Source organism: Nicotiana tomentosiformis, chromosome 8 (genome assembly GCF_000390325.3).
Source record: "Nicotiana tomentosiformis chromosome 8, ASM39032v3, whole genome shotgun sequence".
NCBI classification, from domain to species: domain Eukaryota; kingdom Viridiplantae; phylum Streptophyta; class Magnoliopsida; order Solanales; family Solanaceae; genus Nicotiana; species Nicotiana tomentosiformis.
Window position 1 is genome coordinate 29,287,237 of NC_090819.1, and position 72,089 is coordinate 29,359,325.

At 38.0% G+C, this 72,089-nt stretch overlaps 1 long non-coding RNA gene across 1 annotated transcript; it reads left to right on the forward strand.

The window, feature by feature from the left end:
• The first annotated feature begins 41,589 nt into the window (after window positions 1-41,589).
• Window positions 41,590-55,231, forward strand: LOC104090221 (uncharacterized). Its single transcript, XR_684910.4, has 2 exons — window positions 41,590-41,945; window positions 53,537-55,231. It is a non-coding gene; the product is annotated as an uncharacterized lncRNA (long non-coding RNA).
• Window positions 55,232-72,089: the final 16,858 nt, after the last annotated feature.

The following is a 72,089-nucleotide window of genomic DNA, read 5'->3' on the forward strand; positions in this document are numbered from 1 at the left end:
AGGTATAACCTTTTTGCCTAGGGGGATCCAGCTCATAGTTCCGGGTAGAAGTACTCTTCGCCCAGGCTGTTTTTCGTAGCTTAACCCAGGTAGAACCTTTTCGCCTAGAGGGGTCCAGCTCATAGTTCCGGGTAGAAGTAGTCTTCGCCCAGGCTTGTTTTTCGTAGATTAACCCAGGTAGCGCCATGTCGCCTAGGGGGATACAGCTCATAGTTCCGGGTGGGAGTACTCTTCGCCCAGGCTTGTTTTTCATAGCTTAACCTAGGTAGAACCTTTTCGCTTAGGGGGATCCAACTCATTGTTCCGGGTAGAAGTACTCTTCGCCTAGGCTATTTTTCGTAGCTTAACCCAGGTAGAACCTTTTCGCCTAGAGAGATCCAGCTCATAGTTCCGGATAGAAGTACTCTTCGCCCGGGCTATTTTTCGTAGCTTAACCCAGGTAGAACCTTTTCCCCTAGGGGGATCCAGCTCATAGTTTTCGGGTAGAAGTACTCTTCGCTCAGGTTGTTTTACATAGCTTAACTCAGGTAGTACTATTTCGCCTAGGGGGATCCAGCTCATAGTTTCGGGTAGAAGTACTCTTCGCCCAGGCATCTTTTTCGTAGCTTAACCCAGGTAGAACCTTTTTGCCTAGGGGGATCCAGCTCATAGTTTCGGGTAGAAGTACTCTTTGCCCAGGCTGGTTTTTGTAGCTAAACCCAGGTAAAACCTTTTAGCCTAGGGGGATCCAACTTATAGTTTTCGGGTAGAAGTAGTCTTCCCTCGGGTTATTTTACGTAGCTTAACTCAGGTAGAACCATTTCGCCTAGGGGGATCCAGCTCATAGTTTACGGGTAGAAGTACTCTTCGCTCAGGTTGTTTTACATAGCTTAACTCAGGTAGAACCATTTTTCCTAGAGGAGTCCAACTCATAGTTCCGAGTAGAAGTACTCTTCGCTTAGGTTTGTTTTTCGTAGCTTAACCCAGGTAGAACCTTTTCGCCTAGGGGGATCCAACTCATAGTTCCGGGTAGAAGTACTCTTCACTCAGGCTGTTTTTCATATCTTAACCCAGGTAGAACCTTTTCGCCTAGGGGGATCCAGCTCATAGTTCCGGGTAGAAGTACTCTTCGGCCAGGCTATTTTTTGTAGCTTAATCCAGGTAGAACCTTTTCGCCTAGGGGATCCAGCTCATAGTTCTGGGTAGAAGTACTTTTCGCCCAGGCTGTTTTTCGTAGCTTAACCCAAGTAGAACCTTTTCGCCTAGAGGGATCCAGCTCATAGTTTCCGGGTAGAAGTACTCTTCGCTCAAGTTGTTTTACATAGCTTAACTCAGGTAGAACCTTTTCTCCTAGGGGGATCCAGCTCATAGTTCTGGGTAGAAGCACTCTTCGCTCAGGATGTTTTATGTAGCTTAACCCAGGTAGAACCTTTTCGCCTAGGGGGATCCAGCTCATAGTTCCGGGTAGAAGTAATCTTCGTCCAGGCTATTTTTCGTAGCTTAACCCAGGTAGAACCTTTTTGCCTAGGGGGATCTAGCTCATAGTTCCGGGTAGAAGTACTCTTCGCCCGAGTTATTTTTCGTAGCTTAACCCAGGTAGAACCTTTTCGCCTAGGAGGATCTAGCTCATAGTTCCGGGTAGAAGTACTCTTCGCCCAGGCTTGTTTTTCGTAGCTTAACCTAGGTAGAACCTTTTCGCTTAGGGGGATCCAACTCATAGTTCCGGGTAGAAGTACTCTTCGCCCAGGCTATTTTTCTTAGCTTAACCCAGGTAGAACCTTTTCGCCTAGAGGGATCCTGCTCATAGTTCCAGGTAGAAGTACTCTTTGCCCAGGCTGTTTTTCGTAGCTTAACCCAAGTAGAACCTTTTAGCCTAAGGGGATCCAACTCATAGTTTTCGGGTAGAAGTACTCATCGCTCAGGTTATTTTACGTAGCTTAACTCAGGTAGAACCATTTTGCCGAGAGGGGTCCAGCTAATAGTTCCGGGTAGAAGTACTCTTTGCCCAGGCTTAATTTTCGTAGCTTAACCTATGTAGAACCTTTTCGCCTAGGGGGATCCAACTCATAGTTCCGGGTAGAAGTACTCTTCACTCAGGCTGTTTTTCATAACTTAACCCAGGTAGAACCTTTTCGCCTAGGGGGATCCAGCTCATAGTTCCGGGTAGAAGTACTCTTCGCCCAGGCTGTTTTTCGTAGCTTAACCCAGGTAGAACCATTTCGCCTAGGGGGATCCAGCTCATAGTTTCGGGTAGAAGTACTCTTCGCCCAGGCTGTTTTTCGTAGCTTAACCCAGGTAGAACTTTTTCGCCTAGAAAGATCCAGCTCATAGTTTCCGGGTAGAAGTACTCTTCGCTCAGGTAATTTTTTGTAGCTTAACCCAGGGAGAACATTTTCGCCTGGGGGGATCCAGCTCATAGTTCTATGTAAAAGCACTCTTCGCTCATGATGTTTTATGTAGCTTAACCCAGGTAGAACCTTTTCGCCTAGGGGGATCCAGCTCATAGTTCCGGGTAGAAGTACTCCTCGCCCAGGCTGTTTTTCGTAGCTTAACCCAGGTAGAAATTTTTCGCCTAGGGGGATCCCGCTCATAGTTCCGTGTAGAAGTACTCTTCGCTCAGGTAATTTTTTATAGCTTAACCCAGGTAAAACATTTTCGCCTAGGGGGATCCAGCTCATAGTTCTGGGTAGAAGTACGCATCGCCCAGGCTGCTTTTCATAGCTTAACCCAGGTAGAACCTTTTTGCCTAGGGGGATCCAGCTCATTGTTTCGGGTAGAAGTACTCTTTGCCCAGGCTGGTTTTTGTAGCTTAACCCAGGTAAAACCTTTTAGCCTAGGGGGATCCAACTCTTAGTTTTCGGGTAGAAGTAGTCTTCACTCGGGTTATTTTACGTAGCTTAACTCAGGTAGAACCATTTCGCCTAGGGGGATCCAGCTCATAGTTCCGGGTAGAAATACTCTTCGCCCAAGCCTGTTTTTCGTAGCTTAACCCAGGTAGAACCTTTTCGCCTAGGGGGATCCAGCTCATAGTTCCGGGTAGAAGTACTCTTCGGCCTGGCTATTTTTTGTAGCTTAACCCAGGTAGAACCTTTTCACCTAGGGGGATCCAGCTCCTAGTTCCGGGTAGAAGTACTCTTCGCCCAGGCTGTTTTTCATAACTTAACCCAGGTAGAACTTTTTATCCTAGAAAGATCAAGCTCATAGTTTCTGGGTCGAAGTACTCTTCGCTTAGGTTGATTTACGTAGCTTAACTCCGGTAGAACCTTTTCGCCTAGGGGGATCCAGCTCATAGTTCTGGGTAGAAGCACTCTTCGCTCAGGATGTTTTATGTAGCGTAACCTGTGCAGAACCTTTTCGCCTAGGGGAATCCAACTCATAGTTCCGGGTAGAAGTACTCTTTGCCCAGGCTGTTTTTCATAGTTTAACCCAGGTAGAACCTTTTCGCCTAGGGGATCCAGCTCATAGTTCCGGGTAGAAGTACTCTTCGCCCAGGCTTGTTTTTCGTAGCTTAACCTAGGTAGAACCTTTTCGCTTAGGGGGATCCAACTCATAGTTCTGGGTAGAAGTACTCTTCGCCCAGGCTATTTTTCGTAGCTTAACCCAGGTAGAACCATTTCGCGTAGAGGGGTCCAGCTCATAGTTCCTGGTAGAAGTACACTTCGCCGAGGCTTGTTTTTCGTAGCTTAACCCAGGTAGAACCTTTTCGCCTAGTGGAATCCAACTCATAGTTCTGGGTAGAAGTACTCTTCACTCAAGCTGTTTTTCATAGCTTAACCCAGGTAGAACCTTTTTGCCTAGGGGGATCCAGCTCATAGTTCCGGGTAGAAGTACTCTTCGCCCAGGCTATTTTTCGTAGCTTAACCCAGGTAGAACCTTTTCGCCTAAGGGGATCCAGCTCATAGTTTTTGGGTAGAAGTACTCTTCGCTCAGGTTGTTTTACATAGCTTAACGCAGGTAGCACCATTTTGCTTAGGGGGATCCAGCTCATAGTTCCGTGTAGAAGTACTCTTCGCCCACGCTTGTTTTTTGTAGCTTAACCTAGGTAGAACCTTTTCGCTTAGGGGGATCCAACTCATAGTTCTGGGTAGAAGTACTCTTCGCCCAGGCTATTTTTCGTAGCTTAACCCAGGTAGAACCTTTTCGCCTAGAGGGATCCAGCTCATAGTTCCGTGTAGAAGTACTCTTCGCCCAGGCTGTTTTTCGTAGCTTAACCCAAGTAGAACCTTTTATCCTAGGGCGATCCAACTCATAGTTTTCGGGTAGAAGTACTCTTCGCTCAGGTTGTTTTACGTAGCTTAATTAAGGTAGAACCATTTCGCCTAGAGGGATCCAGCTCATAGTTCCAGGTAGAAGTACTCTTCGCCCAGGCTTAATTTTCGTAGCTTAACCCAGGTAGAACCTTTTCGCCTAGGGGTATCCAACTCATAGTTCCCGGTAGAAGTACTCTTCACTCAGGCTGTTTTTCATAGCTTAACCCAGGAAGAACCTTTTCGCCTAGGGGGATCCAGCTCATAGTTCCGAGTAGAAGCACTCTTCGCCCAGGCGTTTTTTCGTAGCTTAACCCAGGTAGAACCTTTTCACCTAGGGCGATCCAGCTCATAGTTCCGGGTAGAAGTACTCTTCGTCCAGGCTGGTTTTCGTAGCTTAACCCAGCTATAACTTTTTCGCCTAGAAAGATCTAGCTCATTGTTTCCGGGTAGAAGTACTCTTCGCTCAGGTTGTTTTATGTAGCTTAACTCAGGTAGAAACTTTTCGCCTAGGGGGAACCAGCTCGTAGTTCCAGGTAGAAGCCCTCTTCGCTCAGGATGTTTTATGTAGCTTAACCCAGGTAGAACCTTTTCGCCTAGGGGGATCCAGCTCATAGTTCCGGGTAGAAGTGCTATTCGCCCAGGCTGTTTTTTGTAGATGAACCCAGGTAGAACATTTTCGCCTAGGGGGATCCCGCTCATAGTTTAGGGTATAAGTACTCTTCGCTCAGGTTATTTTTCATAGCTTAACCCAGGTAGAACATTTTCACCTAGGAGGATCCAGCTCATAGTTCCGTGTAGAAGTACTCATCGCCCAGGCTGCTTTTCGTAGCTTAACCCAGGTACAACCTTTTTGCCTATGGGGATCCAGCTCATAGTTTTGGGTAGAAGTACTCTTTGCCCTGGCTAGTTTTTGTAGCTTAACCCAGGTAAAAGCTTTTAGCCTAGGGGGATCCAACACATAGTTTTCGGGTAGAAGTACTCTTCGCTCAGGTTACTTTACGTAGCTTAACTCTAGTAGAACCATTTCACCTAGGGGGATCCAGCTCATAGTTCCGGGTAGAAGTAATCTTCGCCCAAGCTTGTTTTTCGTAGCTTAACCCAGGTAGAACCTTTTCGCCTAGGGGGATCCAGCTCATAGTTCCGGGTAGAAGTACTCTTCACTCAGGTTGTTTTATGTAGCTTAACCCAGGTAGAACCTTTTCGCCTAGGGGGATCCAGCTCATAGTTTCAGGTAGAAGTACTCTTCGGCCAGGCTGTTTTTTATCGCTTAACCCAGGTAGAACCTTTTCACCTAGGGGGATCCAGCTCATAGTTCCTGGTAGAAGTAGTCTTCGCCTAGGCTGTTTTTCATTACATAACCCAGGTAGAACTTTTTTGCCTAGAAAGATCCAGCTCATAGTTTCCGGGTAGAAGTACTCTTCGCTTAGGTTGTTTTACGTAGCTTAACTTAGGTAGAACCTTTTCGCCTAGCGGGATCTAGCTCATAGTTCTGGGCAGAAGCACTCTTCGCTCAGGAAGTTTTATGTAGTGTAACATATGTAGAACCTTTTCTCCTAGTGGGATCCAACTCATAGTTTCGGGTAGAAGTACTCTTTGCCCAGGCTGTTTTTTGTAGCTTAACCCAGGTAGAACCTTTTCGCCTAGGGGATCCAGCTCATAGTTCCGGGTAGAAGTACTATTCGCCCAGGCTTGTTTTTTGTAGCTTAACCTAGGTAGAACCTTTTCTCTTAGGGGGATCCAACTCATAGTTCCGGCTAGAAGTACTCTTCGCCCAGGCTATTTTTCGTAGCTTTACCCAGGTAGAACCTTTTCGCCTAGAGGGATCTAGCTCATAGTTCCGGGTAGAAGTACTCTTCGCCCCGGCTGTTTTTCATAGCTTAACCCAAGTAGAACCGTTTAGCCTAGGGGGATCCAACTCATAGTTTTCGGGTAGAAGTACTCTTCGCTCAGGTTATTTTACGTAGCTTAACTCAGGTAGAACCATTTCTCCTAGGGGGATCCATCTCATAGTTCTGGGTAGAAGTACTCTTCGCCCAAGCTTGTTTTACGTAGCTTTACCCAGGTAGATCCTTTTCGCCTAGGGGGATCCAACTCATAGTTTCAGGTATAAGTACTCTTCGCTTAGGCTGTATTTCATAGCTTAACCCAGGTAGAACCTTTTCGCCTAGGGGGATCCAGCTCATAGTTCCGGGTAGAAGTACTCTTCGGCCAGGCTATTTTTTGTAGCTTAATCCAGGTAGAACCTTTTCGCCTAGGGGATCCAGCTCATAGTTCTGGGTAGAAGTACTTTTCGCCCAGGCTGTTTTTCGTAGCTTAACCCAAGTAGAACCTTTTCGCCTAGAGGGATCCAGCTCATAGTTTCCGGGTAGAAGTACTCTTCGCTCAAGTTGTTTTACATAGCTTAACTCAGGTAGAACCTTTTCTCCTAGGGGGATCCAGCTCATTGTTCTGGGTAGAAGCACTCTTCGCTCAGGATGTTTTATGTAGCTTAACCCAGGTAGAACCTTTTCGCCTAGGGGGATCCAGCTCATAGTTCCAGGTAGAAGTAATCTTCGTCCAGGCTATTTTTCGTAGCTTAACCCAGGTAGAACCTTTTTGCCTAGGGGGATCTAGCTCATAGTTCCGGGTAGAAGTACTCTTCGCCCGAGTTATTTTTCGTAGCTTAACCCAGGTAGAACCTTTTCGCCTAGGAGGATCCAGCTCATAGTTCCGGGTAGAAGTACTCTTCGCTCAGGTTGTTTTATGTAGCTTAACCCAGGTAGAACCTTTTCGCCTAGGGGGATCCAGCTCATAGTTCCGGGTAGAAGTACTTTTCACCCAGGCTCGCTTTTCTCAGTTTAACCTAGGTAGAAACTTTTCGCCTTGGGGATTCATTTTCATTTCAGTAATATAGGGCACCATCCCTTGGTTATATTTCTTTTCCATAATACAGGGTGACATCCCCTGATTACATTTCCTTTTCGTAATACAGGATGCCATCCCCTGGTTATATTTCCTTTCAGTAATACAGGATGTCATCCCATGGCTACATTCTTTTCAGTAATACAAGGTACCAACCCTTGATTACATTTCCTTTTAGTAATACAGGACGTCATCCCATGGCTACATTCTTTTCAGTAATACAGGGTACCAACTCCTGATTACATTCTTTTTTCGTAATACAGTGTATCAACCCCTGGTTACATGTCCTTACTAGTATTATTGTACACCAATCCCTAGTCGCTTTTTCAATATAGGGTCTTCACTCCCTAGTTTCTTTTATTTTAGACATAGGGTCTCCATTCCCTAGTCTCTGTTTTATTTTTGGGGTACACCATTCCTGACCTTTTATTTCTTTCAATAAAGAAGTAGTTTAGAATTTTGTTACAATAACTCACGAAATTTTCCTAGTGCAAACTGGGGTAGAAAAATTTTGTTCGTTTGTTTGTTTTGGTGTCTGAGTGGGTTTTACCTCGAGGCATAGGGTTCGAGATGGCCAAAAGAAGAAGTCTCAATTCAGAATAAAAGAGAAGAAAAAATAGGTGAATCCAAAATGCAAAAGTAGTTGAAAAGATGTGGAATGCTCAAGACATGACTGAAGCCACGAGCATCGGAGTCCCGTTTTGATTAGAAGAAGCTATAAAACAATGAACTAGCACCTACAGCTAGCGAGCATCAAGGTTTGGATCAGAGTCTGCATGAAGACCCAGTCAAGACTCAAGATCAAGTTTCAGAAGATTCATAGATAGGAATCTTGTAACTCATAGCTGATAGGCTTGTTTAGTTTCTTTTTTATAATAGCAGGACCGCGGACCGGACCCTCGACGGAATCTCACTCGACTCCTCAACTCATCATTCCACCATTCTTCTTGAACTACACGTAACTTGATTCCCTTATAACCCGGGATATGTAGGGTGTCCAAAACCAGGACTCGGTTGCACCCTATCTTTTATTTCTTTTCCTTTTGAATAACGGTTTGGTAAAAAATTAGTCACATGGCTCACCTAGTCTTTGCCTGAAAACTCTTCATGTTTCTAAGCAAAGAGGGGCAGCTATGAGCACCTAATTTTTGACTATATTTGAATTTTTACCACTTTTTACTATGTAAATACTTTTAGAAATTTAATATATATATTTTTTAGCTTTGTTACATTATTTTTTATACAGGGTAATAATTCAAAATAATTTAAAAGGTCAAATTATTACTATGAGTATTATTTTTATTTTTTATCTTTATTTTAAAATAAAATAAATTTACAAAAAACCGAAAAAATTAAATATTGTTTTTAATTTTTGGATGGGAATAAAATAATATGAAAATTAAAAGTATGGAATAAAAAAAGTAAAAGTAAAAGTAGGTGAAAATATTTTAATAAAAAAGTAAAAGAAAGTGGAAAATTAAAAACAAAAGTAAAAGAATGCGGAAATTTTTAAAAAAAATAAAAAGTAAAATAAAGTTGGAATTAAAAAATAAAAGTAAATGTAGGTAAAAAAAAATTTAAAAAGTAAAAGAAAGTGGAAAAAAAAAAGTAAAATAAGTGGAAATTAAAAAAAACAAAAAAAGTAAATAAGTGGAAAATAAAAAAAGAAAAGTAAAAAAAATAGAAAATTAAAAAATAAAAGTAAATGAAAGTGGGGAATTATTTTTTTTAAAAAAGAAGAAAAATGGGAAGTGGGAATTCTTTTTAATTAAAAAATAATAAAATAATAAAATAAATAAATATAAATCTGAAAAAATTCTAATTTGTTTTTCTATAAATAGAAGAGAAATGTGAGGAAACAAAAGAGGGAGAAAGAGAAGAAAAAAGAGAGGAGAGAATTGAGAGAAATATTATTTTTTCTACGCTAAGAGAATTTCTACTCGTGTCATTCTTTCTTTCAAAAAATCCAGCCAAAAAGGAGCAACAAAACCAGCTGCGAAATAGCTCAAAAACAGCTTCAAAATCAGTTCTGAAACCATCATTAAAGTGAGGTGATGTTCGAGTTCTCCGGTTCGAGGTTCCGACGATGGCGCTTTTAGAAGCCTCCGATCTTGGTTGAGATCTCTAGCAGAAGTATTAAGTCGAATCTCTTCATTGTACTTTGGATTTGAGAGCTCCCATTTTAAATGAAAATTACGGCTGATTGAGGTCCGTTCTTGCCTCTTTCGATTTATATATTTTTGTCGATCTTTTCATTATGTTTGTTCATGAATCTATGTTTATGTGTTTGCTTGTGGTATTTGTTGAAGAATTTTTATTGGTTTATATCCTGATTCGCCGTGAGTTTTGATTATTTTTGCTGATTAAATTTAAGAGTTTTTATTTGGTTAATTAGTTAATAAATTAGGCCATGTGATTTGCTTGTAAATATGTCTTGGGCCATGAAGATTTGGCAATTAGTTGGGATTGGTTGACATATGATAGTTTAGTTTTGGATTATAATGAAAGAGAAGAATTTGGGCCTCAATAAGCTAAATTTCATCCGACCCAATATAACAATTCTAGCCCTTTTCCTTAAATAATTGAATAAGCTAGCCCGCCTTTCCATAACTAATTTACTACATTTTCCATCATTCAATACTTCTTGGACTTTCCCAATAATCTAAAATCTTAGGAAAATAATCAACTCATGAAGCATTCGTAGAATACTTAGGCAGGATTTTAATTTACTATCGTCATTGTGCACACGTTCGCGTGACATAATTATGATTTTTAAAATAAATTAAAGTACGCCTTCGTGCGACTTTGGCCAAACAATCCATAAGAATAATAAAGCGTGATTAATTGTGTACACGTACACGTGACATAATTTTAGCGCCTCCAAATAAAATGGATTCACGCACACGTGATCCGTTTCAAAGATAAATCCATAACGCCATAATTTAAAAGCGGTAAAAGACAAAACGCACATAGTTTCTTAAACACGTAATTAACAATTAAGCCAGGTATGATTTAAGCGACCGTGCTAAAACCACAAAATTTGGGAATGCCTAACACCTTCTCTCGGGTTAACAGAATTTCTTACCCGATCTTCTGTGTTCGCAGACCATAAATAAGAGTCAATTTCCTCGATTTAGGATTTTAAAATAAATGGTGACTTGAAACACCGTAATTCAATAATTTCGAGTGGCGACTCTGAATAAATAAATAATCTCATCTCGATTAATGTCATTTTAATTGGAAAAACTCCCTTATCCCTCGGAAAAAAGGAGGTGTGATAGGTTCGTGCTAAAATTCGCTACAAAATCTGCTAACACCTGCAATTTTATTGCAGTTCTAGGTTGATATATGATATCATATTCACTGAGTTCTATTGCCCATTTAGCTAATCTACTTGATAATTCCTGTTTATGCAGTATGTTCCTTAGTTGGAAAGCAGTTATAACAGAAATAGGATGACACTGAAAGTAAGGTCGTAACTTTCTTGAAACCATAATTCAAGCCAAAGAAAGTTTTTCTAGGTGTGGATACCGTGCCTCAGCATCTAGTAAAGACTTACTAACATAATAAATTGGGGATTGTTTATCTTTATCTTCACGTACCAATATCGCACTTACCGCTACTTCTGACGCGGCGAGGTAAATGAGCAATCTTTCTCCGTCTTTTGGTTTGGCTAATAAAGATGGTTTCGATAGATACGTCTTTAGTTCCTTCAGAGCTTATTGTCATTCGTCAGTCCATTCAAACTGATTTCACGTTTTCAACACTGAAAAGAATTTAAAACTTTTTCTGATGACTTTGATATAAATCTTCCCAGAGCTGCTATCCTGCCTGTTAATCTCTACACTTCTTTCTTGCTCGTGAGTATATCTGATATTTCGTCAATAACTTTGATCTGTGCGGGATTTACTTCAATACCTATGTTAGAAACAAGAAAACCTAGAAACTTACCTGAAGCCACGCCAAAAGCGCATTTTTTCGGGTTTAACTTCATGTTGTACTTGCGGAGAATATCAAAGGTCTCAGACAAATGTTGAAAATGATCCCCCGCCTGTGTTGACTTTTCCAACATATCTTCTATGTAAACTTCCATGGTGTTTCCCAGGTGTTCTTGAAATATTTTGGTCACCAATCTCTGATATGTGACTCCTGCATTTTTCAGGCCAAATGGCATGACTTTGTAATAGTAAGTCCCCCTGTTTATGATAAATGAAATTTTTTCCTCATATAGAGGGTCCATTTTTATCTGGTTATAACCTGAATATGGATCTAAAAAACTTAAAAGCCCATGACCTGCGGTAGAATCAATTAATTGATCTATATGCGGTAAAGGAAATGAATCTTTAGGACAAGCCTTATTTAAATCAGTATAATCTACACATACTCGCCATTTTCCATTCTTTTTTGTAACCACAATGGTATTAGCTAACCAGTCATGGTACTTTACCTCTCGTATTGAACCAATTTTCAAAAGCTTTTGTACCTCATCCTCGATCACATAATTTTTGAAGGACCCTTGCTTTCTTTGCTTTTTCTTAACAGGTGGGTGTAATGGATCCTCATTCAGCTTATGAGTCGTCACCTCCGGTGGTATACCTGTCATATTTGAATCCGACCAAGCAAAGCAATCTGCATTAGCACGTAAAAATTCAATTAACTTACCTTTCATCTCTAGGATCAAATTTGCTACGATGTAAACTTTTCTGTCTGGCCCGTGGACAAATAGTATTACGACTTCGAGCTCCTCGGTGATTGTTTTAATGTTCTCATTTTCATCTAGCTCTTGAATCACATCGGGTCTAGAGTCGACATCAATCTGACCTTGCGTGTTTTCAGTTGAGATTTGAACAGCAGTGTCCTCAACTGAATTATGTAATTGCTATTTCACACCTGCATCATTGGCTACTGTGCTTGCAATCACCATCGAGTTAATACTTCATGAAGCTTGTTGATCTCCGCGGATTCGTCGGATTCCCCACTGTGAAGGGAATTTGATAACTTAATGCAACGTGAAGGGGACGACATCCATATCATGAATCCATGGTCTTCCTAATATTATATTATAGGCCATGTTTGTGTCTATCACCTGGAACTTTGTATCCTTGTTGACCCCTTCTGCAAATGTGGCAAGTACAACTTCCCATTTCGTAACAACGCTTGAATTATCAAATCCAGACAAGGACTGTGCTTTTGGTATGACCTTATCATTATCTTGCATTTCATTTACCGCCCTCAGTAAAATGATGTTCACTGAGTTACCTGGATCAATCAAAACTCGTTTTATATTAGTATTATGTACAAGTCGAGATATTACCAGTGTATGGTTGTGAGGAATCCTCAAGCCGTCCGTGTCTTCATCATTAAATGTTATAGTTTCGCCATCCAATACTTGGCGAACTCACTTTCCATGAGTGACAGTAACTTTTGATGTCTTTTTCGCGGCTGTATGTTACTCCATTGACCTCATCTCCTCCGGTTATGACCTTGACTGTTCTCTTTGGTGATGGAGGTTTTGGGGGTTTTTGTCTGTTTTTCATGTATAATTGTCTCCCTTTCTCACTGAACAGATGAGTAAGATAGCCTTGATCAATAAATGTTCGACCTCTCCTTGCAAAAGCCTGTAATATATTGTTCTATGGCCATGATCATTATGAAACTCGCACCAAAACTCTGGGTTTCTTTTGTATGGATCTAATCTCATTTCTTTTGGACATCACACCTTATCTCCCATTCCTCTTAAAATAGCCACCATTTCGGAGGTGCTAATGTTAAAGTTATAATCCCATATTCTTGCTTGTGAACTGGAATCATTGCTTCGAGCATCCCGCTCCTTTTTTTAACCTGGATGAAGAACTCGCATCGTTTTGTCTTGATCTTGAATCAAATCATGCATTCTCATATTTAGATCGAGAGTCCCGCCCTGCAAGTCCTATATATGGCTTATACCTATTTTTACCAGGCCTCCTCTCTGATTCTGAGTGTCTCGAACCTGGCCTTTCTTCGAACATTGGTTGTGCGACTGTATCTTCTTCTATTCGCAACTTCGTATTATATCTATTATACATATCGTTCCAAGTTATTGCAGGAAATTCTCGCAGACTTTCTTTTAGCCTCCTCGTGGCTTCTGAACTTTTCTTGTTCAAGTTGCTCGTGAAAGCCATAGCCGCCCAGTTATCAGGTACTCGAGGCAACATCATCCTTTCTCGTTGGAATCTATCTACGAATTCCCTGAGCAATTTTGTACTCCCTTGTATAACCTTGAAGATGTCTTCCATCCCTTTTCAACTTTTTGAGCCCCCGAATGTGCTTTTATAAATGAATCTGCAAGTTCAACAAAAGAATCAATGAAATTTTCAGGTAAAAGAGAATACCATGTTAACACTCCTTTTGTGAGTGTTTCGCCAAACTTTTTAACCAAAACTGATTCGATCTCTTGCTTGGTTAAATCATTGCCTTTCACGCCGGTAATGAATGCGGTGACATGATCCCGAGGGTTAGTTGTTCCATCATATTTGGGAATATCAGGCATTTTAAACTTTTTAAGAATTGGTAAAGGTGTTGCACTTGGCTTCCAGGGTTGATGTGAATACTTGTCAATATCCACACCTTTGATCACGGGAGGCATGCCAGGTATTTGCTCTATACGCTCGTTTTGCTCCTTCGGCTGTTTCTGCAAAGTTAGCACTAAACGTTTTAAACTAGAATTATTTGGGGTACATGACCCTCCATCACGAGATTCATTGGGAATTTCTCCACCTCCAGAGTTATCAAGACCCGATCGCGGGTTCTCCAAAGTTATTGTGTTAACTGGCGGAGGAGTTTTTGTTGCGTTGGGTGATCCTCTGACAAAAGCCTGCAGTACACTATTCATGTGTTCTACAATTAATTGCTTTAGGGCATCCTTCTCCACGGTTTGGTCGTCTCCATGCGGACCATCAGTGCGCGAAGCAGACCTTTTAGGTAAACTTTCACGGGATTGCTGAAGGGATCATGTAGGTGTCTGATAAGGTGGAGTTCCACCTTGTTGGTTCAACTGGTTGTTCTCATTAGCGGATGGCATATTTAGTCGCTAAAAATGAAGTTTAAAAAGTAAACAGATTATCAAGTTTTTCGGTAACAGATTCAATTTGTTTAACCCAAAAATAGATTTATCAGTCAAAGTCAATATCAAGAAGAAATCGGGTTACTGATAACCAAGATTTACTCCATTTTTCCAATAATTTGAAGAATAAAGCAAGGAATGGAAATAATTGACAAAGAAGGAAAATACAAAATAGATTGATAATCGCTCCCAAAATTGCGGTTAGAACTTTGTAAATAAAGTAAAGAATGATTGCATAAATTTCAATCATCAATCAGATGCCATTACAAATGAGGTCTAAGTCCTTATATAAGAGTATACAATTATAACAGTTTTCTTACTTAATTCGTGCTCGTTAATGACATTAATTGCCTTGATTACCCGTTACCATATATTGTGGTAACGGAAGTATTTATGGCCAAGGATTTCCCGTAATCGTAATTATATATCGATTCTCCTTCCTTATTTATGACAGGTTCGTGCATCTTTCCTTCTTAATGGTCTTATCCATTCCGCCCTTGTTTCTCCTTTTACAGTTGTCAGGTTCGGTTCTCTTCTTAGTATAACCCCAAGGATGTTTCTCCTGTGCCTTCTTGCATTCTTTAACTCATCTAATTAAGAATGTCACTTGTCGCTATATTGATGGTCCACGTACCATGTCTTGTCATTTTGATGATAGTCCACATGTCATGCCTTTTTTCCATTAATACATAATGGATTGTTTAAAATTCGTATTGGAATGCATCCTTCTATTATTAGAACAAGAGTCCAATTTTAACTTTTTGGAGGGAGGGAGCCGAGGGTCACCCCAAGAGCAAAGTGGTGAGTTTTTGAAGGGAGGGAGCCGAGGGTCTATCGGAAACAGCCTCTCTACCCCAGGGTAGGGGTAAAGTCTGCGTATAAACTACCCTCTCCAGACCCCACTAGTGGGATTATACTGGGTTGATGTTGTCGTTGTTGTCCAATTTCAACTTTTTAGCTATTTGAAATGTTATGTGATACGTGTTTGAAGTTTCAAATCTATACTAATTCTACACGGATAAAAACACTTTAAATGGTTCTTACCTTAAGTTATATACAAACGTTTTCGTTGGCGTATTACATTCTTACAAAGTTGCCACTTAGAACATGTTAAACTTTCTATATTCTTTCTTTTATGTCTTTCATTTTTCGTTTTTCTCCTTCTTCTTTTCATTATATGATTTATTAGATATTTGTTGGATGCTTCTCCACTTATATGCATATTGCAGTATTCATCTTTTTGGAAGTTTTGGTTACGTTTATTTTTGGTAACGCTAATTTGATTTAGTAAAGGTTTTAACTTTGTGTTGCAGATAATCCTATTAAAAATTTTGCTATCTTTGCTTGAAGAATAATGATCGCACTTTCAATTCTCTCTATCTCACTCAAGCTACGTGGTAAGCATGAATAAATTTAAACTTGCATGATAATTATGAGTAGTTTTAAAATTTGACTGTTTGTATCATACATTGTATTTAATTAATTAGTAATGGCAAGTCAACGGTGAAAAATATCGATGATATTCTTTTGAGGATAAGTCTATTAAATTTATAATTATTTTGGTAAAATAAATAGAATATATCTCTAATTAGATTCTACATCTGCATTTGGTGTTTCTCCCAATTGTAATCACGTCATTCATGACAAACACTCGACATACTTAAATCTACTTTAAATGTGCCTTTTTTAATGAACTAAGTTACTATTCTGCAATCTGATGGTTTATTTGGTGTTGCGGAGTAGTAGTTATGTCTTGAAGCTGAGATCATTTTTCAAATTGATTTAGTTAAGCTTTAATAAAAAATCGACTATGGTTCAAGTCAAACATTTGGTTTCTTAATTTTAGTGAATAGGCGTGCTTTCTTTTCTTTTATGTTTGGTTTATGATACTAGGAAAAGCTAATAATATACCAATACTCAATTATCTTTTGGATACGATCAAGTCGTAGAAGGTTGGATAGTGCTCTGTACAAACTATAAACAACACTACTGTAGGTTTTGTGCTTTGGATGCTAATTACGTATATTCCTATGTTCGTTGTAATAAGAACTGCTGACATAGAAAAGATTAAAATAGGACATGTGTCACGACCCAAAATTCTATCACAGGTGTCGTGATGATACCTAGTTTCTAAGATTAGGTAAGCCGATTTCAATTACCTTTTGAAGCTATTTTTTTAAAACTAACAGTGGAAATAATTACAACATATAACCTCCCAAGACTGGTAGTATTGAGTCACAAACTCTAACTGAATACATGAAATGACCACGAGGACCGAATATACAATATTATTTGATTACAAGTTAACAGTACAATAAAATGAAAAGACTCCAAGGGACTGCGACGGCCAAGCAGCTCTACCTTGAATCCTTACGATCCCGCTTTAACTCTGCTCAAGTCCGATATCTCCAATACCTGGCTCTGTACAAAAATGTGCAGAAGTGTAGTATGAGTACACCACGGTCGGTACCCAGTAAGTATCTGTCACGACCCAAAATCACAACCTGTCGTGATGGCGCCTATCTCGATACTAGGCAAGCCGAAAATCTCAATAAACCAAAACTTCTCTTTAAGGTTGAAAATATTATATTTAAATACAATACAAACACTCCCCAAAACCTAGTGTCACTGAGTACATGAGCATCTAATATGAATACAAGTCTGAAAAATATAGTCTGAGACCAAATACAGTACACAAAGAGATAGAGAAGGAGAGACAAGATCTGCGGAACATGGCAGCTACCTCAAAATCTCCTGAAAATCAATCGCGCGAAAGGATCAACACCCGCTATGTCCGGGAACACCTGGGTCTGCACACAAAGTGCAGGGTGCATTACGAGCATAACCAACTCAGCAAGTAACAATAATAAATAAGGAAGTGAAGATAGTAATGAGTTGCACAGTTATGGTTCATTTCCAGTAATTCCAGCAAAGAATAGACATGCTATCAAATCTAACAGTTTAATGTCAAATCAATTTTTATACAGTTCATGTTCATGTAATCTGTATATCAACAATCTTTCAAATATTTCACAACAATGACAGATAGCAACTAAGTGCAACAATAAATAGAAATCAAGTACAACCTCTTAGGACAACAATCACTCACTGGGCTCCCAGCCCTCATCACTCTCTCGGCTCCCATCCCTCATCATTCACTCTCAATGGGTACCCGCAATCACTGGGGGTGTACAGACTCCAGAGGGGCTCCTACAACCCAAGCGCTATAATCTGCACGGATAACTCACGTACCATAATATAAATATCTAAATCTGAATGGTCAACTCACATGTTGCACGGCCAACTCACATGTTATAGTATAATATAAGGATCCGCACGGCCAACTCACGTGCTATAGTATAATATAAGGATCTGCACGGCCAACTCATGTGCTATGATATCAATATCTCACAATCAGGCCCTCGGCCTCTCTCAGTCATAAATCTCTCCAGTCTCTCAGGCTCTCATTAATCATGAAATCAGCCCAAACAACAATGATATGATGTATCAATAAACAGAGACTGAGACAAATTGTGCAAGTAAAACCTGAGACTGAGTACATATAACATTTAGCATGCATTTCAACAAGTATGCGACCTATATGGTCCCAACAGTACTATCACATAGCCTAAGCATGATTTCTAACATGATTTACAGTCAAATCTTATCAACACATAGAGAGCATATAGCTAACAACAAAATATTCAACTTTATAGTTTTCCCGGGACTGACCAAGTCACAATTTCCTCGGTGCACGCCCGTCACCTAGCATGTACGTCACCTCCAAAATAATCACATGAAACCAAAATCTGGGGTTTAATGCCCTCAGGACCAGATTTAAAAATGTTACTTACCTCAAAACGTGAAACTCTTTACTCTGCTATGCCTTTGCCTCGCAAATCGGCCTCTGAATGCCTCTAATCTAGTCACAAATAATTTGTTTTAGTCAATAAAATTTATTAAAATTAATTCCATAAGAAAATACTAATTTTTCATAAGAATCCGGAATTTAGCTCAAAAATTGCCCGTGGGGTCCACGTCTCGGAACCCGACAAAAATTACAAAATCCGAAAGCCCATACAACCACGAGTCTACCCATACCAATTTTACTAAAATCCGACCTCAACTCGACCCTCAAATCTACAAATCTTATTTCCAAATTTCTAAGTTCCAATCTCCGATTTACACCTCAAAATCATGTAATCTAGTCGGATTATTTAATGATAATTCAATATTATGGAGTAGAAATGATCACAAGGGACTCACCTCAAGTTTTCCTTGAAAATATATCAAAAATCGTCTCTCCTCAAGCTCCAATTTATCAAAAATGGCGAATAGTACGAAGTCCTTGTTTTTATAATTCTGCCCAGACAACCTCGGTTCTGCCTCGATCTTGGCCTTCGATCGAGGTCCTCGATCCTAGGCCTCAATCATGGGCCTTGATCCTGGCCCTCGATCCTGGTCCTCTATCCTAGGCCTCGATCCTGGCCCTCGATCCTAGGCCTCGATCGTGGCTTCGATCCTCATCCCCGATCATGGCCCTCGACCCTGGCCTTCGATCATGTCTTCGACCATGACTTCGATCGTGCCCCTCAACCCTGGGATCGATCATGGCTTCGATCGTGGCCCTCGACCTTGGGCTCGATCTGGGCTCACATCTGGGCTCGATTTCTGGGCTCTATTCTGAGAGATTTCTGGGCTCGAATCTGGCATAAGAAATTTCCAACAGAAAGAAATTGCAACAGTTGTTGTAGTTCAATTTTTGATCTGTTAACCATCCGAAACTCACCCGAGGCCCTCGGGACCTCAAGAAAATATACCAACAAGTCCTTAATCATCATACGAACTTAGTCAAATCCTCAAACAACGCTAAAATCATGAATTACGCCCCTTTTCAAGTCTATTGAACTTTGAAATTTCTAATTTCTGCAAATAACGCTGAAACCTATCAAATCACGTCTGATTGACCTCAAATTTTGCACACAAGTCATAAATGACATAACATACCTATTAAAATTTTCAGAATTGGATTTTGACCTCGATATCAAAAAGTTAACCCCTCGGTCAAACTTCCCAAAAATTCAACTTTCGGCATTTCAAGTCTAATTTCCTCTACGGACCTCCAAAAATTCTTCCGGACACGCTCCTAAGTCCGAAATCACCATACGGAACTATTGGAATTATCAAAATTTGAATCCGAGGTCGTTTACACATAGATCCATATCCGGTCCACTTTTCTAACTTAATTATTTCTTTTTCAATTATGAGACTAAGTGTCTCATTTCACTCTGAATTCCTTGCAGACCCGAACCAACTAACCTGATAAGTCATAAATCAATAGCAAGGAATAAATTGAGCAGTAAATGGGGAAATGGGGTTATAATATTCAAAACGACAGGCCGGGTTGTTATATTCTCCCTCTCTTAAACAAACGTTCGTCCTCGAACGGGTTTAGAATAATACCTGGAGTCTCAAATAAGTATAGATATTTGTTCCGCATCTCCTGCTCCATATCCCAAGTAGCTTCTCTGACTGGTTGGCCTCTCCACTGCACCTTCACTGATGCTATGTTCTTTGACCTCAGGTTTCGAACCTGCCGGCCTAAAATAGCCACCAGTTCCACATCATAAGTCAAATTACCGTCCAGTTGTACTGTACTGAAATCCATAATGTGAGACGGATCCCCGACATACTTTCGGAGCATGGATACATGGAACACTGGATGAACACCTGATAGACTAGGTGGCAAAGCAAGTTCATATGCCACCTCCCCAATTTTCTTAAGTATCTCAAAAGGCCCAATATACCGAGGGCTCAACTTTCCCTTTTTCCCGAACCTCAACACACCCTTCATGGGTGAAATCTTGAGCAGAACCTTCTCCCCAACCATGTGAACAACATCATTTCCTGTCAGCATAACTCTTCTGTCTAGACTGTGTCGTACGAAGCCGTTCCTGAATTACTTTGACCTTCTCTAAAGCATCCTGAACTAAGTCAACACCCAATAGTCTAAACTCACCAGGCTCAAACCAACCCACCGGAGACCGACACCGTCTCCCATATAAAGTTTCATACGAAGCCATTTGAATGCTTGACTGGTAGCTATTATTGTAAGCAAACTCTGCGAGTGGCAGAAATTGATCCCAAGAACCCTCAAAATCAATGACACAAGCGCGTAGCATATCCTCCAATATTTGAATAGTGCGCTCGGACTGTCCGTCCGTCTGAGGGTAAAATGTTGTACTCAACTGAACTTGTGTGCCCAATTCTTGCAGCACTGCCCTCCAAAATTGTGAGGTAAATTGCGTTCCCCGATCTGAAATAATGGACACCGGCACACCGTGTAGGCGAACAATCTCGCGAATATAAATCCCAGCCAACCGCTCCGAATAATAATTAGTACTGACTGGAATAAAATGCGCAGATTTGGTCAACCGATCTACTATCACCCAAACAGCATCAAACGTTCTCAAAGTCCGTGGGAGTCCAACTACGAAGTCCATAGTAATACGCTCCCACTTCCACTCCGGAATTTCAAGTCTCTGTAGCAATCCGCCCGGTCTCTGGTGCTCGTACTTGACCTATTGATAATTTAAACACCGAGATACAAACCCAACTATATCTTTCTTCATCCGCCTCCACCAATAATGCTGTCTCAAATCCTTATACATCTTCGCGGTGCCTGGATGAATAGAGTACCGCGAACTGTGAGCTTCCTGGAGAATCAGCTCACGCAAACTATCTACATTAGGTATACATAGCCTGCCCTGAATCCGTAATACACTGTCATCTCCAATAGTGACTTTCTTGGCATCGCCGTGCTGAAACGTGTCCTTAAGGACAATCAGATATGGATCATCATATTGGTGCTCTCTGATGCGATCATATAAAGAAGACCGAGAAACCACACAGGCCAAAACTTGATTCGGCTCGGAAACATCCAATCTAACAAACTGATTAGCCAAGGCCTTAACCTCCAAGGCTAAAGGCCTCTGCCTTATGACTCAAGGCATCAGCCACCACATTGGCCTTTCCGGGATGATAGAGAATGGTGATATCATAATCCTTAAGCAACTCCAACCACCTTCGCTGCCACAAGTTAAGATCCTTCTGTTTAAACAAATGTTGTATACTCCGATGATCGGTATATACCTCACACTGGACACCGTACAAGTAATGCCGCCAAACGTTCAAGGCATGAACAATAGCTACTAACTCAAGATCATGGACTGGATAATTCTTCTCATGTACCTTTAACTGTCTGGACGCATAGGCAATCACCCTACCGTCTTGCATAAGTACTGCACCGAGACCAATCCGCGATGCGTCACAATACACAGTATAAGACTCTGAACCTGTAGGCAACACCAATACTGGAGTTGTAGTCAAAGCTGTCTTGAGCTTCTGAAAGCTCTCTTCACATTCATCCGACCACCTGAACGGAGCACCTTTCTGGGTCAATTTAGTCATAGGCGATGCAATAAACGAGAAACCCTCCACGAAACGACGATAATAACCGGCCAATCCAAGAAAACTCCGAATTTCAGTAACTGAGGATGGTCTGGGCCAATTCTGTACTGCCTCTATTTTCTTCGGATCCACCTTAATACCTTCACTAGACACTATATGTCCCAAGAATGCCGTTGAACTAAGCCAGAACTCACACTTAGAGAATTTGGCATAAATTTCTTCTCTCTCATCCTCTGTAATACAATACCCAGTGTTGTGCATGCTCCTCCCGGATAGGTGAGTACACCAGAATATCATCAATGAATACCACGACAAATAAATCAAGATATTGATGAAATACACTATTTATCAAATGCATAAATGCTATTGGGGCATTGATTATCCCAAAAGACATCACAAGAAATTCATAGTGGCCATAATGAGTCCTGAATGCCGTCTTTAGAATATCCGAATCCCGAATTTTTAATTGGTGATACCCAGACCTCAAATCAATTTTGGAGAACACACTCGCTCCCTGAAACTGGTCAAATAAATCATCAATATGTGGCAATAGATATTTATTCTTGATTGTAACTTTGTTCAACTGCCTATAATCAATGCACATCTGCATAGTACCATCTTTATTTTTCACAAACAGAACTGGTGCACCCCAAGGTGACACACTAGGCCTAATAAACCCTTTTTCAAGGAGTTCTTGGAGTTGCTCTTTCAATTCTTTTAACTCAACTGGTACCATACAATACGAAGGAATAGAAATGGGATGAGTGCCCTACACCAAGTCAATACCAAAATCATCCATGTCGGGTGGCATATCCGACAGGTCTGCAGGAAATACATCCGAAAAGTCTCGCACGACCGGTACTAAATCAATAATAGGAGCATCTGCATCAACATCTCTCACAAAGGCCAAATATGACATGCATCTCTTTCGAACCATACGTTGGGCCTTCAAATAAGATATTACCCTGATAGGAACAAGATCTAGAGAACCCCTCCATTCAACTTTGGCAACCCCGACATCGTCAATGTCACGATTTTTGTGTGCCAGTCCAGAATAGAATGACATGGAGACAATCAATCCATACCCAGGATTACATTGAAATCAACCATACCGAGTAATAAGAGATCAACTCTAGTCTCCAGTTCCCCAATAGTTACCACACACGATCCACAGTAATAATATCGCCCACCGGTGTAGATACACAAACATGTGAAACTAAGGACTCACAGGGCATATTCAGATAATGAGCAAAATATGATGATACATATGAATAATTGGAACCAGGGTCAAATAATATAGAAGCCTCCATGTGGCACACTGAAACAATACATGTGATCACTGCGTCTGAGGCAACAATATCTGGCCTAGTAGGAAAAGCATAGAATCGAGCCTGCTCGCCTCCTGATCGGCCTCCCCCTCTTGGGCGATCCCTAGCTGCCTGACCCCCACCCCGAGATGGCAGGGCGGGTGGTGTAACTGCTGGTGCTAGTGCCGTCAGTCGAGAACTCTGCTGTGAAACCCCACTCAACAACCTAGGACACTCTCTCTTGAAATGACCAAATTCTCCGCACTCGAAATAACCCCTCATCTGACGGAACTGCTGCTCTTGATAACCCGAGGAATGACTTGCAGAAGCCTGTGCGGACGAAGCATGATGAGAACTTTGTGCTGGTAGTGCACTGAATGAAGACTGGCCTGAGTGAGCACTGTAAGAACCATGGCTAGCTGATGCACCACGATGAGCTGGACGACTTGTCTGAGCGTGTCTGTAAGAACGACCCCTACCACGGTGAAACTGACCCTCTGAAGGAACACTGCTGTAATCACCCGGACCACGAGCCTCTTAGCCTCTCTCTCTCTCTCCACGTTCCTGGCTTTGAACCATCTCTATCTGCCTAACAATGTCCACTACCTCATCAAAAATAGCACCAGATACTCTCTCTCTAGTCATAAGTAACCGCAGATAATATGTGAGGCCATCAATGAACCTCCTAATCCTCTCCCTATCAGTGGGAACCAACCAAACAGCGTGACGAGCCAACTTAGAAAATCCCATCTCGTATCGTGTCACGGACATATCACCCTGGCGAAGCTGCTCAAACTGTCTGCACAGCTTTTCTATGCGGGACTGAGGTACGAACTTCTCCAAAAAGACCATGGAGAACTGATGCCAAGTAAGGGGTGTTGCTTCAACAGGCCTACGTCTCTCGTAAGTCTCCCACCATCTGAGTGCAGACCCAGAAAACTGAAAAGTAGTGAATGAGACCCCACTGGTCTCCAGAATACCCACTGTCCGAAGCATCCGTTGACACCTATCCAGAAAATCCTGAGCATCCTCTATCTAAGTAACGCTAAATGGCAAAAGTCAAAGCCTCTCAAATCTCTCAAGTCTCCTCTGCTCATCATCTGCCATAACAGGAACTACCGGGGCCTGAGCAGCTGCAACCGTCTGGGCTGGTAGTTCCCCCGGTATCTGAAGTCCTTGTACTACCTGGTCTGGAGTACGGGCAATGGGGGTATGAGTACCTCCCCCAGCCTGAGAAGTGGCAGGTGCGGCCTGAGCTGAAACCACCTGAGCAACACCAGTGCAGGCTGCCAATATATGGGCCAAAGTCTACTGAATGCCTACAATCTCAATGGGCACAGCTGGTGCCTGAGCTGATCCTGTCGGCTCAACTATATCTAGAATCTGCTCCTGAGCTGGAACAACTGGTGGTACTACCGGTGCTATTCCAACTGTGGTACGAGCTACACCTCGACCTCGACCTCTACCTCGGCCCCGACCTCTACCACGGCCCCGGCCTCTCGCGGCCGTAACTGGTGGCACTGGTGGCTGACCATCCGATCCGATAGTATGTGTCCTCACCATCTGTGAGAGAATAGAATAGCAGAAATTTAGTTTCCAGAATCAAAAAATTCGCACGACAGAATACAAGAAAGTGAAATTTTTCTAAGGGTTTTGTAGCCTCTCGAAGATAAGTACAGACGTCTCTGTACCGATCCGCAAGACTCTACTAAACCTGCTTATGACACGTGAGACATGCGTAACCTAGGCTCCGATACCAACTTGTCACGACCCAAAATCCCAACCTGTCGTGATGGTGCCTATCTCGATACTAGGCAAGCCGAAAATCTCAAAAAACCAAAACTTCTCTTTAAGGTTGAAAATATATAATATTTAAATACAATACAAACACTCCCCAAAACCTGGTGTCACTGAGTACATGAGCATCTAATATGAATACAAGTCTGGAAAATATAGTCTATAATAGTCCAAGAGCAAATACAGTAAACAAAGAGATAGAGAAGGAGAGACAAGGTCTACGGAACATGACAACTACGTCAAAATCTCCTAAAAATCAACCGCGCGAAAGGATCAACACACGCTATGTCCGGGAACACCTGGGTCTGCACACGAAGTATAGGGTGTAGTATGAGTACAACCAACTCAGCAAGTAACAATAATAAATAAGGAACTGAAGATAGTAACGAGCTACACAGTTATGGTTCATTTCCAGTAATTCCAGAAAAGAATAGACATGCTATCAAATCTGGCAGTTTAATGTCAAATCAATTTTTATACAGTTCTTGTTCATGTAATCCATATATCAACAATCTTTCAGAGATTTTACAACAATGACAGATAGGAACTAAGTGAAACAACAAATGGAAATCAAGTACAACCTCTTAGGACAACAATCACTCACTGGGCTCCCAGCCCTCATCACTCCCTCGGCTCCCAGCCCTCATCACTCACTCTTAATGGGTACCCGTGCTCACTGGGGGTATACAGACTCTAGAGGGGCTCCTACAGCCTAAACGCTATAATCTGCATGGACAACTCACGTGCCATAATATAAATATCTGGATCTGCACGGCCAACTCACATGTTGCACGGCCAACTCACGTGCTATAGTATAATATAAGGATCTGCACGGCCAACTCACGTGTTGCACGGACAACTCACGTGCTATAGTATAATATAAGGATCTGCACGGCCAACTCACGTGCTGCATGGACAATTCACGTGCTACGATATACATATCTCACAATCAGGCCCCCGGCCTCTCTCAGTCATAAATCTCTCTAGTCTCTCGGGCTCTCATTAATCATGAAATCAGCCCAAACAACAATGATATGATGTATGAATAATAATAACAGAGACTGAGATAAATTGTGCAAGTAAAACCTGAGACTGAGTACATATAACATTTAGCATGCATTTCAACAAGTATGCAACCTATGTGGTCCCAACAGTACTATCACATAGCCTAAGCATGATTTCTAACATGATTTACAGTCAAATCTTATCAACACATAGAGAGCATATAGCTAACAACAAAATATTCAACTTTATAGTTTTCCCGGGACTGACCAAGTCACAATTCCCTCGGTGCACGCCCGTCACCTAGCATGTACGTCACCTCCAAAATAATCACATGAAACCAAAATCTGGGGTTTAATGCCCTCAGGACCAGATTTAAAACTGTTACTTACCTCAAAACATGAAACTCTTTACTCTGCTATGCTTGTGCCTCGTAAATCAGCCTCTGAATGCCTCGAATCTAGTCACAAATAATTCGTTTCAGTCAATAAAATTTATTGAAATTAATTCCATAAGAAAATACTAATTTTTCATAAGAATCCGAAATTTAGCTCAAACAATCGCCCGTGGGACCCACGTCTCGGAACCCAAAAAAGTTACAAAATCCGAAATCCCATTCAACCATGAGTCTACCCATACCAATTTTACTAAAATCCAATCTCAACTCGACCCTCAAATCTACAAATCTTATTTCCAAATTTCTAAGTTCCAATCTCCGATTTACACCTCAAAATCATGTAATCTAGTCGGATTATTCAATGATAATTCAATATTATGGAGTAGAAATGATCACAAGGGACTCACCTCAAGTTTTTCTTGAAAATATATCAAAAATCGTCTCTCCTCAAGCTCCAATTTGTCAAAAATGGCGAATGGGACGAAGTCCCTGTTTTTATAATTCTGCCCAGACAACCTTGATTCTGCCTCGATCGAGGTCCTCGATCCTAGGCCTCGATCCTGGCCCTCGATCCTAGGCCTCGATCCTAGGCCTCGATCCTGGCCCTCGATCCCAGGCCTCGATCCTGGCTTCGATCCTGATCCTCGAGCATGGCCCTCGACCCTGGCCTTCGATCATGTCTTCGACCCTGCCTTCGATCGTGGCCCTCGACCCTGGGCTCAATCTAGGCTCACATCTGGGATCAATTTCTGGGCTCGATTCTAAGAGATTTCTGGGCTCGAATGTGGCAGAAGAAATTTCCAACAGAAGGAAATTACAGCAGTTGTTGTAGTTCAATTTTTTATCTGTTAACCATCCAAAACTCACCCGAGGCCCTTCAGACCTCAACCAAATATACCAACAAGTCTTAAATCATCATACGAACTTAGTCACCTAAAACAATGCTAAAACCATGAATTACGCCCCAATTCAAGCCTATTGAACTTTAAAATTTCTAATTTCTACAAATAACGTCGAAACCTATCAAATCACGTCCGATTGACCTCAAATTTTGCACACAGGTCATAAATTACATAACATACCTATTAAAATTTTCAGAATTGGATTTCGACCCTGATATCAAAAAGTCAACCCCTCGGTCAAACTTTCTAAAAATTCAACTTTCGGCATTTCAAGTCTAATTTCCTCTACGGACCTCCAAAAATTCTTCCGGACACGCTCCTAAGTCCGAAATCACCATACAGAGCTATTAGAATTATTAGAATTCGAATCCGAGGTCGTTTATACATAGGTACATATCCTGTCCATTTTTCTAACCTAATTTATTTTTCTTTCAATTATAAGACTAAGTGTCTCATTTCACTCCGAATTCCTTTCGGACCTGAACCAACTAACCCGATAATTCATAAATCAATAGAAAGACATAAATTGAGTAGTAAATGGAAAAATGGGGTTATAATATTCAAAATGACCAGCCGGATCGTTACAGTATCAAGACTAACCTCAGTGGAGTAGAGACGAGGTACAGTCAAGATACTCACTAGTCTAATAACCTGTGCAATATAATATACAAAATAACATGAAACAAATAATAATAAGGGAAGGATAAAACAACCAGTGATATGCACAGAAGACAACAAGAGTACCATTAATATCACTCAACAATTAATAAACACAATTACACCCAATTAAATCAAGTCCTTCAAATAACTGTCCTTCACATATAATTCATCCAGATAACTCTCTTTCAAATATAATTTTCTAAAATAATTATTTTTCAAATATAATTCTTTCAATAAATCTTTTCAAATATAATTTTCTCAAATAAATATCTTTCAAATACAATTCTTTCATGTAATACTTTCTAAGTAAAAATCCTTCTAATTAAATATTTTGAATATAATTATTCCAATTAAGAAGTCATCATGTGACACCCCATTTCATAATCATAAAAATACGGGTCTCAGCTCATTTTTATATTTTTCATAAACACGGGTCTCAGCCCATATTTCATATTTCCATGGCACCTCGTACCCATAATTAAATCATCATATTTTTCCGGCACCTCGTGCCCTTATTTCATATCACAACTGCACGGATAATTCACGTGCCAAATATCAATATTATTTCATCATAGCACGATGCTATAGATCTCCATAATGTTAATCGAAGGTGAAACGACCTTACTTTACTCAAAAGGATTTAAAACATGATTTCATGAGTCCAGCACGCATTATATATATGTATAAATTTTACTCTACCGAGCATCGCTATAGCCGGCTAGGTACGATACCTATTGTGCAACCACTGATCAATTGGGTTTTATCGAGCTCCACGTGGCCGGGTCTACCGAGCCTTATGATGGCCGGGTACGTTTTTACCAAGCCTATTGTGGCTGATTATGATATGATGATGATTCCCATAGAGGCGCATGTTTTTAAAGTTTGATGTGTATATATATATGTGGCATGCATTTCATGTCAGTATCCCTCAGAGGCATTCAGATGTTACATGTTGTGTCTTCTCTATCTCGCTTTGCATTATTGTTCGTATTTATGCTTTCCTACCTTACATACTCTGTATTTTATTCGTAGTGACGTCCCTTTTGCCTAGGGACACTACGTTTTATGCCCGCAGGTCCCGATCGATAGGTTGACAGCCCTCCTAGTAGGCTATCAGCTCAGCGGAAGGTATTGGAACTCCATTAGCTCTGGAGTTTCCTATTTAGTTAGTATGATTTAGACATGTATTGATTGGTATTGCGCGGACCTGTCCCGATCTTTATGATGTTTATGTACTCTTAGAGGCTTATAGATAGAGGTCGTGTATATGGATACTTTTATGGCCTTGTCCGCCTATGGTTTGAGTGTACAAATGATCATGTCGACCTTAAAGGCCCGTATGTCACATGTATAAGTTGGTATATCATGTTGGGTCATCCTATGTCAAGTATTCCCTTATGTTATATTCTAGTTATCTTATGATGGTCTTTTGGCTCATTTACCCATGATAGAATGATAAGAAATATGTGTTACGTTGGTACTCGGTTGAGTAAGGCATCGGGTGCCCGTCGCGGCCCTTCGGTTATGGTCGTGACATGCACCCACCTCAAGTGAACGATGACTTGAAGATGATGACCAAGTGGTACAAGAAGAATATATCCCAAGCAATGTTTTTCAAGAAAATGATGAGGTTCTGATCGATATTGATAATAGTGTTGAAAAGACTCAAGAGGAGGTGAACCCATCTAAGGAATACATCATTGACATACCGTAGCTGGTAGTGCAAAAGGATAGGGCATCATTGCCTAAGCCTCCACCTCCATACCCTCAAGGGCTTGCCAAGCAAAATGGTGAGAATCAATTCAAGAAGTTCATTCAAATGATGAAGAGTCTTTCAATCAATGTGTCATTGGTAGAAACTTTGGAACAAATACCTGGTTATGCAAAGTTTATAAAAGATCTTGTGACCAAGAAGCGGTCAATGAATTTTGAAACTATCAAGGTCACTCATCAAGTGTGTGCAATTGTTCATTCCATGGCTCCTAAGTTAGAGGATCCCGATGCTTTCATGATTCCTTGTACAATTAGGAGTGCCGAGTTTGCTAAAGCTTTTTGCGATCTTGGGGTAAGTATCAAGGAATGGGGTCATATAAATCTTCACCTCGGAAACTATCTTTGGATCTTAAGAATGGGAATACTCCTCCTGCAAAACCCTCTATTGAAGAACCACCTACTTTGGAGTTGAACCCACTTCTTTAACACCTTCGGTATGAACTTCTTGGCCCTTGTTCTACTTTACCGATTATTCTTTCCTCTTGTTTGACTAACGTACATGTTGATTCCATATTGGAGGTGTTACAAAAGTGAAAGAAGGCTATTGGGTGGACTTTTGTGGACATTCGAGCTATAAGTCCCGCCTTTTTGCATGCATAAGATCAAGTTGGAGGATCTTACTAATCCATCCATTGAAAATTAAAGAAGGATCATTGAGGCTATGCAAAAGTTATTAAGTAGTTGGATGTCGGGGTTGTGTACCCCATCTCCGATAGTATCCCAAAGAAAAGGGACATGACAGTGGTTACCAATGATAAGAATGAGCATTCCTACAAGAGCGGTGACAAGTCGGAGGGTTTGTATGGATTATCGCAAGCTTAACAAAGTTACAAAGAAGGATACCTTTCCACTTCCCTTCTTAGATCAAATGTTAGATAGAATGGCCGGCCGTGCTGTCTTTTGTTTCCTTAATGGGTACAACCAAATTCCTATTGCTCCGGAAGATCAAGGGAAAATAACTTTTACATGTCCCTATTGTACTTTTTCTTTCAAGATGAGGCCGTTTGGTTTGTGCAATGCACTGGTGACTTTTCAACGATGTATGATGGCTATTTTCACGTACATGGTGGAGGTCTACCTTGATGTTTTCATGGATGACTTCTCGGTAATTGGGGATTCTTTTGATGATAGTTTGGCAAATTTGGACTAAGTGTTGGCTAAATGTGAAGAAACCAACTTGGTGCTTACTTTGGAGAAATGCCATTTCAAGGTTGATGAAGGTATTGTCATTGGCCATAAAATCTTAAGTAATGGAATTGATTTTGACAAGGAAATGATTGAAGTGATTTATAAGATTCCACCCCAACTTTGGTGAAGGGTGTGCGGTGTTTCCTAGGCCATGCGAGTTTCTAACTGTGCTTTATCAAAGATTTCTCTAATGTGGTGAACCCATTGTGTAATCTCCTTGAGAAGGATTCCAAGTTCCATTTCAATGATGATTGTATGAGGGCTTTTGAATTATTGAAGCTCAAGTTGACAACTACTCTTATCATTACCGCTCCATATTGGAGTTTCACTTTTGAACTCATATGTGATGCAAGTGACGTGGCGGTTGGGGCTGCATTGGGGAAATGCATTAACAAAGTTTTTCATCTAGTTTACTATGCTAGTAAGACCATGAATAATGTCGAATGCAATTATATCGTTGTGGAATTTCAAAAACAAATGAGATGCCTCTCACAACCATCTTAAAGATTGATATTTTTTATGTTTGTGGCATTGACTCTATGGGCCCTTTTGTGAGTTATTGTGGAAACACTTACATCTTGGTCGGGGTGGATTACGTGTCCAGATGGGCTGAGGTCGTCGTCTTACCCGACAATGAAACGAGAAGTGTAGTGGATTTCTTGAAGAAGAATATTTTTACAAGATTTGGTCCTCCACGTGCAATCATAAGCAATGGGGGTCACACTTTTGTAGCAAGTCTTTTGACACTTTACTTAGCAAGTATGGTGTTACTCACAAGGTCACGACTCCCTATCATCCGCAAGCTAGTGGGCAAGTGGAAGTCTCCAACCGAGAGATAAAAGTTTTTCTTGTCTAAAACGGTGAATGCTAATCAGACGGATTGGTCCAAGAAGATTGATGATGCATTATGGGATTATCGGACGGCTTATGAAACACCTATCAGAATGTCTCCATACCGGTTAGTGTTTTGGAAAGCTTGTCATCTTCCGGTGGAGCTAGAGCACAAGGAAATGTGAGCTTTAAAGAAGCTAAATCTTGATTAGGATTTAGCCGCTAACTTGTGGGTTGCACACTTGAATGAATTGGATGAGTTCCAGTACCATGCATATGAGAGTTCATGCTTTTACAAAGAAAAGATGAAATATCTTCATGACAAATACATTTGGAACAAAGAATTCAAGGTGGGCGATCTTTTATCATTACTTAACTCAAGGTTGAGGATGTTTCCCGGGAAACTAAAATCCAAGTAGAGTGGTCCGTTTGAAATTGTTGGTATAACACCGGTCGGTGCATTGGATTTGAAAAACACGAACAATGAAGAGTCCAAGGTCAATGGTCACTGGGTGAAGTACTACTTGGGCAAGGTTGGAGGTAGCCAAGTGGTGGCTATCATTTACTTCACTTGAAGATGCTTTGACATTGCATCGTGTCGCGATGTTAAATCAGACGCTTCTTGGGAGGCAATCCAAGTTATTTTCCTTTTTCTTTTGTAGTTAGGTGTTATTTGTTGTTCTAGCTTGATTTGAAGTGTACCACAGGCTTGATTGTTACATGCCACAAGGGTCGACAGAAAAATGGCTAAGTGCTGAAGGAAATGCAGACTGCCCATTCTAATTTTGCGGCCGCAGAATTAAGTGTGCCACAACAGATGAGCTTGTGTGACCGCATATTTCAAATGTGGACCGCACGTGCCCACATTTCATATCACAACTGCACGGACAATTCACGTGCCAAATATCCTCATTATTTACTCACGGCACCTCGTGCCCACATTTCATTTTATAATCCGCCTGGCAATAGCCACAGGCTCACAATTTCAACATAAATCAGATTGTTGTCAATTTTACCAAGAACAAGACAAATAGCACAAGGTATAAAAATAAACACAAGAAAATCATAACATCACATGAAAATCATCAACACCCCCCATCATCACATATCGTCCCTGACAATAGCCACCATTATCGCTCTTATTGCCACCCTTATCACTCCTATAGCCACCTTTATCGCTCCGCCCAGACAATATCAATAGCCACCCTTATCGCTCCTATATCCACCCTTATCGCTCCTATATCCACCTTTATCGCTCCTATAGCCACCCTTATCACTCCGCTCAGATAATATTTCAACAAACATAATAACAGTGAAATGCCACCCTTATACCCACATAATATCAACGGTGAAATGCCACCCTTATCTCCCTAAAATAATAACTCACATAACACAATAATTTCTCAAAATAATAACTCACACAATACAACAATTTACACGGAAAAATATCACGGCAACATAACAAAATCAAATCATATCACAATTTGCTCAATGGCCACAACCAAGATTCCAAAGACACAACCAAATCAATTAATTTCACAATAAATAGCTGAGGGCTACACACAATGTATATAACACCCCAAAATCAATCGACAGAAATAGAAATTACTCAACATAAAGCAAAGTTTTCATTAATCCAAATTTAGATAATTATATTAATACTTCTTTTTAAACTTGCTTAATTAATTATTTGCATAAGAAAATTTATATTGAAATTAATTTCCAAAAAATATTAAACCAACAATAGTCACGAAATTTCATAAATATTTCAAGTAACAATCACATTAAATTACCATATAAAAATAAATTCAACAATAAGGATTTAGGCATGGCAAACAGATGATGTAATAATTGTCACAATTTCCCAATTTACTACACAATAATGCCTAAGACTTTAATTCAATGAATTTTGCACATATAAGTCCGAGTACGTACTCGTCACCTCGCGTACACGGCTTTTCACATTTCACAAATGGCACATAAGACTCAATGCCTAAGGGGTAATTCCCCCACTCGAGGTTAAGTAAGACACTTACCTTTTTGAAGTTATGCCGATATTCCAAAATCGTCTTCTTGCTTGAATTGACCTCCGTACCGCTCAAATCAAACCAAATTAATTGTATAATTTCATTAAAATTTATCGAAAATAATTCCGGATAATAATACGTTGACTTAAAAATTTATTCCAAAAAAGTCAACAAACGTCAACGCGGGACCCGCCCCTCGGAACCTGAAAACAATTTCATGAAATTCGAATACCCATTCCGATACGAGTTCAACTATACCAATTTTATCGAATTCCAATAACAACTCGACCTCCAAATCTTAAATTTTTGTTTTCAAACCCCTAAGTTCAAGCCTCCGATTTACACCTCAAAAACTTTTAATCCAATCGGATTATTCGATGATAATTCAATATTATGGAATAGAAATGATCACAAGGGACTTACCTTAAGTTTTCCCGTGAAAACCTTGCTCAAAAATCGCCTAACCCGAGCTTGAAATGCCCAAAAATGGCAAAAGCTCGGAACCCCTCTGTTTTTGTATTGCCCAGGGGTTTTCGCACCCGCGGTGATTCCTTTGCACCTGCGATAATATTCTTCGCACATGTGGTTTCGCACCCGCGGTAAAATACTTCGCATTCGCGGCTTCGCACCCGCGGCAATATTTTTCGCACCCGCGGCAAAAATTTCGCACCCGCGGTGCCTGGCCAGCCCATGCATTTTCAACCCCCCAGTCAAACTTCCCAAAAATTCAACTTTCGATACTTTAAGCCTAATTCCACTACGGACCTTCAAATGAGTTTTCGGACATGCTCCTAAGTCCAAAATAACCATACGGAGCTATTGACATCATCAAAATTCTATTCCGAAGTCGTTTGCTCAAAAGTCAACTCTCCGGTCAACTATTTCCATTTAAGCTTCTAATTAAGGATTGTTTCTTTTAATTAATTCCGAATCTTCCGCAAAAATCAAACTCGGCCACATCCGCGGGTCATAATACATATCACGAAGCTGCTCGAAACCTTAAGCCACTGAACGGGGAGTTAATTCTTAAAACAACAAGTCGGGTTGTTACAATATGTCATTAGTTACATGAGATTAACACTTTTCTAGTAACAAGTATATTTATATATAGATCTTATATTAACAATTAGACGCGCCTATGGTTATACGTGCGAGGCACGTACATAAAGATTAGTTATTATTATTATCTATACTATATTAAAAGTACGAAATCCCTATCGAAATGTCGTTCGCTTTTTTTACCCTTTAAAAGTTAATTTCACACCAAACAAAATAGTCATTTAATTATTTTTCTAATATTTAGGACTTCAAAATCAACTAAAATTTTATTTAATAATATCCTAATATTTAGGTCTTCAAATTCAATTAAAATTTACCTTATTAATTGTTTTCCTTATTTGACCAGTTTTTATAAGTATCCTTTTGGAGTTTAGTACGTGACTGTTAAAGTTGTTTTTTATTCTTAACCTCTAAGGTATATAATAGTATTTGTTTTTCTCCAAATTGCCAATAATTGATTATCTAAAAATATGGAACATCCATCTGTGTGTTCGTTTTTCCTATTAAACTTTTAAGAGCTTTGATTTAATCTTAACTTTAAATTTCTAGAAATCTTAACTAATATGGTGTTCATTTAGGAGTAAATTAAGCTACAGCCTTGAAACCAAAGAGTTAACTTAAGCAACGCATTTACCAAAAAAACAAATTAAAAACAAATTAGGCAATGCTAAAAGGTTATGATTTTAAATCTATATCTATTTATATTATATCTATATCTATCAATATCTATATCTATATAATATTAAAAATACGAAGGACTTTAGTGAAATGCCGTTTATTTTTTTATCCCTTTAAAATAAAGTTTATATTGACAGAATACTTATTTTGTTATTTTCCTAATATTTAGCACTTTAAAATCAATTAAAACTTTTCTTATTGAAGTTATCATTATCTGAATTACTACAAAGGAGAATTTTTATATTTAGTATATCAAAATCAATTAAAACTTACCTTATACAAAACAAATAATTTGTTTATAATTTTTTTATATTTTTTGTAGGTACATACACATTAGGAATGTGCATATTATCATTTTATAAAGGATTTCAAAATTTCATTCAATATACACTTTTCTCTCAAATTAAAAATTTAAACTATTTTATATAGTACATAATTTATATAATTATTTTCTTGAAAAATATACTTATGTCATCAAAGTGTAATCCATTTTTTTCTATAATTTCTTTCATGTCAATTTTGCTAATAGTTAGAGATTTGAAATCAACTAAAATTTTATTTATTGATTTTTTTGTATAATATTATCAACTACACTCAATGATTATTTCAACCAGCAAATATCATATACAAGACAAATAATAATATATTATAAATGAGTAAAACTTACTTATTTATAATATGTGAGATTATATTGGGGATGTTGTTGTTGTTGTTGTTGAGTAGAACTTACTCAATAATTGTGAAATATCATACACTTAATAATTATGTTTTATTAACGTTTGCAAACTCGAAGCAATAAGAATGAAACAATAGAAGTTACAATATATTTTAAATGAATTATGATTAATTAGTTTTTCTTTTCTTTTTTAAAAATATTCCAATAAATGATAGCTCTCCAATTTTTTTTATATATTAAGTTATTTGTTGTAAATTATTAACTCGATAATAGTTATTTTTAAAGTATATACTAATTATCATTTATCAATTTTTTATAGGAGCTATACGCCAAGCATTCCTAAATCTAAGACCAAAAGATTCAGATTTTTAATTTGTAGTACTTGACAAATCATCGTGATAAAAATATTTTACTTACTTGTTTCGCTATTTGACAATAATTTTTATAGGATATTCTTATAAAACTCTAAGGACTTTCAGCTTTTATCGGACAGGATTTAATCATTTATTTAACTAGCTAAATGAGATCAACATTCATAGTATTAGAAAGTTATATATCTTAATTTTGTTTTAGAGTTTAAACATATTGTTCATTACTTAAATATTCTTTTAAAAAAATATTTATTCATTGATATGGGAAACACACACATACCCTAAAACTAGTAATCATATAAAAGAACAAACTGAGGTGATACTACTAATTAACTCTTCTTTTTTATTTTGAAAAGGTGGATTGCTCTAATGGTAAGCACCCTTCACTTCCAACCAAGAGGTTATGAGTTCGAGTCACCCAAAGAGCAAAGTGGGAAGTTCTTGGAGGGAAGAATGCCGAGGGTCATTTGGAAACAGCCTCTCTACCCCAAGGTAGCGGTAAGGTCTGCGTACACACTACCCTCCTCAGACCCCCTAGTGGGATAATAGTAATGACTAAATAACTAGAGTTTGAACCTAAAACATTTAATTAAGATTGAATGAGTATTTGTCATGCCATTACAAACTTTGCCGGTTACTAAATTAACTACCGAAAAGTATATGCATTGACAGAATAACAAATGCCGATGTATTCATATCTTAAAACGTAAAAATAGCACGGGCTAGTCAGTTTTGGGACTAGTAATTGAAAAATAGTCAGCGTTTACAAAGTCATTGAAAAATAGTTACTATTTTGGTGTAACATGGACCGGTCTAGCATAATAAACTGGAGATTGGTGCACCTGTGTATGAACTTCTAGCATATTATGCTAGAACTCCAACACGCGAAAAGTTCCAGCATAATATACTGGAGATTGGAGCACTTGTGTATGAACTTCCAGCATATTATGCTGAACCGATATATTATACTGGAACTCCAGTATATTATGTTAGAATATTTTTTGAATTTTGAACAGTATTTTCGTTCAGATTTATCTTTATATGAAAAGTGGCTAAATTTTGATTACTTTTGAAACTGTGACTATTTTTCAATTACCACTTGTAAATCTGGCTATATTTGAATGCATGGATTGGAATCGTCGAACACTTTTTTTTTTTTACTCTAGATTTTGTAGTTTGTATGCCTGCTGAGGAAAGAATAGTTAAGAGTGAAAAAGGTAGTTAAATGACTATCTCGGAAAATGGAAAACTTGAACTGAAATAGAGATCATATCAATCACACTTCAATTGAATTCTCACTTTCGACCTTTATATCTAACAAAATAATCATATAAAAAAGTCAAAATAAGTGGATATTACTTATTCCTCCTATTTTAAATTTAATCATTTTAAAAAATTGAATTTATTTTTAAATACTCTCTATATTTTAGAAAAACAAAAAATATTTATTTTCTTTGTCTCAATTTCTATTGCAATATTTATCTCCTATTTAGTCTATCTAAAAAAGAATATTACGCTTTTATATCTTAAAACTTTTTAACCTTGAATTTTAGATTTATCCTTGGTAACATGCTCTTCTAGTTATAGAAATGTTTGAGTTTGCAAAAACTAATGATAATTTTGGAGTGTACCAAAAAAAAACCTATTCTTAAAGTATGTGCTCACTCAAACTGCATCATATAAAATGAAACAAATACTTTTGTTTTTTAAAAATAATTACTCTTACTGCTCTAATTAGTAGAGTATTATTTACGTGAAATATTTAATAGAGAGATAATATATATAATTTAGATAATTTTTTTCTAATAAAAGGTATCATTTTTCTGTGTCAATTTATACGATGCACTTTTTTTGTTATGTCCTAAAAATGATACTTATTTATATTTAAAAATCATCAAATTTATTTATTTAACCTTATTTAAATAATTTATAATTTATTTTAGATTATAAATTTTAATTTTTTTTCCTTAAATTATGTATCCTATCAAACACCCACATAAATTGGCATGAAAAGAGACTTTTAAAGAACATATAAAGATCTTTAAATTAAAAACATATAGTAATAGGATCCTAAAGGAATGTAGTTATTAAATCGGCGAAGGTCCAAATATACCGTTGTACTTTCGAAAATGGTCTAAGAATACCCTCCTCCTCCCATTATACTATTGGGTTATCTATACTCCTGCAGTCATACTTAAAGTTCAAATATACCCCTCATTTAAACGGAGGTACACGTGTCATCGTCTTGTTGGCCAATTCTAAATATCTCCTAATTAATTAAAAAGACTCATTACTCATACCCGAAAAGCAATTTTCTAAAGCAATATTTTTTTGTAAAAACTAAATTTTTTTTACTAAAAACTGAAAAAAAAACAAAAATATTTTTTGTTAAAGTTTTTACAAAAAAACTACTTTAAAAAATACTAAAAAATATTTTCTAAAATAATATTTTTGTAAAAATTGGAAAAATACTAAAAATTAATTTTCTAAAGCAATTAAAAACTGGAAAAAACTGAAATTATTTTAACTAAAAACTGAAAAAGAAATATTTATTTTTTTAATTTTTACAAAAATATTGCTTTAGAAAATTATTTTTCAGTTTTGTTTTTAGCTTTTACAAAAACAATTGCTTTAGAAATTATTTTTCAGTTTTTTTAAGCAATATTTTTCTAAAAACTGAAAAAACCTATTTTCGATTTATTCAGTTTTTAGTAAAAAAAACATTCAGTTTTTTCTAGTTTTTACAAAAACATTGCTTTAGAAAATTGCTTTTCAATTTTTTTCAGTTTTTACAAAAACATTGTTTTAGAAAATATTTTTCTGGTTTTTTAAAGAAGTTCTTTTGTAAAAACTGAAAAAAATATATTTTTGTTTTTTCAGTTTTTAGTAAAAAAAATTCAATTTTTTCCAGTTTTTACAAAAAAAAAAAATTGCTTTAGAAAATTGCTTTTCGTAATGGGTCTTTTTAATTAATTAGGAGATATTTAGAATTGGCCAATAGGATGATGACACGTGTCCCTCTATTTAAATGAGGGGTATATTTGAACCCAAAGTATGACTACAAAGGTATAGATAACTCAATAGTATAACGAGGGATATTCTTAGACCATTTTCGAAAGTACATGGGTATATTTGGCCCTTTGCCGTTATTAAATTCATGGACTCATAGATCATCGTGATTAAAATATTTTACTTGTTTCGCTATTTGACAATAATTTTTATAAGATATTCTTATAAAACTCCGAAGACTTTCATCGGACATGATTTCATCATTTATTTAACTAGCTAAATGAGATCACATTCATAGTAATAAAAAGTTATACTCCATATCTTAATTTTGTTTTAGAGTTCAAACATATTAATGTTCAACACTTAAATATTCTTTTAAAAAACTATTTATTCATTGATATGGGAAACACACACATACCCTAAAACTAGTAATCATATAAAAGAACAAACTGAGGTAATACTACTAATTAATTCCTCTTTTTTATTTTTTGTTTCTTATTCGGTGTCCGATGATCACTTTGAGACTCGATCAATCTGGATTATTATCGAAAAGTCCCATTTTAAGGATAAAACGTTCCCATACCAGTAATGACTAAATAACCAGAGTTTGAACCTGAGGCATTTAATTAAGATTGAAATAGTATTTGCCATGCCATTACAAACTTTGCCCGTTACTAAATTAACTACTGAAAAGTATATGCATGGACATAATAACAAATGCCGATGTATGTATTCATAGCTTAAAAGTAGATGATGATGCATGGAATCGTCGATGTCACGACCCAAAATCCAAAAAGGCTGTGATGGCGCCGGACACCACTGTCAGGCAAGCCAACCATAATCAATTAACTTAATTATCCATTTTAATAATACTACACTTCTGCACCTTGCGTGCAGATGTTGGCTGCTGATGTTGCTGTGTCCGTTGGGAGCTGGATCAGAAGATGTACCTGCGTTCTGGTTGCTGCTGCCTCTTGTTCATAGTAGCCTTAGATTTATAAAACTCTATTTATGTACTTTTCAAACAGATGATGTATTACTTCATACCAGCTTGTATACTTTATTCTTAGAAGCTCATGATTTGTACTACCAGTTCTTGGGGAATGTATAAGATTAAGATTTTTCTTTACTTAAATTGCTTTAATAATTATTATTGGAATTGGATAGTGATAATTGGCTTACCTAGCGAGTTGGGTTAGGTGCCATCACGACTAGTTAAAATGTTGACCAAAGTCAAACTTAGCCTTTTAAATCCAACTTAAGGAACCAAGTGTTCCGATTTCAACCCAAACACTTTCAAATTCCGAACCAACCATCCCCACAAGTCATAAATCGTTAAAGCACATACGAAAAATTTTATTTAAGGGAACGGGGTTCTAAAAGTCAAAACGACCGGTTGGGTCGTTACAGTCGAACACTTTTTTTTTACTCTAGATTACGTATTCCTCCTGTTTTAAATTTTAATCGTTTTAAAAATTCAATTTATTTTTAAATACTCTACTATATTTTAGAAAAATAAAAATTATTTATTTTCTTTGTCTCATTTTCTATTGCAATATTTATTTCATGTTTAGTCTATCTAAAAAAAATGTTAGACTTTTATATCTTGAAACGTTTCAACCTTAAACTTTAGATTTATCCTTAGTGACATGCCCTTCTAGTTATAGAAATATTTCAGTTTACAAAATCTAATGATAATTTTGGAGTGTACCAAAAAAAAAAAATTGTTATTAAAGTATGTGCTTAGTCAAACTACACCATATAAAATGAAACAAATACTTTCATTTTTTTTTAAAAAACATTACTCTTACTGCTCTAATTAGTAGAGTATTATTTACGTGAAATATTTAATAGAGAGATAAATATATAATTTAGATAAATTTTTTCTAATAAAATGTATCATTTTTCAGTGTCAATTTATACGATGCACTTTTTTTTGTTATGTCCTAAAAATGATACTTAATTATATTTAAAAATCATCAAATTTATTTATTTAACCTTATTTCAATAATTTATAATCACATAAATATTTATAATTAATTTTAAAAAAAATTCTTTCTTAAATTGTGTATCCAATCAAGCACCCTACATAAATTGGCATGAAAGGAAACTTTTAAAGAACATATAAAGATCTTTAAATTAAAAACATATAGTAATAGGATCCTAAAGGAATGTAGTTATTAAATTCATGGACACGTGACTCCAGACTTTGCAAGTATATAGTGTGTGGGGAAGTTATACTTTAAATGGATAAGAACGAGAGACGTGAAGCTACCCAATAAGTAACAAAAGACAACTTGTCAGTTCCAAGAGCTATCCTTTATTTTCCAAAAAAGAAAAATACACAAAGCAACAAAATACAGCCTTAAATTCTTATAGGTATGGCGACAGGAAAATTTTACAGCGGTGATCATCGAACTTGTTGCTTATCGCCGAACTTGTTGCTTCTGCTATGGCGACTGGAGAATCAGACGATTCATCACTGTTAGTCAGTCTATTCTATTCATTTGGTGATGAGGATATGGACTAGGGTCCTTAAAGGTTACGCAACTCCATATATTTTATGGTAATCTTCCAAGTTTCTAATTTTTAATTTTTTTCATTGCCCTTATCTTTTGGCCTGGTGCTTGTTGTATGTGCCGAGTATACATGTTTGATGATTGTGTTCATATGTGCCTATTATGTATTTATAGGATAATGTTGGAAGAATGTGCCTTTTTGTACTGAATATTGTTTGGAAATTGTAAAAGTAGTTCAGACTGATTGGACCAACATAAAATAGAAACCAGAATCGTAGTTGTGATCATAGACGAATCCACACCTTAAATTTGTTGGGTTCAATCTTTATGTTCCGCGGTTAAACCCATTGCACTTTAAAGTTGTGGGATCAAAAATTTAATATTTAGTGCACTTTTGATGATTTTTTAGATATGTATATCTAAGAACTGTATTAAAATTATTGGGTTCAATTGAACCTATAGCTTGTCACGCATCCAAGGGTGCGGCCTAGTGGTCAATTGAATGCGTTAGAACCATGAGATCTCAGGTTCACTTCCGAATGGAGACAAAAATACTAGATGATTTCTTCCCAATTATCCAAGTCTTCATGGATAGAGTTACATTTATATGTTGTTGCTGGGAGGTAGCAACTACCCCGTAAAATTAATCGAGGTGCGTGCAAGCTGGCCTGGACTTCACTATTATAAAAAAAAATATTGCACTCAATCCTGGTTGCGGTCAAGGCACCACATTTGAGACTAAAATAGTAAAGTAAGGTAACTAGAGAGTGAACTAAAATTGTGATCATGAGACCAATGTACCACAATCCTGATCCTCACTTAAACAGTCCTATTAGTAGGGTTCTAGGCTACAGTCATGCCCTTAAACAATGACCCTCAGACATGTCTGTCACGATCCGAAATTCTAATCATGTACTTGTGATAGCAACCAACATTCACTTGCTAGGCAAGCCAATATTGGCTAAATAATTGACCAATTTTAACATTTTTAAAGCAGAATAATGAAAACTAACGATTTATAAACTCTGAAATATAGGAAATAAATACATAAGTAACGCAGTTTATACTAATCCCAAAAATTCGGAGTCATAAGTACATGAGCAATTAAAATAGTACAAATATGGTTTGAATGAAATACATCTGTTTGAAACAAAATAATCAGTAAAAACGAAATAGAAGAGGATTTCAGGGATTGCGTACGTTGTGCACCTCCACCTCAAGTCTCCTGAGCATATCAGATCCGAGCAAACTCCACTACGCGCCCTTGGGACCAACACCGAGATCTGCACAAGAAGTGCAGAAGTGTAGTGTGAGTACAACCGGTCCCATGTACTCTGTAAGGGTCGAGCATAATGTCGACGAAGTAGTGACGAGGCTATGACAAGACACTTGTACGAATAATAAATGAAATACAACATAAATATAGAGAAAACAACTACTCATTAGAACGGGACCCGAAGGTCAACTAACAGAGGCCCCTAGAATAACACCATCACAATATCCTCATATCATAGTACAACCATAGAATACTGCAGCTACAGACATTACAATACATCGTACTTCGTTGCAGTGTGCACTTTGATCCCAACATTTATCATAATATCTGATGTGGCGTGCAACACGATCTCAACATCATATCAATATTTGTTGCGGCGTGAAACCCGTTCCTATTATCAATTCGTTTCAATATTGTTGAGGAGCGCAACCCGTTCCCAATACCAACTCATTAACATGAACAACTCAACACAACCAAATTTTGTAATCTCAGCACAAAAGGAAATAAAGCGTATAGAACATCAAGGAACTACCAGTACAAGTAGAGAATAACCAATACCTCGTATTCACAAACCTCGACAAATCATCAATATAAGAATAGCTAAAGAACTCCCACAATCGGACACAATATAATATAGTGCACAAGTAAGGTAAAGACAACTAAGGCAAGTAAAGACATGAATCAATCAAGATCTACAATTAATACAGGTAGGAACATATAGCTGTAAGCAGGTATTGATTGAAGAATGAATAAACCGAAACATGTAGCAACTAATTGACAGATAACAAGTAAGGCATGAATAACAAGTAAGGACATGTAGCAAATCAAAGCATGAAACGAAATATAACATAGAATAAATAAAGATATAAAGGTAAATAGCCCAACCCACATACTTTAACCCATGGCAGTGCATATACACTCGTCACCACGTATATACGACGTTCCCACATCTAGTTCACATAGCAAATAGACCAAAGAAATCATAATTCACTCAAATCAAAGTTAAACACGACACTTACCTCTTTCCGCAACCAAATCAACATTCAATCACGACTTTTCCTTTCGAACAAACCTCCAAACCAACGAAATCTAGCTAAATATCGTTCAAACAATTCAAAATAAGCTTTAGAAGCTACCCACGAATGAAAAAAAGTTCAATCTTTAGCAAAATTGAAAACGTCAATCAAAAGTCAACCCTGGACTGCCTTGTCAAAACTCGAGATTCGGACCAAATCTCGATTACTCATTCACCCTCGAGCCCGGTTATGTGATTTGTTTCAAAATCCGACCTCAATTTGAGCTTTAAATCTCAATTTTATAAATTCCCTAAATTCTATCCAAAACCTCTAATTTCTAATACGAAAAAGTCCTAAAAATTCCACTCAACTAACAGAAATGGCTTATCTATGCCATCCGTTAAAAGGTTGGTCTATTCATGCCACTAACGTTATACTTTTGGCCTATTCATGCCACTGACGTTATACTTTTGGCCTATTTATGCCATTGTCTACTAACAATTCCATTTTCTGGTTTTCCGTAATAAGAATTAATTTTTCGACCCCACCTTTGCCACGTGTCTTTATATTACTGGTTCTTCTTTGCTTGACCCTGCATTTCTTTTAACTCTGATTATGTATAATTAACCATGCCCAACCCGATAAAATCCAACCATCTTTTAACTCAACCCCTAATTCCTTGTCACGACCCAAAATCCAACTAGTGTTGATGGCACCTAACCCAACCCGCTAAGTAAGCCAATTAACAACTATCCAATTTAATGAGATTTTTTTTTAAGACAAATAAATGATAAAATAACTTAACCTTAATGCATTTCCCACAGAGATTTAATAAGTTATTTTATCATTTATTTGTCTTTAAAAAATCTCATTAAATTGGATAGTCGTTAATTGGCTTACCTAGCGGGTTGAGTTCGGTGCCATCACGACTAGTTGGATTTTGGATCGTGACAAAGAATTAGGGGTTGGGTTAAAAGATGGTTGTATTTTATCGGGTTGGGCATGGTTAATTATACATAATTAGGGTTAAAAGAAATGTAGGGTCAAGTAAAGAAGAACCAGTAATATAAAGACACGTGGCAAAGGTGGGGTCGAAAAATTAATTCTTATTACGGAAAAATCAAAAAATGGAGTTGTTAGTAGACAATGGCATAAATAGGCCAAAAGTATAACGCCAGTGGCATGAATAGGCCAAAAGTATAACGTTAGTGGCATGAATAGGCCAACCTTTTAACGGATGGCATAGATAGGCCATTTCTGTTAGTTGAGTGGCATTTTTAGGCCTTTTCCGTTTCTAATATAAAATTCTTAGATTTGATGTTAAAACCTCATGAAAAGTAATTGAAATTGATTGAAAACTAGTTAAAGATGCTTACCAATGAATTTGGGAAGAAACAATTCTTTAAAGATTGCCTCTAAAGAGCTTAGAGATGAAAAATGGTGTAAAATGAGCTAAGTTCGAATTTTCTCCTCGTTTACCCAGCTGGGTCCGCAATTACGATGTTCGCAAATGTGGAACACTGTTCACAAAAGCAAACAGCTGTCTAGCCATCAATGGTCGCAAAAGCAACAAAAAGTTCACATTTGCGAACCTCCCCCCTTCCCATTTGCGATACCCCCATTCCCATTTGTGAAGGTTGTCCGGATAAGCTCAAATCGCATTTGCGACCGAACAACCGCAAAAGAGAAGTCCCAAAGGATAGCATTTGCGATAACATCTTTGTTGTTGCGAAGCCAGCAGCCCCTCCCCAGTCATCGCATTTGTGAATCAAACTTCCCAAAAGCAGGACTCACAATTGTGAACAGGTCATCGCAAATGCGAGACCTGCAGACCTAAGACACTAACAAAAGCACCAACAATTCAAAGCCGTCTGAATCACATCCAAAACTCATTCGAGCCCCTCAGGCTCCAAACTGAACATGCACACAAGTGTGATAACATCCTACAAACTTGCTCGCAACCTCAAATCATCAAAATTACATCAAATAACAAGAATCTATTATCAAAACTCAAGAATTTCAGCTTAAAACTCAATTTTCACATAATGCGTCGAAATGCCCTTGGGTCACCCCCGGACCCCAACCAAACGTGCGTACAAGTCCAAAAACATTATACGAACCTACCGGAATCGTCAAAATCACATTTTCTTTAAATTTTTACGTAAAACCTTTTCGAAAAGCGACATAAACCATGCACGCAAATTAAGAAACATCAAATAAAGTTATGAGAGGTCTGGTAATACAGAAATTAAGGCTAGTACTCAAAACGACTTATCGAGTCGTCACATTCTCCACCTCTAAAAGAAACGTTCGTCCTCGAACGGACATAGAAAAAGTACCTGGACTAGTAAAAAGGTGGGGTATATACTCCGATCGGACTCGGACTCCCACGTTGCCTCCTAAATCTACTGGCCTCTCCATTGCACTTTCACGGAGGGAAAAATTTTCGATCTCAACTTACGAGCCTGCCGGTTTAGAATGGCCACCAGCTCTTCCTCGTAGGCCAAATTTTCATCAAGCTACACTGTGCTGAAGTCTAAAACTTGCGACATGTCTTCATGGTACTTCCGAAGCATAAAAACGTGAAATACATGATGTACCCCTGGTAGGCTAGGAGGCAATGCAAGCTTGTAAATAACCTTCCCAATTTTCTCTAAGATCTCGAACGGGCCAATAAACCTCGACCTCAACTTGCCCTTCTTCCCAAACCGCATCACGCCTTTCATAGGCGATACTTGGAGAAGAACATTTACACCCACCATGTAAGTCACATATAGGACCTTCCGGCCCGCATAACTCTTCTGCCTGGACTGAGATGTACGAAGCCGCTCCTAGATCACCTTAACCTTTTCCAAAGCATCACGAACCAAGTTAGTACCCAACAATCTAGCCTCTCCAGGCTCAAACCAACCAATCGAAGAACGACATCGCTTCCCATATAAGGCCTCGTACGGAGCCATCTGGATGCTCGACTGATAGCTATTGTTGTAGGCGAACTCTGCTAGAGGTAAAAACTAGTCTCACTAACCCCCGAAATCCATAGAGCATGCCTACAATATGTCCTCCAATATTTGAATAGTGCGCTCGGACTGTCAGTCCGTATGATGATGCAATGTGGTACTTAGCTCGACCCGCATGTCCAACTCACACTGCACGGCTCTCCAAAAATGCAATGTGAATTGCGTGCCTCGGTCAGAAATAATGGAAACGGGCACACCGTGCAAGTGGATAATATCCCGGATGTAAATCTGAGCAAATCGCTCTGAAGAATAAGAAGTCATCACCGGAATGAAGTATGCAGACTTAGTCAACTGGTCATAACCCAGACTGCATCATACTTCCTCAGGGTCTGTGGTACGCCTACTACACAATCCATAGTGATGCACTCCCACTTTCACTCTGGTATCTCTAATATCTTAGTCAACCCATCCGATTTATAATGCTCGTACTTCACCTGTTGACAATTCAAACACCGAGAGACATTAGCAACAATATCTTTCTTCATTCTCCGCCACCAATAGTGTTGTTTCAGGTCACGGTACATCTGCGTGACACCTAGGTGAATGGAATAGCGCGAACTGTGAGCCTCTTCAAGGATCAACTCTCCTAACCTATCAACATTTGGAACACAAATCCAGCCCTGGAGTCGCATAATACCATCATCACCGATAACCACCTCCTTAGCACCACCCCGCTGCACCGTGTCTTTCAACACCAACAAGTGAGGATCATTAAACTGGTGAGCCTTGATACGCTACAACAACGATGACTATGCAAAAACACAAACAATAACCTGACTAGGCTCCGAAACATTCATTCTCACAAATCGATTGGCCAAGGCTTGAACGTCCATAGTTAGTGGCCTCTTCACTACCGGTAAATATGCAAAACTGCCCATGCTCTCAACCTTCATACTCAATGCATCGGCCACTACATTGGCCTTCCCCGTATGATAAAATATGGTGATATCATAGTCTTTCAACAACTTTAACCATCTTTGCTGCTGCAAATTAAGGTCTTTCTGTTTGGACAAGCGCTGAAGACTTTGATGGTCGGTATAAACCTCACGTGGAAGATAATGCCTCCAAATTTTCAGCGTGTGAACAATGGCTGCCAACTCTAAATCATGCACATGGTAATTCTTCTCATGAACCTTCAACTGCCGAGATGCGTAGGCAATCACCCTACCGTCCTGCGTTAATATCGCGCCAAGCCCAATACGCGATGCATCATAATACACAGTATAAGATCCCGAACCTGTAGGCAATACCAACACTGGGGTTGTAGTCAATGCAGTATTGAGCTTCTAAAAGCTCAACTCACACTTGGCAGACCATCTGAAAAGAGCACCATTCTGGGTCAATCTGGTCAATGGGGCTGAGATAGACGAAAACTCCTCCACAAACCGATAATAATTGTCCGCCAAACCCAAGAAGCTCCGAATCTCTGTAGCTGAAGTAGGTCTAGGCCAGTTCTACACTGCCTCAATCTTCTTAGGATCCACCTTAATGCCCTCGGAAGATACAACATGTCTCAAAAAAGCAACCAAGTCCAACAAGAACTCACACTTTGAAAACTTGGCATATAACTGACGATCCATCAAAGCCTGGATGTTGCTTATGCTCCTCTCAACTGTGGGAGTAAAAAACGATATCATCAATGAAGACAATCACAAAGGAATCTGAGTCCGAAAAGTTGTCTTAGGGACATCCGATGCCCTAATCTTCACCCGATATGTAGCCAGAGCTCAAATCAATCTTCGAAAACACCTTTGCACCTTGATGCTGGTCAAATAAATCATCAATCCTCGGTAACAGGTACTTGTTCTTAATAGTCGCCTTGTTCATCTACCTGTAGTCAATACACATCCTCATAGAGTCGTCATTCTTCTTCACAAACAACATTGGTGTACCCTAAGGCGAGACACTAGGTCTAATGAATTCATTGTCTAGAAAATCCTGCAACTGCTCCTTCAATTCTTTCAATTCAACTGGGGCCATGTGGTATGGTGAAATAGAAATGGGCGGAGTGACCGGACCAAGTTAATGCAAAAGTCAATTTCTTTGTCTGGTGGCATACCTGGCAAGTACGTAGGAAACACCTCTAGGAACTTACGCACAACCGGAACCGAATCCATGGAAGGAACCTCCGCACTAGAATCACAGATATAGGCCAAATACGCCAGACACCCCTTCTCGACCATACGTCGAGCCTTCACATATGAATGACCCTACAAGTGAAATGACCAGGAGTCCATCTCCACTCTAATCAAGGCAACCCTGGCATGGATAACGTCTCAGTCTTGGAATCCATAATAGCATGATAGGGCGACAACCAATCCATGCCCAAAATCACGTTAAATCCACCATATCAATTAATAGAAGGTCAACCCTAGTTTCATAGCTCCCGATAATAACCAAACAAGCACGATAAACCCGGTCTACCACAATAGAATCCCCAACGGGCGTAGACACATAAATAGGAGCACTCAAAGAATCACGAGACATATCCAAAAATTGAAGCAAAATAGGATGACATATACGAATAGGTGAAATTCGGATCAAATAAAACTGATGCATCTCTATGGCAAATCAGAATAATACCCGTGATGACCGGATCAAATGACTCTGCCTCAGATCAAGCTGGGAATGCATAGAAACGGGGCTGAGCGCCACCACTCTGACCTCCACCTCTCAAACAACCTCTAACTGGCTAGCCTCCACTTCTAACGCCCTGACCACCACCCCGGGCTGCCTGATGTCCACCTCTAGCTAGTTGAGTGGGTGGTGGAGCAACCGGTGCCGGAATCATGGCACGAGTACCCTGCTGTGGTCTGCTGCTCCTCAACCTAGGACAACACCTCTTGTTATGACCTGCGTCGCCACACTAAAAGCAACTTCGCGGCTGCATTAAACTTTCTTATCGTATTTTGGTGATGAACCTAGTATTCTTGTGTAACAAACGAAAGGTTGGTGATGGTGGTGACTTGTTTCTGATTCTTGTTGTGTTGTATACTTTTAGCTTGAGACACAGAAATTTGGATAGCTCTACATATAGGGGAAACTCTGTTCGATCATGACCGCATTTGGTAGGTGCTATGCCCTTGAGCAGGGGTCATGTACCTAAGTTGGATCATGACCGCATTTTCTCAGTTCAAAGGAATGTGATGCACAAATAAAATTGGGTTTCCAAAATGGAAGTAATTGTGCAAAGGTGGAGGACGGAGTATTGCTTCATATTTTATCTGGGTTTGTAGACTATATTCAAGCTTTATTGATACTTGATATGAACCTCATGATGAATCCTCTTTTTGAATGCCCCAAATTTCGTAAAGCATTATTCATCCCGCTAATGATTTGCTGCTTTCCGACTATCATTATGGTTGTTTTTGTAAAAAGGACGATTTGCTCAATAGGTTCTTTGACAGATATATGTGGAACGACGCCATGCTTTGTGATATAAATTATACACTGAGCAGCGTCTTCTTTTTTTTGAGATGGATGAGCAGCGTGTCTTCTATTGGAGATGATCGTTTGATATGATAATTATACACTGAGAAGTATGTCTTGTATTGGAGGAGATTGTTTGATATGATTGTCTTTCATTGTTAAAGTGTGTCTTTTATTGGAGAAGATTGTTTGTCAATAGAAAAGAGGCTATCTAACTGTATCAATGATATAATAAAGGCTAGTAAGGTTGTGCCTGCAAGTGAGATATTGAATAGTACTGGCCCTTAGAATGTTCAGTGCATGCGATTTTTCATGTAATCTAATCCCATATTGAGCCAAAAGGGAAAATATGATATTAATTTCACTATAAAAAAGCTATTTTGAGAAATGGAGATGTGTCATATCCTGCCTAATCACCTCTCTCCAATACTTGTTCGGCCTACCTTTACCTATCTTTAGACCCACCATTGTCAATCTCTTGCGCCTTTTCACTGGGGCATCCGAACATCTCCTGTTGACATGCCCGATCCATCTCAGCTTCATTCCCCGCATCTTGTTCACCATGGAGGCATGCTTACATTGTTCAAAATATCTTCATTCCTGACCCTATCTCTCCTGGTATGCCCACACATCCATCTCAGCATCCTCATCTCTGCTACTTTCATCTTCTAGACATGAAAGTTTTTGACTGACCAACACTCAGCCCAATACAACAGGGTCGGTCTAACCACTATTTTGTAGAACTTACCTTTAAGTCTTAGTGGCACGTTCTTATCACACAAGACACTGGATGCTAGCCTCCATTTCATCTACCCCGCTCCAATACGATGTGTGACATCATCGTCGATCTCCCAATTGCCTTGGATTACTGACCTAAGGTACTTGAAACTTCCTCTCTTAGGGATGACTCGTGAATCTGACCTCATTTCCACGCTAGCCTCCTCAGTTACGTCACTGAACTTGCACTCCAAGTATCCGGTTTTAGACATGCACAATCTAAAATCTTTAGACTTCAGGGTTTGTCTCCAAACCTCCAACCTAGCATTAATTTCGCCTAGCGTCTCGTCAAACAGTACTATATCATTCGCAAATAACTTGCACCATGGCATCTCCTTTGAATGTGACGTGTCAATATATTCATTGCCAAGGCAAATACTCTAAAATTAAATTTAACTAGAAAAAAAAAACTAAAGTTATTAATTAATTTAACAAGTTCGATATAGATTTCACCTATGATTAACATATGGTATTCATTCCTCCTCCATCTAATTACTTTCTAAGTTATGAGCGACTCGCTTGATTACACCCAATTATTGCACCATCTTCACCAAGTGTAACTCTCTCGATTATACAAATAGTAAAGGTATTACGTCCCAAGTGTTGTAGATGGTTGACTAACTCACTCTAGGTCTGACGATTAGATATGGACCCTTTCGAGGTATATATGCTCACAAGTAAGTGCATGACTAGTCTCTACTACCATGTAGGACTAACAAATAAATTATGATCAATCAAGATTCAAGCACATCTGAGAAAGTAAAGGATTCAGACATTTCTGTTACTTATAAGTTTGAAATTGCTCTAAGAAACGTCAATCAAATCAACAATAGATGCAATGAAGAAATTAATCCATATAGTTAAATCATAGGATTCATCTAACCCTACCACAAGAAAGCCACTCTATAGCAATGGTTCAATTTAAATAAAAAGTACTAAAGCCACAAAAGTTGATGGGTGCAAAGAGAAAGCAAAATGTGACAAGAAAGTGTTCTCATATCTTGAACTTCTTCTTTTTAACCTTGATTTTTGTGATGGATCCTTGATTCCTAGTTTTAGCCTACCAATGTGTGTCAAAAGTTCCTCAAAAGAATGCAAAATTCTATACCTCTTAAAACTACCATACCTTAGAGTTCGACTCCATAGTGGTAAAAATTGGCACTGCAACACCATTTGTTGTCACTAGAATATTTTTTGAAGTTTGGCCACCGCCGTGATGGTGAAAACTGGTGTTGTAACGCTATTATTATTACAATGCAAAATAGGACCCCCATAATTTGTTGTTTTTCTCTTTTTCCAATTGTTTTGGTATTCATTTTCATATTATCCAAGCAACAAGATGGATAAAATCTATATAGATTTATAACTTGCCAAAATTTGTATCCTACAACTTATACTCATATTGCATGGTTTGGGTTTTACAGACGAAATATCTTATCGTAAAACTTAAAATATTGAGACCAAATCTTTTAAATCATATGAAGCTTTTTTGTAACTATGTTGATGTTTGAAACAAGTTTGAACTATGTTAATGTTCCATGCGAGAATGTTTTTTTGAGATGTTTTACCGTTATTTTAAATGCTTTTGTCATCAGTGTAGATGTTTTTCCGTTGCTAAAGATGTAACTACAATTACTGAAATGAATTTACCACTATTTGGAATTTATTTATAATGACAAGTATTTTTTGCTAAAATTTGTTAGTAGAAAGTAGAACTTGTATACCACTGTCAATATTCCTTGAGTGGGGACCACTGCCATGATTTGCCCCCCCCCCCCCCCCCAAACCCCAAAACTTGTTTTGCTTATCCCTTGATGAATGGAGCATGTCCTTTACTTGTTTGCTCTTGTAAACCTCTCAATGTAATGTACGTAGTTGATTGTGACACTGTATTGTTACCATGTACATGATGTATTCATGATACAATATATGAACATTTATCGTTATTAGGAAAACACATTTCTACTATGTTTTATGAATATACCTTCAAGAAAACTATGGTTTTTAAATACTATGTACTGGCATGTTTCCCGGCTTGTCTTCATATAGAATAGTTGTTGGTAAGCGCTATCTGATCAATGAGCTAGCTAACTCACTTTATAATTATTGTTGTTTTTTAGAGACAGCTATCGACGTAGACGAGGACTTCCAATCTAAAGATCGTGAAGTTGATTGTACTGGTGAGCCTCATATTGTTTTGCACAACGAAAATTTATCATCTATTGTCGTCCTTTAATTTAAACTCTTAGAAATGCTCATTTGGTTAGTATTATTAGTACTTTGGTTATCATATGACTTTTTGTTGAGGTGTGTGGTCATCTCATCTAAAAGATTAAGCTATTAGAGAAAGCACACTTTATTTACTTAATTGTCTCTTCAACACGCCCTTCCACGCGTAGGCTTCATTCATTTTTGTCATTGGCCAAGCACATAGAAATTCCTTTTTATAATGGTGGCGGTGAGACTCGAACTTATGACATATGCCGCCTCTGATATCATATTGAAGTCGAGACCATCTAATTTAAAAGTTTAAGTTGTTAGAGAGAGCACACTTTATTTACTTAATTGTCTCTTCGACACTTTTAAGTGTGCATTAAACTTTCTTATCATATTTTGGTGATGAACCTAGTTTTATTGTGTTACAAACGAGAGGTTGGTGCTGGTGGTGACTTGTTTTGACTGATTCCTATTGTGTTGTTTAGTTTTAGCTTGAGACTGGAAATTTGGATAGCTCTACATATAGGGGAAATTCTGTCCGATTTTCTGTGAAATCCTTATAAGATCGACTTGGTAGGGGCTCTACCTTGAGCAGGGGTCATGTACCTAAGTTGGATCGTGACTGCATTTTCTCAGTTCAAAGGACTGAGATGCAAAAATAAAATTGGGTTTCCAAAATGGAAGTAATGCTGCAAAGGTGGAGGACGGAGTATTACTTCATATTTATTTACCTGGGTTTGTAGAATATATGCAAGCTTTCTTGATACTTGATATGAACCTCAGGATGACTCCTCTTTTTAATGCCACGAATTTCGTAAAGCATTGTTCGTCCAGCTAATGATTTGCTGCTTTCCGAATATCATTATGATTGTTTGTGTAAAAATGATGATCTGCTCAATAGGTTCTTTGACAGATATATGTGGAACGACACCATGTTTTGTGATATTAATTATACAGTGAGCAGTGTCTTCTATTGGAGATGATCGTTTGATATGATAATTATACACTGAGAAATGTGTTTTTTATTGGAGAAGAATGTTTGATATGATTGTCTTTCATTGTTGAAGTGTGTCTCTTTTATTGAAAAAGATTGTTCGTTAATAGAAAGGAGGAGATCTAATTGTATCAACGATATTTTTTTGATAATGTAACTGTTGTAATGATATAATAAAGGCCAGCAAGGTTCTGCCCGTGTTCAGTACATGCAAATTTTCATGTAATATGATCCCATAGTGAGCCAAAAAAGGGAAAATATACTATGAATTTCACTATAGAAAAGCCATTTTGAGAAATGACCAGATGGAGTTACCTATATTGTCACTGGAAACACAAACTGATTATGTAGCAGCAATGAGTTAGATCTGATGTTTTCTCCTCTGCTTAAACAATACCTAAAAAGCACGTTTGCATACATGAGGTTGGATTTTGGAGGACTGCTAAGAGTTTTTCCACGCCTCTAGCCCTTCCTTTGTATCAATTGTACTACCTGGTATTAGTTATGTACTTTATTGTGTACATGCAGTGGCTTGGGACCACTACTTTTGTAAAATTTTACTACTATATCTTCAGTCTATAACTTTACATCAGTACTTTTGCAATCTTATACTAGTACTTGGTTTTAATCACTACTGTTAGTATTAGATGTACATGCAATGGCTTGTCTCCACTTCATTCTGTACTGTTAAGTATTTCCTTGGTCTACTTCACTTTTACAATTTTAAATGCAAATTCTTTTGCTGCTATGATTCAACAATGGTGAAATTGCAGTGTAGCTTGTACCAACAATCCCCAAGTGCCCTTTTCGTTTTCCCTTTCTTTGCACTGTCTAAAGCTGGAAAGTTCCCATTGTTATAGCAAGTAGGAGTGTAAAATTTTGAAATCAATTAGTCAATAAACTATTATTTGATACCAAATTAGCTAGGGGTTGGCTATATGAATTCTTTGTATTATCATTAGAAGATTTATTATAACCAAGATTTTTTATGCTGGCTCTTTTACCATGACCTGGGACTGTTTATACATATCGTTAATAGGTTTGTTGTTAATTAATAAGCTTGTCATCACGTCTTTCATAGATATTGGGATAGAATTAGCATGTATCGATCGGTTTCCTGCATCTTGTATAACTTGTCGCGATGATACTGTTTGATGTTTCCCATCTCTTTTCAGACAAAAACTTTAATTGATATTAAGATGAAGATCAAAATTTGCTTTTAAGCATACAGATTATCATTTTCTAACATAGCAAAGTATTTGAAACATATTACGTACTTAATTTGTTCTATAAGTATGTTGGGCATAGTGTAGTATTGATCATTTCACATGACATATTATAGTGTTAATTTGTGCAACGGAGCTTAAGCCGCGCCTTTTCTTCAGAAATGTGAAAGAGTTATTAGTTAAGTATTACTAGCCGTGCTGTTTTCAGAAATTTACGACTCATTCATTTCCAATATTACAATTTACACATTATGGGATTTATAATCTGACGTAAATAATCTAACGTGAGCTTATATGACGTACTATCAGGTCTTGGATAGACACAAGTAAATAGAGTTTTTGGAAGCATTTCAACTGTTAGCCTACATATGCCATGTAAACTTAGCACGAACTACTCGTGTTGACATGTGGGCGGAGGTAGTGAGGAAGCCTCATGACAAGTTGCGTGTATTTTGTACGTACTTTGTGTGTACAAATAATTTACGAAATACATACAATTATGGGTGTATAAAGAAAACCGATAACCCGTACCAGCCCGATAATCTGAGTCAAACCGAAAAAAAAAATCCGATGTGGTATGATTTGATTTGGTTTGGTATTGAACAAAAAAATCCGACCATAATTAGTTTGGTTTGGTTTTAACTAAAAAACGTTAAACAGAAACCAAACCAACCCGATATTACATTTATACGATTTTTAAAAATATTTTATACATATAAATATTTATTGTAATGTTATTTATAAATATTTCTTAAACTTTTATATAGTTTTATCTTTTAATGTATTATTTCAAGCTTAGATTTAACATTCTTGAATTGTCCAATAAGTTTTATAGTCCATAAATGTAGTAACTCAAATAAAGTTCAAATCAATACTAATGCTAACAAAATAAATTTAATTCAACACTAGAAATGACAATAGTGTTAGATATCTAATTTTAGTTTTGCATTGGTTTATAATGAAATAACTTAATTTATCTTTTTCTTTAGTGATTAGTCATGTAATTAATAGTACTTATTAATTAGATGTACTTATATAGTACTTTTAGATTATATTCATTTTTATTATGACTTATACGACTTTATTATCTTTGTTATTGAATATTTTAGTATAATGCTATGACTCATCTCATATTATTGTGTTATTTTCTTGAAAAATACATTATATAGTTGTATCTTACTAGGATTAAAGAAATATTTGGAGCACAAGTTACATATTTTGTGCTATGAAGACTTTATCGGAAAAAATCCAAAAATCCGAAAAACCCCGAAAGCCCGAGAAAAATCGAGATTTTTTTGTTTGATTTGGTTTATAAATTTAAAAATCCGACACCAATGATTTGGTTTGGTAATTAAAAAGTCCGAACTAACCCGGCTTATGTACACCCCTACATGCAACAATATAATTGTAGGCAAGTTATATGTAAGTTGTATGTGTTTGATGGAATTCGTATAATAAAAGGTTGTTTACAAATTGTATATAAGTTGTATGTTCTAACCGGATTATATATGTACGACAAAAAGTTGTCTATATATATAAATTATATGTATTGATCGAATTATTTATAATTTATAAAAAAACTTCTAGATGCTTTTTATAAATAGAAAAATGGATAAATATTATCCTAATGTTATATCTATAGGAAAAAATCTCTAACGCGCGTATATATATCTTTAGATCTTGTTTTGCTGCTTTTATGCCAGTTACTTAATTATATATTACTGATAAACCAGAGAGCTGATTGTTATTCAAGCTAGTAGCTCGTCTTTAGTCTTTCTATCGCAGTCCCAGGATCTATTTAATTAATATTCGAATGTATATGTTAGTAAACGATTATCCATTGAAAAGTGATTCGTGCTGCTAAAATGTGTAGTTGGCTTTACATGTGATGGTGGATATGTTAAAGAAACTGTGTACTAAGAGACTGCTCTGTGACGAGTAGCATGTAAATAGAAGTGGCTTCCAACTCTCTCTCTTGTAGTCATGGACTTAAATCGTATCCAAAACAAAAATGCAGATTATAGTTAAATGCAGATTCTTTTGCTGCTATGACTCAACAATATAATGGTGATATGATAGTCGGGTGTACAAACCGAACCAGAGAATCGCACCTAATCAAAAAGTCAAATCAAACCGATTAAAAAATCCGATGAGGTTTGATATTGAGTAAAAAAAAAATCAAATCAACCCGACTTATAAATATATAAATTTTATATATATATTTTTAAGACTTTACACAGAATTTTATTTAAAAAATGTCTACAAATATTTGGGATTCTCTTATGGGATGTAATATTTAATATAATATGAAGTGCTCTATTTTTATTAACTTTAAATAATGTGCTGTATAATCATTTACTTATCAAGTATTATTTGAATGCGTCAATCTCTTTGTTATTCCATAATTCATATATCAAGATCTATTAAATTCTTATATCTTTTTCGAATTTGAGGTGGTATTTCGATAACTGAAAATTAAATAGAACATATCATTATTTAGGTATCATATTGATTTTTATGTTTAATTATTAAATTCGGTTAACCTTGAAAGTGTACATCAACGAAAAATTATTGTCAGGCAACTAAAAAAATAACTATTACTATGTGTTACTAAGAAAATTCTCTCATAAGAATATTTTAATAGATCATATGTTTATTAATTTTTTAAATTTTTATTAAACATATATTTACTTATCAAAAAATTTAACAAATTAAGATTGACATACTATTCATGTAACCAAAAAAATCAGAAAAATCAAAAAATCTGACAAAACTGAACCAATCCAAATCGATATAGTTGATTTGGCTTGATTTTAATAAAAATCGAACCAACCCGGTCCATGTACACCCGGTCTAGCTTGTATCAACAATCCCCTTTACGTTTTCCCTTTCTTTGCACTGTCTAAAGCCGGAAAGTTTCCACTGTTATAGCAAGTAGGAGTATAAAATTCAAAAATCAATTAATCAATGAACTTTTCTTTGATACCATTAGCTAGGGTTGGCTATATATATATATATATATATATGTAATTAGGGATGGGCATAAAAATTAAAAACCAAAAAATCGAACTAAACTTTACCTTTAATAATGTAACTCTTGAATAAAGTTTATGGAACATGAGTTTATTTTAGCCCTCTGAATCTATTCGGATTATCTTAAATATGATTTGAGCTAACTAATACGAAGAATGAATGCTTGAGTATTAGAGTTCATTTGCATGTAGATCATAAACTTTAAAAAATAGTTTTTTTTTCTTGTGTAAATAACAAACATGTGACAATGTGCTCTATTTCTTTCTGGAGTTTCAAGATATAACATAATGTGTTGAAGTTTCTAGCAATGTTCTTTAGGTACTTTGTGTTAATAAACTTTAAGGGAGAATGTTTAAATTACTGGAATGGGCAGTAGCTTGTTTATTCTTCGTTTTCTATTAGTATGCTAATAGAAGATTAAGTAAAAAATAACTTCAGTGTATTTGTTTTGGAAGTTTAAATCTATAGTTTAAATAGAAAATGGTATTGAAGCAGATCCTAGTCCGTAAGATGTAGTAGATTCGACTTTAAGTCTTCATGTTGGAATAGAGTTCTTGATAGGAACTTGAATTACAGCATGTATTTCTCATTAAGTCAGTAATTGTTTTTTAAATATATTTGTTTTTAAAGTAAAATTACCTTTTTTTGTTCTTGGATTAATCAGATGCGAGCATATTGAATTAAAAATTGTATTAATCCATTAAAAACTCCATTGACAACCATTAAAAAAATTCGAAATTTTGAATTCGAAAAATAGATTTAGCAAAATTATTATTTGTTTGAATTGGGTGTTGTTGCAAATGATTGAGATTATCCTTTGAAGTTTATATTTCAAACCAAGTAGTATATGATGCAATCAGATCTAATGAACAATGAAGTTTATATTATTCAAACCGAGTAATATGTGACACAACCAAATCTAAATAACTTTCTACTCATTTTGAAAATAAAAATCTTAATGATTTTCTATTCTTTTTTATCACCGTGTTTGTATTGGCGATTAATAACCTGTTTGGCCAAGCTGGAGAAATCAGCTTATTTTGAAAAGTATTTTTTTTTAAAGTGCTTTTGAAAAAAATACTTTTGGAGAAAAGTAGTTTGTGTTTGGCTAATCACTCTGAAAAGCACTTTTGAGCAATGATTTGTGTTTGGCTAAACTTTTCAGAAATTACTTTTAAGTATCAAATTACGAATAAGGATATGAATAGATTTACTTAATAGCACCGCAATAAAAGTGATATTTAGCTACGAAATTGTAATGACCCAACCGGTCAATTTGACTTTTAGAACCCCGTTTCCTAAAAATAAAACTTCTCGTATGTGCTTTTAATGATTTTTAACTTGCGGGGATGGTTGGTTCGGGATTTGAAAGTGTTTGGGTTGAAATCGGAACACTTGGTTTCTTAAGTTAGCTTTAAAAGGCCAAGTTTGACTTCGGTCAACATTTTGAGAAAACGACCTCGGAATAGAATTTTGATGATTCCAACAGCTCCGTATGATGATTTTGGATTTAGGAGCGTGTTCGAAATTTTATTTGGAAGTCCGTAGTTAAATTAGGCTTGAAATGGCTAAAATAGGAATTTAAGTTTGGAAGTTTCACCGGGGAGTTGACTTTTTGATATCAAGGTCGGAATCCAGTTTCGAAAATTTTCATAGCTTTGTTATGTCATTTATGACTTGTGTGCAAAATTTGGAGTCAATCGAACTTGATTTGATAGGTTTCGGTACCTAATGTAGAAGTTGGAAATCTTAAGTTTCATTAAGCTTGAATTGGAGGATGATTCGTAGTTTTAGCGTTGTTTTATGTGATTTGAAGGTTCGACTAAGTTCGTATGATGTATTGGGACTTGTTAGTATATTTGGTTGAGGTCCCGAGGGGCTCGGGGGAGTTTCGGACGACTAACGGATCACTTTTGGCCTTTGGAAGACTGCTGATAGCTGCTGGAAATTTTCTTCTGATTTCCTTATACGCGATTGCGTAAGTTGGTCTGCGATCGCGTAGAGTAATTTGGGCAGAGATGGATTTGTTCTACGTGATTGCGTGAATAGGGTTGCGATCGGGTAGGCTTAATTTGAGCAGTTGGAAATTTGTTATATGCGATCGCGTGGGCACGTCCGTGATCGCGTAGGTTAGGCCAGTTTGTGCATCGCGATCGCGTGTTGTTGTTTGCGATCGCGTAGGGGAAACTGGGGAGGAGTTGGGCCATGCACTTAATGCTTCGCGATCGCATGAGGAGGTTCGCGATCACATAGGTTTGCGAAATCAGTGTTTCGCGATCGCATGGGACTTTATGCGATCGCGTAGGATTATTTTCTGGGCAGTAAAATTTGTGCTACGCGATCGCGTGAGGAAGTTCGTGATCGCGTAGAAGGAATCATTGGGCAGAGAGTTTAAGTTTTGAAAATTCCATTTTAATGATTTGGAGCTCAGATTTGGACGATTGTTGGGAGATTTTGAGAGAAAACAACGGGGTAAGTATTCTTTCTCAATATTGGTTAAATTACCCGAATCCATCATTATTTTTATTATTTAATTGGTGAATTGAGTTGGAAAAAAGGTTTGAAAACCCTCTTGGATAGATTTGAGGATTTGAGGGACGAATTTTTATCGGGATTTAGTAATTTTGGTATGGGTAGACTCGTGGTTGAGTGGGTGTTCATATTTCGTAACTTTCGTCGGATTCCGAGACGTGGGCCTCACATACGATTTTTAAATTAATTTCGGACATTTATTGAAAAATACAATATTTTTTTATAGAATTGATTTCTATAATTATTTAGTGATTGTATCGAATTATTTTGACTAGATTCGAGCCAGACAGAGTTGGATAATCGTGGAAAGGGTCTTCTCGTGGATTAAATTGGAGAAAATTGAGGTAAGTCGTTTGTCTAATCTTGTGAGGAGAAAATTACCCCATAGGTAATTAAAGTAATAATTATTTCTAATTGTGGGGCTACGTACGCACGAGGTGACGAAAGTCCATGCGTAACTACTATTAATGCTAAAATCTGGGTAGTTTAGGAGCTAAAGCATGAATTACTTGTGTAAATTGTATTCTTGGTTTAATTTATATATATATATATATATATATATATATATATATATATATATATATATATATATATATATATATATATATATATATATATTGTTAGATAAAAATATTAAAGGATGAAAATCTCATATGCTTAAATTTTCTGTTTAAATTAATTAATTGTTAAGAGAAATTTGTTCATCCTCTCGAATAGATCTTAATAAATATACTCTCTTTCCGTAGGTACATAAGAAAATGTCCTCCTTTCTTGTGGAGCGGGCCGAACGCCTCGGCAGGATAGATGCATTTATGGATCGTGTCGCACGTCCCTCGGCAGTGTACACTACACTCTGGATCGGGCCATACGACCTAGGCAGAAATCGTGCTTAATAATAATAATTTCACGATACTTTGATAGTTTATTGTAGCTTGTGAAGCTAATTGATAAATTGAAAATCTTTGGAATTTAAGAATTATTATCCATGATTGCTAAGGAATTATTGTTATTCCTGTAAATGAGATTAATTGATAAATTAAAAATTTATTGGAATTGAAGGAATTTAATATATATTGAGAATTGTTGCAAATTGAAGGAATTTAATTATTTTTGCTGGTTAAATAATTATTGTTATATTATGTGAATCATTCTGATTTAGATATTCTAGTTTTATTTCAATTATTATTATTGACCCATAGTGAGTGTCAAAGTCGGACATCTCGTCTCTACCACTTCGAGATTAGGCTTGATACTTACTGGGTACATGTTGTTTATGTATTCATACTATACTTGTTGCACTTTTTGTGCAGGACCTTAGGCAAGTACTAGTGGGGGACCTATCATCTTACACCCACGCTATCCAGAGGCATAGTGGTGAGCTGCCTTTCTGAGCCGTTCTGCAGCTACCAGTGTCCCTTTTTATATTTACATTCTGTCTATTTTATTTCAGACAATAATTGGAGTTTTGTATAATCTAATAGATGCTCATACACTTGTGACACCAGGTCTTGGCACACACACTAGTAAAATATTTGGATTTAAATTTGCTTCTTGGTTGTTTTAATTACTAATTTTCTGCTAGTAAGAAGAGTTTAATTACTCGGTTAATTTTAAAAGAATTGAATATGGGCTTAATTTATTTGTTGGCTTGCCTAGCTGTAGTGTTGGGCGCCATCACGACCTATAGGTGAAATTGGGTCGTGACAACATGGTATCAGAGTACTAGGTTCACGTAGGTCTTATAAGCAAGCCTAATAGAGTCTTGTGGATCGGTACGGAGACGTCTGTACTTATCTTCAAGAGGCTATATGGTGTTAGGAAACTACATTTCTTCATATTCCATCGTGCAATTAATGTAGTACTGAATATCCTTCTCTTATTCTCTCACAGATGGCGAGAACGCGCTCTAATGAGGTTCCAGACCAGGGAAGAGCTGCTCCAACAGTTGCTAGAGGCCGAGGCAGAGGCCAAGGGAGGGCTCCAGCCCGTGGTAAAGGGCGACGACGTCCTAGGACTGTTCGAGTTATGCCGCCAGTGGGTCCAACAGAGAATCCCATTATTGATTAATAGGGTGAGATGCCTGTGATAGAGCCAGCTCCGCTGGATTTCACATCTGCACCGGGATTCCAGGATGTTATGGGTCGTATGTTGCGGTTCATGGACAATATTACCCAGGCCGGTTTATTTCCGGCAGACCCAGCCACATCTCAAGCGGGCGGGGGAGCACAGACCCCTACCGCGCAGGCTCATGGATAGGCAGCTTTTGTATATCAGACCCAGGGTGCACTACCCGTGGGTGGAGCCCAGCCAGTGGCAGCAGCTACACCTGAGCCCAAGCCAGTTGTAGCCGTTGATCCTTAGAAACTATTGGACAGATGGACTAGACTACATCCTCCTGTCTTTGGGGGTGAGCGACATGAGGATCCCCAGGATTTCATTGATCGGTGCAAGGATAGACTGTACAACATGAGGATATTGGACTCTCATGGGTTAGACTTTGCTACTTTTCAGCTAGAGGGCAGAGCTCGTAGATGGTGGCAGTCTTATGTTCTTGGCAGACCAGCAGATTCTCCTCCAATGACTTGGGACAAATTCACCCGTATTTTCCTGGATAAGTATATTCCACCATCTCAGAGGGAAGAGTTGCAGTTTCAGTTTGAGCAGCTCCAACAGGGTCAGATGTCAGTGACCGATTATGAGGCGAGATTCTCTGAGTTATCTCGCCATGCACTTATGATACTCCCTACTGAGGCGGAGAGAGTGTGGAGGTTTGTTGTGGGTTTACATACTGGCATTCAGGCCACTATGGCTAGAGAGGTTGAGATGGGTACTTCTTATGAGCTAGTCGTAGAGATAGCCCGGATGATTGAGGGTGTGCGTCAGCGGAGCCGAGAACAGGTTACGAGAGATAAGCGGTTTAGGTATTCTGGAGAGTTCAGAAGTGCTCCATCTGGTGGAGGAGGTCAGTTCGTGAGAGGGCAGTCCAGTAGGCCCCCATATCCAGCACCACCACCTCCTCGAGGTGCTCCAGTGCGACCCTATCTCAGTGGTATACCAGAGAGTTCTTATCGCCCACCAGCTATTCAAGGTCCTCACAGTGGGTATTCAGTTCCCCAGGGCCAGACTCTTGGTCAGTATCCCATCGCACCGAAGAGTTGTTATGAGTGCGGGGATCACAATCACATACGTAGATTTTGCCCCAGACTTCGGGGTAAACTAGTGCAACAGGGTCAGCAGCCTATGATTACCGGACCAGTTGCTCCACCAGTTGTCCTACCACCAATAGGTGGAGGACATGTGGGTAGGGGTCGTCTTAGAGGTGGAGGTCAGCCAGGTAGAGGCCAGATAGTTAGCGCTCCAGCTCGGTTCTATGATTTTCCGGCTATACCAGATGCAGAGGCCTCAGATGCCGTGATTACAGGTATTATTTCTGTTTGCGGCAAAGATGCCTCAGTATTATTTGATCTAGGATCTACGTTTTTATATGTGTCATCTTTATTTGCTCATTTCCTAGGTGTTTCTCGTGAGTCCTTGAGTACTCATATTTCTATGTCCACTCATGTGGGCGATTCTATTGTTGTGAACTGGATCTACCGGTCTTGTATTATTACATTATGTGGTTATGAAACTAGAGCAGATCTCCTATTGCTTGAGATGACTGATTTTGAAATTATTCTGGGCATGGACTGGTTATCTCCATATCATGTTATTCTAGATTGTCATGCCAAGACTGTTACCTTGGCTATTCCAGCATTGCCTAAGCTGGAGTGGAAGGGTTCGTCTGTTAGTTCATTTAATCAAGTAATTTCTTTTATGAATGCTCAACATATGGTTGAGAAGGGTTGTTTAGCTTATCTAGCATATGTTCGGGATACTACTACAGAGACTCCTACTATTGATGCAGTGCATGTAGTTTGGGAGTTCTCTGATGTATTTCCTTCAGATCTTCCAGGTATGCCACTTGATCGAGATATTGATTTTTGTATTGACTTGGCTCCAGGTACCCAGCCTATATCTATCCCACCGTATCGCATGGCTCCGAAAGAATTGAAAGAATTGAAAGAACAACTTGAGGAGTTACTAGCCAAGGGGTTCGTTAGACCGAGTGTATCGCCTTGGGGTGCACCGGTATTATTTGTGAAAAAGAAGGATGGAACAATGCAGATGTATATTGATTATCACCAATTGAACAAAGTCACTATTAAGAACAAGTACTCGTTGCCGCGTATTAATGATTTATTTGACCAGTTGTGGGGTGCTAGGGTGTTCTCTAAGATCGACTTGAGGTCGGGGTACCATCAGTTGAAGATTTGGGATGCGGATATTACGAAGACCGCCTTCTAGACTAGATATGGTCATTATGAGTTTCTGGTGATGTCCTTCGGTTTGACTAATTCCCCGGTAGCATTTATGGATATGATGAACAGGGTATTTAGGCCATATATTGATTCATTTGTCATTGTCTTCATTGATGACATTTTGATCTACTCGCGCAGTAAGGAGGAGCACGAGTAGCATATGAGAGTAGTGCTTCAGACATTACGGGAACAAAAGCTATATGCTAAGTTCTCCAAATGTGAGTTCTGGCTAGTGTCTATAGCATTTTTGGGGCATATTGTATCGGTCGAGGGCATTAAGGTTGGTCCCAAAAAGATTGAGGCAGTTCAGAACTGGCATCGTCCCACTTCGGCGACCGAGGTCATTATTTTCTGGGTTTAGCAGGTTATTATCGTCGGTTTGTGGAGGGTTTTTCGTCTATTGCAGCACCTTTGACCAAATTAACCCAGAAGAGCGTTCTGTTCCGATGGTCCAATGATTGTGAGGTGAGCTTTCAGAAGCTTAAGACAACATTGACTACAACACCAGTGTTAGTGTTGCCTTCCGGATCAGGGATGTATACAGTGTATTGCGATGCTTCACGCGTTGGCTTGGGTTGTGTATTGATGCAAGAAGGGCGAGTTATTGCATATGCTTCCCGTCAGCTGAAGCCCCACGAGAATAATTATCCGGTACATGATTTAGAGTTAGCTGTGATTGTTCACGCTCTAAAAATTTGGAGGCATTATCTTTATGAGGTGTCTAGTGAAGTTTACACTGATCATCGCAGTTTGCAGCATTTGATCAAGCAGAGGGACCTAAATTTGAGGCAGCGCAGATGGCTGGGATTACTGAAAGATTATGATATTACTATCCTGTATCATCCGGGCAAAGCAAATGTGGTTGCATATGCCTTGAGTAGAAAGGCGGAGAGTATGGGTAGTTTGGCTTTCATTTCAGCAGAGGAGAGGACATTAGCTTTGGATATTCAGTCCTTGGCCAACAGACTTGTACGGTTGGATATTTCAGAGCCCAGACGAGTTCTTGCATGTGTTGTAGCTCAGTCTTCACTATTTGAACAGATCAAGGCTCGCCAGTATGATGATCCACACTTAATGGTTCTTCGAGAAACTGCACTACGGGGTAGTGCCAAGGAAGTTACTATTGGAGCGGATGGTGTTATGCGACTCCAGGATTGTCTATGTGTTCCTAATATGGATGGACTGAGGAAAAAGATCCTAGAGAAACCACACAGTTCTCGATATTCTATTCATCCAGGTGCTACGAAGATGTATCGTGACCTGAGGCAGCATTATTGGTGGCGACGAATGAAAAAGGACATAGTTGAGTATGTAGCCAAGTGTCTAAATTGCCAGCAAGTTAAATATGAGCACCAGAGGCCAGGTGGTCTACTTCAGCAGATGACTATACCAGAGTGGAAATGGGAACGCATCACTATGGACTTTGTAGTTGGGTTTGTCGTGGACCTTGCGGAAGTTTGATGCAGTTTGGGTCATTGTTGACAGGTTGACCAAGTCGACACACTTCATTCCGGTTGTGACTACATATACTTCAGAGAGGTTGGCCCAGATTTATATTCAGGAGATAGTTCGGTTGCACGGTGTGCCAATTTTTATTATATCAGATAAAGGCCCTCAGTTTACTTCACATTTCTGGAGAGCAGTACATAGTGAATTGGGAATCCGTGTAGAGCTCAGCACAACCTTTCATCCGCAGACCGATGGGCAGTCAGAGCGGACAATTCAGAGTTTGGAGGATATGCTCAGGGCATGTGTGATTGACTTTGGATTTCAGTGGGATCGTTTCTTGCCTTTGGCCAAGTTTGCTTATAATAACAGTTACTAATCCAGCATCGAGATGGCTCCATTTGAGGCTTTATATGGTCGACGATGTCGTTCATGCCATCGGGTGGTTTGAGCCCGGTGAGGCTAATTTATATGATACTGATTTGGTGAAGGATGCCTTGGAAAAGGTAAAGTTGATTCAGGAGCGACTTCGTACAGCGCAGTCCAGGTAGAAGAGTTACGCAGATCAGAAAGCGCGTGATTTATCCTTTATGATGGGTGAAAAAGTTCTCTTGAAGGTTTCATCGATGAAGGGAATCATGAGATTGGGGAAGAAGGGCAAGTTGAGCCCAAGGTTTATAGGCCCATTTGAGTGTTGAGACGAGTTGGGGAGGTTGCTTATGAGCATTCATTGCCTCCTAGTCTATCGGGAGTTCATCCGATTTTCATGTATCTATGCTCCAGAAGTATCATGCTGACCTATCACATGTGCTAGATTTCAGCACAGTTCAACTGGATAATAGTTTGGGCTATGAAGAAGAACCAGTTGCCATTTTTGATAAACATGTTCGCCAGTTGAGGTTCAAACAGATTTCTGCAGTGAAAGTCCAGTGGAAGGGCCAACCAGTCGAGGAAGCGACTTGAGAGGCTGAGGAAGACATGCGGAGCAGATATCCATACTTATTTGGCACTCCAGGTACAATTCTAAACCCGTTCGAGGACGAACATTTGTTTAAGAGGTGGAGAATGTAATGACCCAACCGGTCATTTTGACTTTCAAAACCCCGTTCCCTAAAAAAAAAACTTTTCGTATGTATTTTTAATAATTTTTGACTTGCGGGGATGGTTGGTTCGGGATTTGAAAGTTTTTGGGTTGAAATCGGAACACTTGGCTCCTTAAGTTAGCTTTAAAAGGCCAAGTTTGACTTTGGTCAACATTTTAAGAAAATGACCCCGGAATAGAATTTTGACGATTCCAACAGCTCCGTATGATGATTTTGGACTTAGGAGCGTGTTCGAAATTTTATTTGGAAGTCAGTAGTTAAATTAGGCTTGAAATGGCTAAAATAAGAATTTAAGTTTAGAAGTTTGACCGGGGAATTGACTTTTGATATCGGGGTCGGAATCCAGTTTTAAAAATTTTCATAGCTCCGTTATGTCATTTATGACTTGTGTGCAAAATTTGGAGTCAATCGAACTTGATTTGATAGGTTTCGGTACCTAATGTAGAAGTTGGAAATCTTAAGTTTCATTAAGCTTGAATTGGAGGATGATTCGTAGTTTTAGCGTTGTTTTATGTGATTTGAAGGTTCGACTAAGTTCGTATGATGTATTGGGACTTGTTAGTATATTTGGTTGAGGTCCCGAGGGGCTCGGGGGAGTTTCGGACGACTAACGGATCACTTTTGGCCTTTGGAAGACTGCTGATAGCTGCTGGAAATTTTCTTCTGATTTCCTTATACGCGATTGCGTAAGTTGGTCTGCGATCGCGTAGAGTAATTTGGGTAGAGGTGGATTTTTTCTACGCCATCGCGTGAATGGGGTTGCGATCGCGTAGGCTTAATTTGAGCAGTTGGAAATTTGTTCTATGCGATCACGTGGGCACATCCACGATCGCATAGGTTAGGCCAGCTTGTGCATCGCGATCGCGTGTCGTTGTTTGCGATCGCGTAGGGGAAATTGGCGAGGAGCTGGTCCACGCGCTTAATGCTTCGCGGTCGCGTGAGGAGGTTCGCGATCGCGTAGGTTTGCGGAATCAGTGCTTCGCGATCGCGTGGGACTTTATGCAATCACGTAAGGTTATTTTCTGGGCAGTAAAATTTGTGTTATGCGATCGCGTGAGAAAATTTGCGGTCGCGCAGATGGAATCACTGGGCAGAGAGTTTAAGTTCTAATTTTTCATTTTTAACGATTTAGAGCTCGGATTTGGACGATTTTTGGGAGATTTTCAGAGAAAATAACGGGGTAAGTGTTCTTAACTCAATATTGGTTAAATTACCCGAATTCATCACTGGTTTTATCATTTATTTGGTGAATTGAGTTGGAAAAAAAGTTTGAAAACCCTCATGGATAGATTTTGAGGATTTGAGGGCCGAATTGTTATCGGAATTTTGTAATTTTGGTATGGGTAGACTCGTGATTGAGTGGGCGTTCATATTTCATAACTTTCACCGAATTCCGAGACGTAGGCACCACAAATGATTTTTAAATTAATTTCTGACTTTTATTGAAAAATATAGTATTTTCTTATAGAATTGATTCCTATAAATTTTTAGTGATTGTATCGAATTATTTTAGCTAGATTCGAGCCGAACAAAGTTGGATAATCGTGGAAAGGGCCTTTTAGTGGATTAAATTGGAGCAAATTGAGGTAAGTCTCTTGTCTAATCTTGTGAGGGGAAAATTACCCCATAGGTAATTAAAGTAATAATTATTGCTAATTATGGGGGCTACGTACGCATGAGGTGATGAGAGTCCGTGCGTAGCTACTACTAATGCTAAAGTTCGGGTAGTTTAGGACTCAAAGCATGAATTACTTGTGTAAATTGTATTCTTTATTTAATTAATATTATATATATATATATATATATATATATATATATATATATATATATATATATATATATATTGTGAATTGTTAGATAAAAATATTAAAGGATGGAAATCTCATATGCTTAAATTTTTTATTTAAATTAATTAATTGTTAAAAGAAATTTGTTCATCCTCTCGGATTGATTTTAATAAATATACTCTCTTTCCGGAGGTACATAAGAAAATGTCCTTCTTTCTTGTGGAGCGGGCCGAATACCTCAGCAGGATAGATGCATCTATGGATCGTGTCGCACGTCCCTCGGCAATGTACACGACACTTTGGATCGGGTCGTACGACCTTGGCAGAAATCGTACTTAATAATAATAATTTCACGATACTTTGATAGTTTATTGTAGCTTGTGAAGCTAATTGATAAATTAAAAATCTTTGGAATTTAAGAATTATTATCCCTGCTTGCTAAGGAATTATTTCTATTCATGTAAATGAGATTAATTGATAAATTGAAAATTTATTGGAATTGAAGGAATTTAATATATATTGAGAATTATTGCAAATTGAAGGAATTTAATTATTTCTGCTAGTTAAATAAATTATTGTTATATTCTGTGAATCATGCTGATTTAGATATTCTAGTTTTATTTCAATTATTATTATTGACCCATAGTGAGTGTCAAAGTCGGTCATCTCGTCTCTACCACTTCGAGATTAGACTTGATACTTATTGGGTACACGTTGTTTACATACTCATACTACACTTGCTGCACTTTTTGTGCAGGACCTGAGGCAAGTGCTAGTGGGGGACCTATCGTCTTACACCCACGTTATCGAAAGGCATAGTGGTGAGCTGCCTTTCTAAGCCGTTCTGCAGCTACCAGTGTCCCTTCTTATATTTACATTCTGTCTATTTTATTTCAGACAGTATTTGAAGTTTTGTATAATCTAATAGATGCTCATACACTTGTGATACCAGATCTTGGCACACACATTAGTAAAATGTTTGGATTTAAATTTGCTTCTTGGTTGTTTTAATTATTAATTTCCTGCTAGTAAGAAGAGATTAATTACTCGGTTAATTTTATAAGAATTGAATATGGGTTTAATTTATTTGTTGGCTTGCCTAGCTGTAGTGTTGAGCGACATCATGACCTATAAGTGAAATTGGGTCGTGACAGAAATTATTAGCCACGACATAAAATTCGTCACTAATTGTTAGTATTTCGTGACAAAAATTATATTTCGTCTTTAAATACACGAGCCACATATTTTTAGTGATAAAACACAAAATTTTGTAGCAAAGTTTTGTTCTCTAAAGTTTCCCACCAAAAATTAAGTTGGCACCAATTATTTAGTAATATTAGCCACGAATTTGAATTTATCAGCGACACATTATTTTGTCACTAATAATGTACCCATTTAGTGACAAAGCATTTTTTGTCTTAAAATTAATTAAATTTTGGACACGAAAAAATTTGCGTCAAGAAAGATATGTTTTTACAATAGTGACGAATTAGAGTTTGTAGTTAAACAAGGCAACATTTAGCAACAAAATTGTATATTTATTTGTGACCTTAACTTTTGTCACTAGTATTGCAAATAATTAGTGACAATTATTTAATTGTCTCTATTGAACCTACAATTTAATCACAAAATATACCATTTTTAATTTGCTACGGCAAAAGTTTTGTAGTTGAAATGTGAAATTATTGGCTACATAAAATATTTCAGTTTAAAACTAAAAGATCATACGTTGTACTTAACTATGATTCTAAAGTTTTGTTCATGCAACATGCATATAATTACTTTAAGACTAATTAAATTTGAAATTGAAATAATCATCTTTGAAACTTATCAAGTTCGAGAAACTAGAACCCCATTTTTAGTTATGTTACAAATTTTAGGAATGTTTTTCTAGCACAATTTAATTTCTTGTTGAAAAGTATCAAGTTTATTTAATTTCAAGTAAGACACAAATCATTAATTTGGTTCTTTAAAAAA